General features: G+C 43.8%; 1 protein-coding gene across 1 annotated transcript; it reads right to left on the reverse strand.

Moving 5' to 3' along the window:
* Positions 1-6,509: 6,509 nt before the first annotated feature.
* On the reverse strand, positions 6,510-57,879 carry LOC147424638 (protein disulfide isomerase-like 1-4). The gene is made up of 12 exons (XM_086499887.1): positions 57,203-57,879; positions 10,351-10,480; positions 10,063-10,228; positions 9,869-9,987; positions 9,383-9,463; positions 8,233-8,319; positions 8,069-8,146; positions 7,895-7,963; positions 7,695-7,775; positions 7,457-7,591; positions 7,329-7,385; positions 6,510-6,954 (listed from the first exon to the last, which is right to left on the reverse strand). Exons 1-12 carry the CDS (start codon positions 57,727-57,729, stop codon positions 6,769-6,771), a joined length of 1,716 nt encoding a protein of 571 aa, XP_086356013.1. The 5' UTR covers positions 57,730-57,879; the 3' UTR covers positions 6,510-6,768.
* Positions 57,880-72,089: the final 14,210 nt, after the last annotated feature.

The raw sequence follows: 72,089 nt of genomic DNA on the forward strand, positions 1-72,089 counted from the left end.
TTAGTCTTTTGGCATACCACACATTTTGAAACATACTCTTGTATGTCCACTTTCATGGTAGACCAATAGAAGTATGTCTCTACTCCTCAAAGAGTAGGTTGAATGCCTCTTGTCCCGCATAGGGAGGAGCATGGGATTCATACATGACTTTGTCACAAAGGGAGTGGGTAACGCATAGCCTATTGCCATGGAGAAGATAACCATCCTACACGGTGAATGGTTCTTCTTTCTTCCCCAATGCAAGGGCTGACATTATGTCTTTAAAGTAAGGGTCAGTAGCATACTCATCTATCATAGAAGATAGATCATTATGAGTTGCTATAGACACCACATTAACTTTTGGTCGTTGTGAAAGTGCATCAGCCACTTGATTGTGCTTACTAGCAATGTGAGCAATATGAAAATAAAATTGTGAAAGAAAATTTTTCCACCTCATTTGTTTGTCAAAAAGCTTGGTTTAGGTCATGAAGCACTTGACTTTGGTGGTATGTTCGTAAAATAAATGAAGTCCCCAATAAATAGTGCTTCCATGTGTCTAGGATATGCAGAACAGCTAAAAGCTCTTTCTCATAAATAACCAAGACCCGTTCATCCGTAATGAGCCTTTCGCTCTCATATGCTATGGCATGCCCTTTTTGAAGCAAGACTGCTCTAAAGCAATCACTACAAGCATCACATTGGACCTCAAATGGCTTTGAGAGATCCGGAAGCATAAGGACTGGTTGGGAGATAAGCTTCTCTTTGAGCTTGTCAAAAGAATTTTTCTCCTTAGCAGTCTATGAGTACTTAACGTTCTTCTTTGTTAAGTCATGTAATGGTCCTGCTATTTGAGAGGATTTTGCTATGAAACGTCTGTAGTATGCACACATACCAATAAACTTTCTTAGCTCATGTAGATTCCTTGGATTAGGCCATGCTTTTATTGCCTCTAACTTTGATAAATCCATAAGGATATCACCTTGAGAGATAATATGACCTAAGTATTGAATCTCTTGAAGGAAAATTTTGCTTTATTTTTTTTATTGATAAAAAGCTTGTTCTCCCTCAATGCTTGAAAAATCACCTGGAGATATTTCTTGTGTTCCTCCAAGGACTTGGAGTAGATGATGATATCATCAAAGAACACTCCAGTGAATTTGCGATAGGGTCTAAAGATTTTCTCCATTAAATGATTGAACGTGGCTGGTGCATTAGTCAAGCCAAAGGCATGACTAGATATTCATAAAGGCCAAACATTGTACGAAATGCGATCTTTAAGATATCTTCATTCACTATCCTTATTTGATGGTAGTCACTTTTAAGGTCAATCCTATTGAAGTAGGTAGACCCTTGTAGCTTATCAAACAGATCTTTACCCAAGGTACGGGAAATCTGTTTTTGATAGTGATATGGTTTAGTGCTCGATAGTCCACACACATGCGGTATGTACCATCTTTATTTTGCAGTAAAAGGAGTGGAGAACAAAAGGGAGAGGAGCTAGGCCTCACCATCCCTTTGTCTACCAATTCTTGTAGTTGCCTCATGATCTCCTCTTGTTGAGCTTGGGAAACTCGATAAGGAGATTTGTTAGGCGGTGAGCTTCTTGGTAGGAGCTCAATTCGATGGTCAGCATCCTTTTGTTTTGGAGGTAAGTTTATAGGGATATCATCGATGAACACATCTTGGAATCCTTTTAGAAAATTAGACAAATTCCTACCATTTACATTTCATGGAACATTAAGATCTTTTAGGGACTCTTTGACAAAAATCATGTACGTAGAAACTGAGCTTTTCATTGATTTATCAAATTAGTACAACCAGACTCACTAGCATCTATATACATGCTCTTTCCCCTGTAGTAGGTTTAGTAGATTCTCCTTTCAGGGAACTTCATGTTGACAGCCATGCAGTTGAACCATGGTGCCCCTAGGATAGCATCCTCATGTTGGAGAGGAGAGATGAAAAATTCTTCTTTGTTGACATAGCTTTGGACATGAAACCTCAACTTTCGAATCAAGGGAGTAACGGAGGCTTGTTGTCCCTTGAAAGCGGTATCGGCCGTTACAGTATCTTCCATCTCGAAAGCTTGAATGCGAGGGTCAAACAAGATCTTCGAAGGCATCATGTCCCCTTACCTTTCCCCAAGCATAGAAGGGAGGTGATCCTTTGCAATGAGCATCCTCTTTTGGAGCTTTGATAGTGGAAGCTCTAGGAGTTTCATTGTGGGCATTTCTCTTGGGACAAGAACGATAGCCATGTCCTTGCTCCCACACTTAAAACATTTGTGTTCCTTGCAAAAAGCTTCAAGCTCTTCAGGAGAGTTTATTTTTACCTTTGTAAACTCCCTTCTCCTTGGACCAATTGTTGTTGTTGTTAGAATTGCCTTGGGAAGAATTTGCGCATTGGTTTTCCCCTTTGCATCACTTTTGTCTTTGTTTTCCATGGGCTTGACATTCATTCTAGCCCCTTGTTGGAAATTGATGCGCAAAGCAACCATAGTGTGGTGGATTACTTCCATGATAGAACCAGGCCATTGGGAGTTGACGTACTCGGCCATCTCTTCAGGTAATCTCGCACAGAATTGTTGCTTTTGCTCGGTGAAGTCTATCTTTTGAAAGACAGTATCCTTGATATGTAAATCCCAAAACCTTGTCCACATATTTGTGGATAGACTCATGGGAGAGAAGCTTCAAACTCCTCCATTCGGTAAGCACTTTGTCCTTTGCATCGCTTGCAAGGAATTGCTTCACGATGGAAACTCGTAGAGTTTTCCATGTCTTTGGGGCTTTGCCGTTGCCAAGAAGGCTAGCCTACCATTGACGAGCAGACTTTTGGAAGTTAATAGCTACATAACATAGCTTGGAGGACTCCGTGAAGCCCTCGTCTCCAAAGGCTGCATCATACTATTGGATGAAGACCAATAGGTGAAAAAAGCGATACTCTTTCCTCTCTCTTTGTTCTTGAGCTTTTGGGACCTTCGCCATGCAGGGTAAGATTTGCGATGTCCTCCCCTCTTGTATACTCTAGGAGAATAGTTGTAGCTTCCGTCAAAAGAAGAGGAAGGTGAAGAACAGTGAGAAGAGGGTGACCTCTTTCTTACCCTTTTCTTCCTTTGTTTGCTCTCTTCCCTTTCAAAGTGACGAGGAGAAGGATTGTGGGTAGATCGTTTCCTCTTGGGAGGAGTTGGCAACCATCTAGACCGCCATCTTCGTGGAGCCACATCTTCGGAGGAACTTAGAGATTTGCTTCTTTCTTGTTCTTTGGATTCCTCCTCTCTTATGGGAGCGAGTCTTCTTTTGAAGGTCTCATCAATAGGCCCCTAAGCTCTCTCTCCTCTTGGAGCGAAAGGGAAATCCCAAAGGCACGAAGTTGTTGGGTAACTTCGCTTGCAAAGCAAGTTTCCTATAGCTTGCTGCAACCTAGTAACAAGATAATTGACAAACATGGGGGCATCACCATTAGCACCTTCATGTGCAAAATCAAATTTATCAATGTTCATTCTACTCTCTTGGTTATTGTCAGCCATGATAATGAAGCTTATGTCTAGATTTACTTTGTGCTTTGGGAGCCTCAAAAACCTTAGTCGCTACTCTTCTTTACTTTTAAAAATCGGTTCTCAAACCACCACACCCGTGGCTTAGACACTGTTGATTGCAAAGACTAGTGGAGAGGGTCTAAATTGCTCGGTTGATTATGTTTCCCGTTGAGCTTGCTCGTAGCTCAATAATGATAAAGCCAAAGACGAGCCCCGAGAGGCTCCGTTATTAAGAATATAGTTCCCAACGGTGTACCTCGAACTAAGTTCTTCTCAACCAAGATAATAGATCCCTATCCCACTTACCCTATTTCAGTAAACAAGCCCAATCTTTCATGGACAACTTAAGGACCTCTCTTCGTAAGCAAGAAAAGAGAAACCAATAGCTCTGATACCAATGTAATGGAAATGGCCTATGAACTTTGCGGAATTAGGAGAATTATAGAAAGCATTTTTGTGCGACTACTTTGAAAACATAGAGGGTAAACTTATTTAGCAATAGCAACTTAACCATAATACTTAATTAACTTGGCATGAATAATACTTTTGCAAGAGAGAGAGTTTAGAGAACTTGACAATAATTGAAGATCAGATTTATGTGGAGTCGACGGTCCCCCCTCCAATAGCTTTTTGTATTATAGATTCTCCCATCAAGAGAGACTTGGTACAATACAATCTTTGTGTTCCTTGTAACCTAGGTGATGCAATGAAGATAGAAAGCTTCATGCATCACGATCAAAACATAGTCTTTGTAAAAAGCATTAGCCATCCCCAGCCTCAGTCCCAAGGCCTCAAACACCTTCAAAGGTGGGAGAGCTAGCCCCCTCCTTTCTTTCGTCGACCCCTCTTCTAACTCTATCTTGCACATGATTGGAGCTTGGCCAATCATAGGCTTAGTGCATATCAAGAAACGAAGTTATCCTTGGGACAAGTGTCTCCCTTTCCCCTTTGAGACAGAGGACTTGATAAATGTATAGACAATTAATTAAATTATCTAAGTTATCGTTGGACCCCTTGAAAGGCCAACCAATAGGCTTTAGGCACACCGTGAGGGAACATAAAGAGGAACTTGACAAGTGTCCTATTTGCTTTCTTTGTACTAAGCTTGCTTTGTGCTCTCTCTCTAGCCCCTACAATAAGAACTCACCCCCCTTTGTGTAGGGATATGCATTGACTTTTGAATACCTTATCCGCTAAAGCACCTTAGTCATGGAGCACCTTAGCACTTTAGTCATTAAGCACATCAAGCACCTTAGTCATCAAGCACGACAAGCACCTTAGTCAGGAACCACAACAAGCACTTACAAGCAACCCAAGCTTGGGTCGTGTTCCCACCTCAAGCACAACCCTAGCTTATGAAGGTCCAAGGCTTTTCACAATAACTATTGAAGGTCTTTAATGAAGCTAACCCTAAGGTCTTCAAGCTGTATTAGATAGCCTTGCTCTTTGACAGACCGTCTCTCATTTGGACCCCTAACCATTGGCCCCATGTTGAGATGGGTCTGTAAGCACATGTCTATATTCTATCCATGGTTCCCGTTTGTTCTCCCACATTAAATGATCAGTTTAATATGAAAAAATCATTTGGGTTGGTTAGATACTAGATTTTATGACAATACAGCTCATTTTCATAATTTTTGTGCATTTAAACACTTACTACTCAACATACCCCAGGTGTTGTGTTTCTTTTGGAACTCTCTTTGAGATGCTAACTAGAAATAGAGGACCTTTGTGTGTGTGTGTGTGTGTGTGTGTGCATGCGCGCAAAGGAGGAATAGAGTAAGACTTCTATAGTGGATTCCAGATTTTGCATTAGAGTAGTTTTGCCTTGATGCATATGTTCAATGGCATGAGGGCTCTCATTGCCCATATTAGCTACTACAGCTTTCAAGCACCACGCATACAACTAGTGCCACAACCGACATAGTGGCAGACTAAGTGCATGGAGAAGTGGTTAGAGTCTTACTTGCTGCTCACAGTAGGGATGTAAGTTTAGCTTTTAAGTAGAGAGAGAGAGAGAGAGAGAGAGAGAGAGAGAGACTTTTGTGATGTCACATGTGTGCACAAATGCAATGTACCCAAACACTTAGCCTAATGCTTCAACACTATGTTTCTCTACATCCTTCGGCAGCAACCCCCGCCCCCCAACCACCCCAAAAGGAGCATGACCAATGCACGTCTCTCCTCCCTCTCAGCAAAGACCTTGCACGCTGCCACTCGTCCACACCCTCTCTCCTCCACCCCCAACTGCCCGTGCGGCGTGCGCGACGAAGCACAGAGAGAGAGAGAGAGAGAGAGAGAGAGAGCGAGCGAGCGAGCGCAGTCTGCTCATGTGCGACAGACAGAGAACTACAAGCCTGCATCGATCGCGCAGAGAGAGAGAGAGTTGGTTGCCGACTCGAGAACGCTCTCTACAAAAAGGGGAGAGACCGAAAGAGAAAAGGCTTCCTTTAACCGCCCCCTACCGCTCTCGTACAAGCTTCCAGACATCGAGAGAACCAGAAGCAAACAGACTTTAGGCTGACTTCGGATTTTCTTGAAATTGACCAGACATACCCGGAGCCCCGTACAAGCCATGTAGCCGGTTATCACCTCCTCTCAGCTCTCTCAGTCTCCTGTCCAGCTATATCTCCATCGCTCAGGAGACTCTCTCTCTCTCTCTCTCTCTCTCTCTCTCTCGCCCCTTCAGCTGATGATCTCACCTAGCAGCACCTCGCCTTCTGCAGAGAGCGTGCCGGCGAGAGTCGATCACCAAGATTTCAAAGTGATGTTGTGCAGGCAGAAGTAGTATCGCCCTCGATTAGAAGCTGCTGATGCTTGTAATAAAAATATTAGCTTTGCGATAGCAGCTGTGCAAGAAGACTCGAGCAGAAGGAGCTGCAGAAGATCCTCTCTCCCTCTCTCCCTCTCTCTCTCAGCAGGCAGTGCCGCCGTCCGCGTGGTAGTGACGGCCCTTGTTTGTTACGAGGTTCGCTACGTAGGTTTAGGTGGTGGAGACAATTCAACGATTTGGTTTATTGAAGACGCCAACTACATTTAATCGCTTCCCCACAAACTTGAGGGGTAGGAAGTTTGCCGTGATACAAAGAAGTTGCAATAGTACCATTCAATACTATGCAAGAGAGCCACATTCAGCTGACCAACCTGTTTCTACACAACAAAACTTCATTCAGGAGTTGCGGTATCATGCAACTCCCTAGCCATAGAGAATGCCTGGCATTGCGGAAGAAAGAAATTGTTCTTCCAAACACCTACTATAACTCATCTTTAGCTTCATGGCTAACCTCCAAAGAGCTCTCTGTAGGCTCCGGATTGGGCGACTTCACATTTAGTAAGGGTTCTCCACCTTTGCTTGACTTGGCTATTGTGAATGGAATGGCCGCATTCTTCTTCAAAAATTGGTAGAAACTTTTCACGGTTCGGTCTACATCCACTGTGACCTGTTGCAACAAAACCATCCCAACCTTTGAGAGAAGGCAAGTAGGCCTTTACCATGAGAATGTAGCTCTTAGCTTTTGATAAGAGCACTTACCGGATCAAAACTTTTGTTGCCAGCAGGGAAAAAGAGCAGAGTCGGATACCCATCAGACTAGACAAAGACAATAGAATATGAGTCGCAGAATCAAATTAAATCTGACATATATTGAATTAAATCCACACCTTCCCCCTAGGATGTTCATTGGTTGTGCCATCCATCTTTGCTATTACCAAGGAGTCAATTCCACGAAGCACCCCTTTGTGAGAGAATGGAAGTAGGCGGTTCGGTCATGAGAATGTAGGCCTTTACCTGTAGCTTTTGGATAAGAGCACTTACCGGATCAAAACTTTTGTTGCCAGCAGGGAAAAAGAGCAGAGTCGGATACCCATCAGACTAGACAAAGACAATAGAATATGAGTCGCAGAATCAAATTAAATCTGACATATATTGAATTAAATCCACACCTTCCCCCTAGGATGTTCATTGGTTGTGCCATCCATCTTTGCTATTACCAAGGAGTCAATTCCACGAAGCACTTTGCCCAGTTTTTCATAGATTGGCTCTAAGGCTTGGCAGTGTCCACACCATGGAGCATAAATCTGGTGCAAGAGCAACGAGGCAAAGGGCAAAGCCAAAATTAAACATTTTACAATGCAGCAAATTCAATACAACTAATAAGTCAATCACAAGAAAATAGGCCACCTCAAGAAGCACATCTTTAGACTCGTCCAGCACAATCTCATCAAAATTATTGCCAACAACGACCTTTACATCTCCATCATCCTATAAAAGACGCTTCTAATCAGAAAGATTCCATCTGCATCCCCATTAGAACTACAGTGGCTAGAATGGGGAACAACTCTAGCAACTCACACCACGTCACTCTCATTAATAGGGCTTACTTTTTCAGGAAGTGGGTCCGACTTGTAGAATTGTTTCAGTTTTCCATCCAAAAACCCAGTTGCAAATTCCTGACGAGTTTCAAAATAGAACTTAGAAACATTTTTTTTTTTGAACAAATGATATATAGCTGGAAATCTTGCACGAATAATTCAAATGACACAGAGTAAATGAACCTTAATCTTCTCCTCTGTGGGCTCATTTTCCAAAAAGAATTTTGTTGGCTGATCTTCAGAGACGGTGAAAGCTACAATCTGATAAGTTTTCAACATCATTGAGCACATGGATCTTATAAACCATCGTTTATATTGCTAGGAACAGGGACATAAGCAGCAACTACCATTGCTTTTCCAACAGAAACACCAAAAAACTCCACGATTGGCTTTCCCACTTCTTCGTCGGTTGAGTCCACAAAAACAAAAATGATCTGCATGAAACACGGTTAAATAATATAAGATAGCTTTGTTGTCAAGTTTACCCACACTTGAAAATCTAGAGGGATACACGAAGATCACAAGCAAGAAATTCATCATTCCATGTTCTATTTAGCACCCTTGCAAAATTTGACGCTGTTTTACTTAAGACTGCATGTGAACCTTGAAGAAGAAATTGTGAATTCTTTAGTTCTACGTGCCATCAACCAAGAAGAACCACCTTTTCAGATACAGCTTGTTTGGGTTGTTAGTTTCTACACTGTTGGTAAACCCCAAAACTAAAAGGTAATCACCAGAATTGAAATCAAAGATAGCAAAATAACAAAGAGACCAAGGTTATCACCAATTCAGAAATGGAAAAACTCGTTGGGTATGAAGGTCTTCATTGAGTCCAAATCTTATGACCATTGGCTTTGAATCTCATAAACAAACCTTTAATGAGGAAGTACCTTCAGACAATGGTTGATTCCTACTAAAAGTATCTTTTCTGTATATCTAGGTTTCTTCACAAACACTAGCATTGTGAACCCACAAGCTCAAGAATGACGCAAAGCATCAATTCGGATGTGGTTTAACAATATAACCTGTTTATTGGTTAGATGTAGAACATATTTCACTAAAAAGGAAATCTTTGGCCTAGACAATTACATCGACATAAGCCTATATATAGCATTTTAGTTCCTTCCAGCAGCTTCCGGTTAGACCTGCTCTTCCTTGTGTTAATAATGCATTTCAAACCCTCTACACGTCGAAGTTGGGATTAAGAGAAATTCTCCAGCAATCATACAAAATCACTTGTGCTCAATGGAAGTAATGCTTAGCAACAGGCCATTCAGAAACAAGTTAAATGTGACCAATCTTTTATCTAGAGATATTGTGTTTGCGTGAAAGTGAAATCAACATTCTGCCTCCCCCCCACCCCCGGCTTGGTACCCCAGCCACACTTTTTCCCTGAATCCTTACCATATCCATGTGCGTGCAGTTGTCTTCTTAGAAACCTACACCATGAGTAAAACAAGAGAATTCAGATCATGTAGCTTATAATTGGCAGATTACCTTTCCTTTATGTGACTTTGCAGCTCCTTCAAAAGCTGGAAGCAACTCTTTTGCATCTTCAGGTGACGCAAAAAGGATAATCTGTAAAATCCACAACAAAATATCTACTCATTAGCTGAGCACAGCATAAGCAGTAGTGTTTTGACACAGACCAGGTTACCATCATGAACACTCAAAAATCGAGCAAACAGACCTTCACACATGCAACTAGTAACACATCCACAGGAGAGAGTGCAGACAAACGGAACGGATCCTCTTCAAGAATGTAGTTTTTGTGGGTGAGCTGCCTTTTGTGAGTTTTTGGGCATACATGAAAACTTGATTAACCTCTATTAAAAGGCCACTCAATAGTCATTTGCAGTGGGCATTGCATAAACAGGTGACTGGCTAATAGGACAAACATTCCACACTTTCACAAGCAAAACCATCCCTGGCCCATATCCCACATAATTTGTGCAGGACCCACAGTAGAGAGCAGTGGGGCACCTGTTTCTTTATAGCGCTTTCAAAAATTGCTGTTGCAGTGTCCCTGCTGAAATAGGAAATGAGTGGCAGCTTGTTTGCGAGGACAAACTCTGAGATTGCAGCTCTATCAAACTTTCCATCTGCAGACAAAATTGTTTCAATAAATTAGAGATTTTGCAGCACAATTAAGTGATAAGTTCTGAGTAGTGACATACCATACAAAACCACCTTCTCAGCTGCACTTTTTAACAATACTAAAGAGGGTGTAGAGCTGCCTGGTTTAATGTGCAGCAACTCCGCAACTTCCGTATCTTTTGTATAATAAAAGAGTACATCATCTTCCTGTCGAGCAGCTGAAATGAATTCCTCAACTTCATTGCCCTGCATCAGCACCAATTAGTCATGATTAATCTTGGGGGCAGAAGAATCCCTAAGAGTAACGGAAGGTGTGCGATCTGGATCAACATTAAGTAACAGGGCTTTAAAGGCATTGTTACAAATACCTCAAGCTTATCAAACAAGGCCACTACAAGAGTATTGCCACTTTCCAGAATCCCTTGTACATCACCTGCATTATTGACTTCTGCAACCGCAGGACCAACTTTCTTCTTGATCCAAGATACAATAGCTTCACTGTCAAAAGAAGGTTAAACTCAGCCCGTGCAGTAACTCTGCATTAACATACCTTTTGCTTCATCATTGAAGGCTAATTAGAAAAGTAACCGACTTTTTGAGTTGATAGATTCCTGATAAGAAAGCAATATAGTTTAAGCTGAAAAAGGGAAAGAGCAGGCACCTGTATCAAGGCCAGACAACAAAACATTTCGGCATAGTATCCCCTTCCTAGGCTGCCTCTGACTGTTAAGAGCATTGCCTATAGGCTGTCACATTGCACTATCCACCATAGCCACCCAAACCATTTTACATCTTAGACTGTGTAGATTGTTCAAAAGTTAACGTCATGTATTTTTTTCCATTCCAAGGGAACGTCTACACGATATGCGACATAGCATGTCACTTTGTCTCTACATAAAGAGCGTTCTCGATTTGGCCTGCCAAGTCTATGCGCAGCATCAGGTCATTTCTAGTCAACTAAACTCTGCATCGCCCCGACTTTACGCCATAATATTGGGTCTAAATCGACACTCAATGGCTTGTTGAGTACAGAGCCTTGAAAGTGATCTTTGTGCAAGGGCAGAGCTGCAAATTTATAATGGCTATGCTCCAGCATAGACGCTGTAGCTCCAGCATAGCCATAGCTTGATTTCACACACTCTCTCTCTCTCTCTTCTCTTGGGAATGTTCCTACGAGGGGGAGGAGATGAAATGAAATGCTATATTAACATCTTCTAAAGGCCAAAATGACCTATGAAACCAAAGAGTTGCATCATGGTGAATCTAATACAAGGTCTGGATAAAAAGAAAGAAATTATCTAAACAGAAACACTACTAGAGATGTAAAGGATGGGTATCAAGAGCTTGAGGGGTACATATACAAACAATGGGGTGTGTACCTCAAAGAACAGATACAAAATGGCGGATATGTGAAATCGGGAGATGGCTCACATTGGTCGGTGCATGATCGTGTCGATGCCCTCCAGGGTGCGAGTGTGCACAGGGTGTCTCCAATGTCTTGACTCTCACCAATATAGACCTGATCCTCTGTTGCAACCTCCTTCGACTATGGAAGTATCCCCTCGTTCTGGGCCTCCACGATCTCCTTGGCTCTGCTTCTTGATCACTCAGTATACCTTTGCTAGTGATATGCCCTATATCCCTCCTCTCTAGCTGCTCTCGTCTTTGCTCAATCTGTGGATGGAAGAACACTAAGATTTGTCTTTGGGTGTGTCTCCCGGTCTGTGAACCCCCCTCTCGCAATAACCCTGCTCGATGTCGCTAAATCTCCAATAGATAGAGTCCAAGACATCTCTGATCTTGGTATCTCATAACTCTAGATAGAGACCCAAAACCCTCTCCAAAGAGGCAGTGAACTATGAAAGGTGCCACGTATCTCATGGTATGTTGTACAATGGCATATATAGTGGAGCTCTGTCTCTGGCTCTCTCTGACACAATTTGCACAGCCTGGCCTCAACTGAGATGCCTCGTAATCGGCACGTCTCAATCTCCAACCGGTATGATGATGTCCAAATCTGTCCAATAGCACATCGTAAGCCGTGGAACAAGTGAGTGTCCATGTAGGTAGGCCTAGATAAGAACCCATCATCATCACATAATACATCATCTCAAAAGATGTGGAAAGGGGTACAATCACATGAGGGTTAATGAGGTGTACAATGTGATCATCATGTGAACTCTCTCTCGTGGGGTCTCTGCATTATGGCCTCAATGTCCTCCATAGTCAGCTCTCTAGGGGGGGCATGCTTGATGTCGCTCAATGAAACTCCGTAGTCTCCCTCGCATCCTCGGGCATCATGAGCGGCCAAGCTCGATGGCTCAATCAAGAAGGATGCCCCAACGAGGGTGTGACTCGGTAACCTGTGGTGGGCCATCCCGAATAGTCCCTCTATAAAAAGTAGTGATCTGCCTCTGAATGGATTCTCTATATGTAGGTCCTCTGCTCCAAAGGGTACTCTCTTTGAGCCTACGGATCTCCAGTAAGAAGAGACCTATCTGATCATAGACTCCATCCATTTGCCATGCCAAGAAAATGGTCTCAATAAAAAGCCATCTTCGTCCCCAACTCGTGTGACATAGACAACCAAGTCCTACTAGAATCTAGTTGAATGAGATCATGCTTGATAATCCTGCAAATCTCTAAATGTGTGAGGGTGAGGGATGGTGCATTCATGAAGTACTAAAAAGGGGGCAACCTATCCATACAAAATCCATGTAGCTCAAACCAAGATGGTATCAGTGCAAACCAGCACAAAGTATCACCCTCACTTGCCAACTTTCGCGATGATTCAAGCGTTAGTCGTGCATATCCGTCATGCTGGAGCTCCCCTGTGCTATGAATGAAAGACACCACAGCAAGGGCCTCCACTACCATTGGTTGGTGCACGCATCTCAACTCTGATAACCTCATGTGGCACTGAGGCTTTCCCCCAAATCAGCCTCCAAATCATGGATACAAGTGGTCTCTCCATGGTGTCACGATTGTGACTATGTTACAATATTACACCTACTCCTAGTTGCAGATATACAGAGTGCCATGCCAAGGAGGACCCCTACGCTTGGATGGTTGCGACTCTTCGCTCAAAGGACATGCCTCTTCGTCAAAAGCCACACTCCTTCGACGACTGGTCACACCCCTTCGCTCTATGGGTGAGACTCTTCGCCTAATGGTTGCAGCTCTTCGTCCAAGGGATGTGTCTCTACACCTAGAGTCATGTCTATTCGCCATGAGATGTGACTGTTCAATTGTCTCTCTTCTTCTCCTATATAAGGAGCCTATTGTACTCAATTTTCATTCATTCAATCAAACACAGTCTCTTGTCAGAGTTATCTTTCTAGTTCTAGTCTTGTGCAGAAATATAATAAACACATATGAAGTAATATACAGTTCTTCACACATGGATCTCCATCTATCATATGTGCGCCCTGATCTACTATGATGATCAAGGTCTAAACCCCATATTTGCACTCCATAAAGCATGGTGGCTGCATATCCCCTCATCAATCTCACCTCTGAAACACCTCTAATAGAGATACAACACCAAGGTATGTATAGGAGTCTACATACTCCACTATCTCCTGTCCATATGTAAAAAAAGGTGTTGATCTCCTGACCCGCTGCGCTGCACTATTGAATACCATTACCTTGGTTTTGCCAAGGTTGATGGAGAGCCCACTATCAGGTGCATAAGCATTTAACGCATCTAGATGTCTCTGCATACCCTCTGAAGAGTCTAAAATAAGCACAATATCATCAACATAAGCAATAGAGGTATCCATGTACTTGACAATTGTGCCCCTCTATCCCTTGCAATCTCAATACAGTCACAAATCTCATCAATATACTATCCAAAAAAGTCGGAGAAGGTGGGCATCCCTGCTTCACACCAATGATAGAGTGAACAGGCTTGAAAGACCCTCTGCTATCCATACTCTCCCTATAATTGTCTCATAGAGTGCCATGATACCCCATACATGCTCTTGTGGGACTCCCAAGGTCTCCGTATCAATCTGGTTCTTGGGACTGTCAAAGGCTTTGCGAAAATCCACAAAGCTACAATAAACCCTCCTCCCACATGCTCTTCCCTCCTCAATGATCGCTCTAAGCATGAACATATGATCAAGTGTAGAGAATCCCTCCCGAATCCAACTTGCCCTGAAGCATGAAGATATGATCAAGTGTAGAGAATCCCTCCCGAATCCAACTTGCCCGGAAGCTCATAAACCCTCTCTCTCTCTACCCATCCACTCGACCCATGCCCAAGTATAGATGTATACTTGGCCAATGAGCGGTCAATCATGATAGTGCAATAATTAGTTGGCAGGGTCGGGTCTCCAGACTTGCGTAGAGATTCGAGCATAGACGTACGCCAAGAAACCATCGAAATGACTCTAGCTTGTATAAAATGCGTTGCCCCTGTACCATAATGATCATGTGCCCTCCCTGTGTGCAATCTATCAATGGCTCGCCTCACCATCTCCACTGTGAAGAAAGTAGAAGTGGGAGGACAAGGCTCCACTGGATTTGGCAATGGCAACTGCTTTGTTGCTACTACGTATAAAGAGGATACAAATTGTGTCCATGTCTCTGTAGAGGTAATGACTGGAATGCGTGAGTGCTCTCTAAAGAGTTGCCAAGACTCCTTACAGTCCTGGTTCAAGAGCACCTCATAAATATCTCTCTCAAATTGAGCTAAGAAGCTCTCTTCTTTTGCCGTATAAAGGCATTAGAAAAGTATACGTAATTGCCAATGTGTGATGTCTTCCAAAGCCACCTCTCTCTATAGTCGGGCTCTCGTCTCTCGGCACTCATCATCATACCAACGGTTATGAGGCAGGCTCCCAGACCGTGGTCTTCCATAGGCTAAGAGAGAGGAAAAGCTATGGCTGCCGCTGTGTATCTTTGTCAATATCTGGGTGAGCTCTGACAAGGGTCTATGGGGATTCTCCCATGCTAGAAGACTATACAACTCTGCTATATACACTCCATCTATCTTCTGCAAAAGTGGTATCTCAGATCGTGATGTGTTTCGTGATGAAAGCCACCAATAGTGTAAGTGAACTCTATTGCAAAAGAAATATGAGCATGATTTGAAGCCACTCCAACACGTCTAGGCGAGACCGATAAGTCTTGAATGCCTGGTATAAGTGATGTGGGAGCCAAAACATAATCCACAGTGCTAGCACCATGTCTATGAGGGAAGCAAGTGAAGCTAATGAAGAGGAGTATCTATCAAGGCCATTCAAAATGGCCAATCCATGTGATGTGCCTCTGAGGTCGTGGAGAGCCCCATCTCTCTCGCATCTCTCTCAACATCTCCTTGAAAGTATGTCTAATGACATGTTGTCCTAGCTCTAGAGCCGTGATCTTCTCCGATAGGGCCCTATTGACGATGTCGAGGGCACTATACGTCTCTTTCTTGTGTGCTAAAATGGCTTGCTTGATGGCAGTCTCCACCTCATCCCTCGTCATCCTATCATCCTTTGCCATTTTCTTGCTTGATTTCATGGGAGTGTGGACTAAAGGGACCTTCCTCTCTCATACGTCACCGGAAACATAACGAGAGAGTTAATTAGAGGACTGGTGCAACGGACTATGGTGGGCTGAGGCAAACCTAACTGGTAGCTCATTGAGAGAGCAAGAGAACAAGAGTGAGGAAGGGAGGGAAAACGGGGAGGGGGGAGGAGAGAGAGAGAGAGAGAGAGAGAGAGAGAGAGAGAGAGAGAGAGTGTCTTAAAGTAAGATACGGCTATGGAAGAGCTACAAGGTTTCGACTTGATTTGGTACTTGTATCATACAAGGGACTTGGGCACCGCATTATACGCCACCCCATAGCCGTAACTTGTGTCAGTTTTAACTTCAATTGATACTTGTAGTATACAAGGGACCTTGGCCTTGCTGCTTCAAAACAATTGTGCCTCAAAGCAAGAACATAAAAGGGTCAAATTTCAGCATGACCAGCCACCTGTTAGGCCTATTTTTGACCCTCAGGATGCACCACATATGGCTGAAAATGTAGATGATCCAGTGGTGTTTGAGCCAGAAGATGTTGGGCAGCAAATTGAGGCTCCTGAAGGGCATTTGCAACCACGAAACAATGCTGAAAATGATGTACAGCAGCCCATTGTTGATGATTTTATCATGCCACCTGATGTAAACCCATTGCCGGATAATGTGGATCATTGGGTGAGGCAGTCTACTCGTCAAAGACGGCCTGTGAGCAGATATGACCCCTCTTTGCATTACATTATGTTGACAGATGAGGGAGAGCCTCTTACGTATAAAGAGGCAAAGACATGTGAGCACAGCGACAAGTGGGAGCTTGCTATGCAGGAAGAGATTAAAGCTTTGCATGCTAATCATACTTGGGATTTGGTGGAATTGCCCAAAGGAAGGAAGGCTATTCCTAACAAATGGGTGTATAAAATCAAGACAGTTGATGCAAAACCCAAGTATAAGGCAAGGCTAGTTGCAAAGGGATATGTTCAAACCAAGGCATAGACTTTCAGGAAGTGTTCTCTCCTGTAGTGAAGACGACCACTTTGCGTGTATTGTTTGCCATAGTGGCTGCTCTTGATTTGGAAATGGACCAAATGGATGTACATACCACTTTCTTGCATGGTGATGTGGAAGAAAAGCTTTACATGAAGCAACCCGAGGGTTTTGTTATTCCTGGCAAGGAACATTTGGTATATATGCTCAATAGAAGCTTGTATAGGCTGAAACAATCATGTAGACAATGGTACAAGAAGTTTGATCGCTTCATGCTTAAACATGGTTACAAAAGAATCAATGCAGACCATTGTTTGTATACCAAACGTGATGAGGATGGCAGCCCTATCATTCTTGTGCTCTATGTAGATGATATGTTGATAGCTGCAAAGAAAAGAAGCATTGTTGATGCTCTTAAAGGGCAGGTGAAATCTGCATTTTCAATGAAAGACCTTGGGGCAGCTGAACATATACTTGGAGTGCGTGTTAGAAGGCAAAGAGACCAGCGCCTATTGTATTTGTCGCAAGAAAAGTACATTGAAAAGGTGCTAGACAGATTTAACATGGCTGAAGCAAAGCCTCTTGGTGTGCCATTACAGCCATATGTTAAAATCTCCAAGGATGATTGTCCTAAGTCAAAGGAAAAAGCCAATGACATACAAAGTGTACCTTACGCTTCAACTTGTGGTTCACTTATGTATGCTATGGTTGCTACTAGGCCTGACATAGCCCATGCAGTGGGAGTTGTGAGCCAGTTTATGGCTAATCCAGGCAGGTTGCATTAGGATGCAGTGAAGTCCATTATGAGGTACTTGAAAGGGACTAAAAACAAATGCCTCTGCTACGGTAAAGGACCATTGGAGTTGAAGGGATTTTGTGACTCTGACATGGCTGGTGATGTGGATACACGGAAATCCACAAGTGGCTATGTGTTTACCCTTACGGGAGGTGCTGTTTCATGGTGTTCTAGATTGCAAAAGATTGTTGCATTGTCTACGATAGAGGCTGAATATATTTCAGCCATTGAGGCTTCCAAAGAAGCCATTTGGTTGTCACGCCTATGCAGTGAGTTTGGTTTGCCTACCAAGGCACCTATGCTTGGTTGTGATAGCCAGAGTGCCATATGTTTGGCAAAGAATGCCATGTTTCATGCACGCACAAAGCATATTGATGTGCGGTACCACTTCATTCGAGAAGTACTTGAGGATGGCCTTATTACATTGGTTAAGGTCCATACATCACAAAATTCAGCAGATGCTCTCACTAAGTGCTTATCCAAAGCACAACATCAGCTATGCATACAGATGGTGAGAGTCACGTAGCTTAAAGGCGCCATTTATGCCTTTAAGTGGGAGGTTGTTGGGTTAAAGGCCCAAATGGCTCCCTTTTGTGTATAGTTTTAAAGGTTATTAACCTTTGGCCAAGTTCACATTGAACTTTGTGAACTTGGCCACTAACTTTAAATTGGTCCTATACATTTTAATAAAGGGAATGTGAGTCAATTTTTTCTCACTAACTTATTCCCCTCATATCGTGTAGCGCTCCTGCTCTCTCTCCCTCTTCGTTCTGCTAGCGCCCACTTCTCTGTTTGCACTCGCCTCCCTCTCCAAGATACACACCTGCACATTTCCTCGTGCTCTTTCACTTGCACACACCGCTTCAAGCTCATCACACAGATAACTTTGTGTCGCTTTCAGCGCGGCCCAAAGAATCAAGCTTTGCAGACCTTTATGAAGTTCAAGTATTGCACGACCCACACCTCAGAGTGGGCCGGCGAAGAGTCCTTTCGAGGATTTCGGATGTTTTTTGGCGATCTCCCTCGATGCCATACAGTTCGGTACCGCCATACAATTCGGTACCAGTACCTCACTTTGAAAAGGAGGGGATGTCACGTGACACATCCAACTCTATGTGTCCGTGGACAAGCTACAACATGACCAGGGTTCAGTTCAGTCAAGTCAGTCTAGAATAGGAAGTGATCTGGCACTTTTGTGAGTCTGTTCGCAGACCGTGCATGTCCAGACACTTAAGAGTAGATGCATATCCTCTGGTTGCACACAACATGATCATCAGTCCATCAGAACCCATCAGGAGCATTTTTACAGTGCATAGACCTATTTTCCCTATTTTTGATATTTTTCACTTATTATTTTAAAGTGACTTTTGTTGGGAACTAGGCAGGGCAAATTTACTAAGTTTGTATAAATAGAAACCTAGCGCTAGCCCTTTCTGGCAGAAGAGGCAACAGGAACAGTTTGTTCATTAGGCAACTTCTCAGCAAGACTCCCCCCCGCGACAACTCTAGTGTTTTCACTCACCAGAAGGCCTAGCGTTTTTGCATCAGATCAGCCAACGTTTTTGCACTTGCAGATCCTCGGCGACAATACACCCTCAGATCAGCCCTAGCGTTAGCAGATTCCCATGCAGATAGCAGATCAGCCCTAGCGTTAGCAGACTCCACAGCGACAGCAGAATTCAGCCCTAACGATTTTGGAGCAGCAGGACATTCAACGTTTTGCAATTCCATTGCGACAGATTCAGCCCTAGACTCAGCGTTTTCAGTTTTCAGCAGTCAAACATCGCAAAAGAAGTCCCGAACCTCGCAGATCTCACCTTCCCGCAGCAATTCCTCGCCGCACGGTGGGATCCATCGGAGTTTACAGTTTCAACCCGGAAAACGCAGATTTCAGCATCTGCATTTTCAGCGTGTCGTCGTCACATCATCGTCATCTACATCGTCACCGACATAGAGTCAGAATTCAGCAGATAAAGATTTGCAGCTTTCAGCCATTAGCGTTTTCAGATTTCAGCCCGTCTCGTCGTCGTAGACATCGTCGGCAAGTCCAAGCATTGTAGAAATTTGTGCAATCATAAGTAGACCGCTCTCACCATAGAGAGTGGAGCCTTCGGAGGAGGGTTTTGACAACATTCTGGTGTCATATTCTTCTCTCTCTCTATCTCTTAGTCTCAGCACCTTCATTCACAGTGTTCATCCACTTTGTTTGTGTCCATTGCACTCTCTCACTAAAGGAACGGAATCTCTCCCTTCCGTAAGTAAAAGGAACCTTGAACACAGTTCGGAGCACTCATCTTGAGCAAAGTTCAACATTCACTTCCGCTCCACTTGACACTTTTCCAATCTTGCGCAAAAACTTTTCCAATCTTGCGCAAAATTCCAACGAGAAATTCTCAACATGCAAGACTTTCGGTGTTTTTTTGAAGGACTTCTCCTTGGGTGTAAGGCTCTTGAAGGAGCGGGCAAGGTGCCAGGCGTCTGATTGTTGTTTCTCAGCGAGGAGGCACGAGGAGACTGCCAGCCAAGGCTATTGGTGAAAGGTGTCGTGTTTGGCAAGGCTTTGGCAGAGGAGGCATAGATGTCATTTGATTTATTTCTATTTTGGGCAACAAGGGGGAGGGGGGGTGGGGGGGGGGGGGGGGGGGGGGGGGGGGGGGGGGGGGGGGGGGGGCAGATCTTTTAAGTAATGTTTTTGTTTGTTTAAGTCTCCCGGTAGGAAGTAGCTCTCTACAATTATATATATTTTATATATGTGTTGGTGTATGTGTTTATCTAAATAAATGTATGGATGAATGTAGGCATGTATGTGTATTCATACATACATATGCGTGTTTATAAGTTTATGTACACACACACACACATATATATATATATACACATGTATGTTTGTTCCATATATGTAATTATGCATATGTGTATTGTTGTATATTTAGAGACTTGTATGTGTGTGTGTTCTTCATTCTCAAGGAGGTTGCGCTGTAAGGTGCAGCGGAAGTGAATGTTGAACTTTGCTCAAGATGAGTGCTCCGAACTGTGCTCAAGGGTTCCTTTTACTTACGGAAGGGAGAGCCTTCCGTTCCTTTAGTGAGAGAGTGCAAATGATCACAAACAAAGTGGTAAACACTGTGAGTAAAGGTGCTGAGACTAAGAGATAGAGAGAGAAGAATACGACACCAGAAAAGTTGTCAAACCCTCCTCCAAGGGCCCCTCTCTCGACAGCAAGAGAAGTCTATTGCTATTGATTGCACAAATCCGATACAAGGTGCTGATGCTGTGAGTCTAAGTGATGCTATGTCGATGTCGACGGTGAGGACGACGTTGACGATGCTAATGCTGAAAACAGAATGTTGCGAGTCGGTAAACTGTTGCACCAAGTCGGGGGTTGATCTGCTAACTTGATAGCTGAGAAAAACGCTGCTTCTTAGGGCTGAAAAACGTTGTTCCTTATGGCTGAAAATGCTAGACAGCACGTTGTAAAAATGCTGGTACAGCAAGGGAAAAACGTTGATGCAGATCTCTGAAAACGTTGCTATTCTTGGCTGAAAATCGTTGGTTCTATCTGTGGATAGCAGGGCTGAAAATGCCAGTAAAATAGGGCTGAAAACGCTGTCAGATCCGGCTGAAAAACGCTAGCAGATCAGGCTGAAAAATGCTGGTAGATCAAGCTGAAAACGCTAGTGTTTGTGGAGGGGTTCTTGCTTGAGAAGGGTAGCTAGAGGGCCTGCTACAAGAGGATTGTCTGTGCTCTCTTTGCTTCTTTTGCTCTACTGAGTGACTGTCAGTTTTCTTTTATATTAACTTAGCAAATTTGCCCTTACCCAGTTTCCCAACAAAGTGGACGATAGGTTCTGTGCACTATAAAAGGCTCTTGATGGATTCTGATGGTAATGTTGATGATCATGCTGTGTGCAACCAGAGGATATGCATCTATTCTAAGTGTCTGGACATGCACGGTCTGCAAACAGACTCACAAAAGTGCCAGAACACTTCCTAAGCTAGGCTAACTGAACCCTTGTCATGAAGTAGCTTATCCACATGCACATAGGGTTAGATCTGCACGTGACATCCCCTCCTTTTTAAAGAGGGGTATTTGTACCAATCTGCATGGCTTCCTTATAGGCTGCCAACAATTCGGGATAATCTTTGAAAAAATCTTCATCGACTCACATTGCTATGCTACGTGGGTTCCTCGATCCTTGAACTTCAAAAAGTACTGTCTGACTTGTTTCTTTGAACCATGGCGAAACCGATGCAACAATACTTGCTCCGGCTCCATGACTTCTGCTTCATCAATGATCTCCGGCTCTTCTTCTTTGGAAATGTCCTGCGGAGGTGTTCCCTGGAACACTTTCAACCAAGAAACATGGAAAACGTTGTGCATTGACCATGAGTTAGGCAATTGCAATTTCATCAAAACCTCGTTTATCTTTTTAATAACAGGAAATGGACCATACATTCTGAAAGACAACTTTGGACACTTCTTTCCAACTTGCTTAAGACGTTGCTTCTTCATGATTCTTAAATACACACAATCCCCTTCCTTGATCGAAACATCCTGACGATGCTTGTTAGCCTGGCGTGAGTGAAACTCCTGAGCCTTACTTAGCCCAAGCTTCACACTCTCAGAAATCTCATCCAACGACTAACTTTCAGCATTGACATCAGGCATTTGACTAACCGAGCAAGTCAAAAGTGACTGGAACGGACGGCCAAAAGCTGCCTCATACACAATTCGACCAATGGCAGAGGAAAAAGAGTCATTCAAAATAGCCTGAACCAATGGGAGATAGAGCTCCCAATGAGACTGTTGATCGTGCACATATGACTTTAAAACATCAAAAGCCAATTGATTGTAAATCTTTGTCTGACCATCTGATTGTGGATGAAAAGTTGATGAAAAATTTAACTTAGTGTCAAAATTTTCAAAGAGTGCGCGCCAAAAATTGGACGTGAACTTAACATCCCTATCTTGAACAATCGATTTTGGCAAAAATCACAGAGGGGATACCAATGCTTTATGAACAGCCGTGGCACATCTTGTGCGGTGACTGTGGCCTTACAAGGAATCAACATGCAAATTTGTTGAACGATCAACAATTGTCAAACATTGAGTGTTCCTTGAATGCAAACTAGGTGGAAGGTTAGTCACAAAATCCATGGAAATATCTTGAAAAGGTTCATCGGGAATAGGCAGCGGAAGCAAGAGGCCTTGCTACTTACCCCGAGGAGCTTTCACCTTTTGACAAATAGTGCATTGTGTGACATAACAAAACACATCTTTTCGCATTTTAAGCAAATAAAAGATCTTTCTATTTTTTCCAGAGTGGTGTTCATTCCCCTGTGCCCACCCGTGAGGGAGTCACGTGCATCATGCAATATGGTTGGCCTGAGAGAGGGCAACACACATAGACGTTGACGAATTACAACAAACCATCACGAATGAGATAGTTGCTTGGCCCTTGGGAGGCAAGAGCTTGCAACCCTTGCTTACCAAACTCGGAATCCGCATACTGGTTCTTCATGCTGTCGAAAGACACGCCCTGAAGAGAAACTGTGGATCTTGACTCAAGAGCCAAAATCTGTCCTTTGCAACTTAACACATCTGCAACAGGGTTAGCTTTTCCAGGCACATACTCAATCAAACCTCCAAATTGCTTTAAAAATTGTGACCACCGTGCTTGGCGATCACTCCAATGTGCACTAGACATAGACTAGGGCCACTTAAGGACTTGGTGATCTGTGCGAACTGTGAACTCTATACCATACAGAAAATGCTTCCAATGCTTAAGAGTGTGAATGACAGACAAAAGTTCTTTATCATAAACTGAATAATTCTTTTTTGTACTATTGAGCTTCCGACTAAGGAAAGCTATTGGACGACCATGCTGTTGAAGCACAGCCCTACGGCGACATTGCTCGCATCTATCCACATCTCAAAGGGTCATCCCAACAGGCAAGGATAAGACATGGCGCTTCTGTCACCGCAACCTTGAGAGCTGCGAAAGCCTCAATGGCTGCGTCGAGTAAATCCACGCGCTGTCGGCAAGTCTTTTCCCCTTTCAAAACATCAGTCATGGGTGCGACAATGCGTGAAAAATTCTCTGTGCGAACTATATGCTTGATATAACCAAGAAAAGAATGCACATCATATGCAGTTTTGGGCAAATCCCAATTATGTACCTGTTCCACCTTCGCGGAATCTAGCTTGACGCCTTCTGCAAAAATGATATAACCCAGATAAGTAACTTCAGTAAGAAAAAACTTAGATTTCTTAGCTGCAATGTACAGTTGACACTCATTCAAACGGGTTAGTACCCTTCCTACATCCTTTTCATGTTGTTCCCATGATGTAGAAAAAATGAGAATATCATCAAAAAAGATGAACACAATATACAAACCATATCGCCAAATCCATCTACCATGAGACGATTGAATGTACCCAAGGAACCTGTTAATCCAAAAGGCATGACTACATATTCCCATTGCCCTCGCTTTGTGCAAAAAGCCGTCTTGAAGATGTAGCCTTTGAAAACCCTTACCTGATGGTATCCACTTTTAAGATCAACCTTACTGAAAACCTTTGCCCCATTGAGCCTATCGAGGATATACTCAATGGGAGGCATTGGAACTTGTTCTTGATGGTATCTTGTTCAATGCCCTGTAATCAACACACAAACGAGACGAACCATCCTTCTTGCGGACAAACAAAATAGGACCAACAAAAGGACTTACACTTGGATGTATGAATCCTTGGGCCACCAACTCCGTGAATTGCCGCTCTAAATCTTCTTTCTAATTCTTGTTTAAACGGTAGGGAGCCTTACTGATAGGCTATGCCTCCTCCGTGAGCTCGATGCGATGGTCCTCTGGCCACTCGGGTGGGAGACGGAGTGGAACATCATCCTGCAAAAAGAGATGCTTAAACTTGGTAAACAAAGCTGAATACCTGTCTGGAGCCTGAATGCTCTAGGTAACTGGAGCGGCATAGATAAATGCCGCTTGTGCTCCTCGTCGTAATTCACACTTTGCATGTACACGAGAAATGAGAGGCAAAGATTGCAAACCCTCCTCAGCACGAACGATCATAGAAGAGTCACTTTTGGCATTTAATATGAGAGTATTGTCCTCCCAATCAATGACTGGGTTATGCTCACGAAACCATCGAATGCCCAAAAGCATATCACATCCTGAAAGAGGAGACACAATAAATTTCCTACGAAAGGCAGCTTGTTGAACTGTAAACAACACATCACGGCACTCTTGCGTGATGAGAGAGACCATACCGGGAGCGAAGCCAGACACCTCGAGAGGAGATGTCTGACTAACCTCTAGGCGGGCTCTCTCTAAGAGGCACTAATTGAAACCGGCCTGTTTGGGCCAAAAAGGGCGATAGACTTTACTTTAAACCTTGATTTAGCTTTCACCCATTATTAGTCGTCTATTTTACCTGTACTTTCAAGACACAACAAAGGGGAGAGGGATACAGGCTGTTAGATTGCACCTGTATGAGTAGACCGACACCAGATTGACCCCTAACTTGGGCGCCCCTTTCGGTATTTCTTTATTCTTCAAAAGAGGGAATAAACGTTGTGAATCCCTACAAGCTGCCCCGCACAAACTCGGCTGAATTTCCACTGTTCCAGCTCGATTTCGGCAGCATAACTGTACTAGGACACTTCACAGTCAGTATTCCCACGCATTGACTGACTTTCCCGACGCATACGGGCACTTCGCAAAACCTGGCGAGAATCTGCAGCACGCTGAATTCTCTGTTTTCAGCCCCGAAAATGCGCCAGATCACCTATACAACGGTCCCCTTGCGTCCCCGAACCTCCTGGGGGTATTAGGGTCCGTTTAGGGCCAAAACCCTAAACCTGCAAAAATACACAGCAGGCTGTAATTTACTGTTTGGGGCTCCGTTTCGCGTGCCGGTCGCATCCGTAGCAAGTCCTCGAGCTCCCGCACCTGTAGGGCTACTTGCCCTTTGAATCGGATGAGATTTCTGGCGTGAAACCTCTCCGAATTCAACTGTACCTACGGGGGGATTAGCCGCTAGCTAGTCCAGTACCTGTGCAAGAGGCTCTTGCCTCGGCAATCACGCATGAACCCACACAACTGTACATTGGTCAAATGAAGAGCCCACTAGAGGGGCATAACATACTGCCAAAGGGGAGAGAGAGAGAGGGTAGTGCGTAGCGTGCAGGGCATCACTCCTGGCACCGCACTGTGCATAAGAGGGAAAGCAAGCACTCCATAGCTCTTAACCTGTGACCAAAAGCTGCAAATGAGCCTCTCCCAGCTTAAAATTCAGCGCCACTTCTTGTTGCATGAGGCAAGTGCACCAGAAGGTGCCACTTGGCACATTTATAAGCATTTTCCCGTTTCGGGGTTGCCGCCTAAAAATCTCCCAACCGGTTGCCCAGTTGACTTCACGGCAGAGTAAGAAAATGTTCCCCTTGTCATTCCGGAGGTAATGACGTCAACACATTTTCAGGTCCCAAAATAGCAGTTCCCTAAATTTTAGGAGATGCTGCCATTGTATCTTTCTAGGTCATCCGACCCTCTTTGTACATTGCGGCCACATCCAGAACTGAAATGTAAGAACTGAAATGTAGCCTCTGTAGCAAAGGATTCCACTTTGGCTAGTCAATGACCCCACTTGGCTAACCATAGTCCTTGTCCAACCTTAGTGCTCTCTTGCCCTCAGGCCTGGACTCCCTCTGGACAGTTCCACACTAGCTATGCAATGCAGGGCAGTTAGATTTCCCGAGGGGTGTTTCCAAAAAGTGAAAGTAAATAGATAATAAGAAAGAAATCAACAAAAAGGATAGATAGTAGTCACACGCTGGTGACATACCCCCCTCTTGAAATCTCAAACGTCCTCGTTTGCATCTATGTCGTACATGCTTACTGTCAACACTGATGTATTCAACACCTGTCGACACATATATGACACATACATGCTCATTGTCAACCCTGGTGTATTCAACACCTCGTCGACTCATGTATTGTCTGCGTGTGAACCCTGTCCCAATGACATAGTGGTAGCTTCGCACTCTGCCATTGCTTTGAGTCACTAACTTTCCAATGACAAAATGGTAGCTGCACATTTCGCCACTGTCTTATAGTACACGTTGGATCCCGTAACACTTTCGAGCATACCCAAACCGACAGTTTAAGAATGCAGTTACACATGTACTCTTGAATAGAAGCAATCACTGTATCCTTGACAAACTGACAAGAAATACTCACTTCTATAGCACTAACCAAACTTTTGGACATTCCATAAAAGCAATTGCCAAACTGACAATCTGTACAGCTCTAACATTCATGTAACAGGTATTTCATTTGAGCTCACTTTAAATACCATGTACATCATTTGTTTCAGAAGCCATTGTCACACTGACAATCCATTTAGCTTTGAAACTCAAGGGGTCAAGGTAGGTTGCAAATCGAAGGCTTCCAGGTAAAGTGATAACACAGTTGGTGACTCTGCAAGTTCACCTTCTTCCATCCACTTAGCATCCATTGGTGGATAGTTTCTGAACTTTACCAAGTAACGCCTAGCAACCTTGCCTTTCACTTTCCTTTCTTTGTGTGCCAAAATCTGTTCAGGGACCAAGATCTCGTCAAGTTCCTCGACTTCCGGCTGATCTTCAGCTGGCATATCTTCTGGCACATCACCCACATAGGGTCTGAGAAGACTCACATGAAATGCATTGTGAATCTTCCAACTGTCAGGCAATTTCAGCCTATATGCAACATCACTGATTATGTCGCATACTTGAAAAGGCCCATAGTAACGCATGCTGAGCTTTGGAAACAGTCTTTCCTTGCCCTTCATCTTCTTTAACCTTGCCTTTTCAAAGCGTAAAAGCACCCAATCACCAAGTGAGTATACCACTTCACGACGGTGACGATCAGCTGCTTTCTTTTGCTTTGCCTGAGTCCTTTCTAAGGCGACTTTGACCTTCTTGTACATTTCATCCATGTCCTGAACATACTTATCTGCTTCAAATATCTTGTCCTTTGTATGCAGTATGGGAGGAACTTTCTTGCCACCTTCAACTATCTCAAAGGGTGCCTTGCCAGTTGATGAATGCACTGTATTATTGTATGCATACTCCACCAATGGCAAATACTGCTCCCACTTTCCTTTATGCTCTGACACATAACACTTCAGCAGATCTAGGACAGTAGAATTTGCCTCTTCTGACTGCCCATCTGTTTGAGGATGAAATGACGAAGAGAATTTGAGCGTTGTGCCCATATTCTCAAACAAACCTCTCCAGAACAAACTTGTCATGCGTGGATCACGGTCGCTAACAATCGACTGTGGCATGCCATGATACTTGAAAATATTGCTCATAAACAAGCGTGCCATCTGATCTGGCTTTATCTTCTTCCTGACAGGAATAAAATGAGCCTGTTTGCTGAATCTGCAAATAATGGTCCAAATACCATCATTTCCTGTTTGTGTTCTCGGAAGATCAAAGATAAAATCCATAGCAATACTTTCCCATGGTTTATCTGGAATAGGTAGTGGTTGCAATAACCCTGGTGCCTTTTGCCTGTCAAACTTGACCTTTTGGCATATTAGGCATTCTCACACAAAGGCATCCACATCTCTTCTCAATGTAGGCCAGTAGAAGAATGTCTCAACCGCTTTAACTGTAGCATCGATACCACGATGCCCTGCATACGGTGGGACATGACTCTCTTCCATAACTTTGCGTCGCAATGGCTTTGTGACACACATCTGCCATGCATCATCATGAACCCGTCTTTAAGAAGATAGTGTTCATAACGTTGTCCATCCATTAGCTGCTCGAAGACCCTTGCAAAATCTTCATCATTTGCATACTGTTCTCTCATATCATCAAGTTCATGATGATAAGGAATCGACACAGCTGAAATTTGTGGCTTCCTTGACAAGGCATCAGCCACAACGTTCTTCTTGCCTTCCACATGCACAATCTGAAAATGGAACATGGACAAAATATTTGCCCATCGCATATGCTTCTCAGATAACTTTGTTTGTGTTAAGAAGTATCGCAAGGTCTGATGGTCCGTTTGGACAACAAAATCTGCACCTAGCAGGTAGTGTTTCCAACTTAAGAGCGCATGAATCACAGCCAGTAACTCTTTCTCATAGACCTGCATGGTCATCTCTGGCCCTTGCAAAATTCTGCTCTCATAGGCTACTACCCTGCCATCTTGCATTAGCACTGCACCAATGCTACTACCGCAGGCATCACACTGGACCACAAATGACTTCCTAAGATCTGGCAACACAATGACTGGATCTGAAGTCATCTTTTCCTTTAAGAGATTAAAAGCTGAAATCTCTTTTTGTGTCCATCTAAAGGTGACTGCCTTCTTTTGAAGAGCATGTAAAGGTGAAGCAATCTTCAAATCTGGCCATGACTTGATCGCTTCAACTTTTGCAAGATCCATTCTGACACCATCCTTTGAGACAATGTGTCCCAGAAAGTGAATCTCTTCCAGAAAAAACTCACTTTTCTTTTGCATTGATGAGCAACCTGTGACTGCGTAGCTCTTTGAACACAATGGCCAAGTGATGCCTATGCTCCTCTTCATTCTTTGAGTAGACTATCATGTCATCAAAGAATGTACCAACAAACTGCTGGTGTGGACGGAAAATTCTGTCCATCATCCTATTGAACGTAGCAGGAGCATTTGTGAGACCAAAGGGCATCACTAAAAATTCGTAAAGGCCAAACGTCGTTCTAAAAGCAGTCTTGTGCACATCCTCTGATCTAATGCGGATCTGATGGTACCCACTCTTTAGATCTATCCTGCTAAACATAGCTGCTGCTTCTAATTTGTCCATAATATCATCAATTCTAGGTATAGGGAACCTATTCCTTTTTCTGCACCAACAACACTGGAGAACAGAAGGGAGATGAACTGGGCTGAATCAGCCCCTTTTCTAACAACTCTTGTACTTGGCCCATTATCTCTTTATGCTGAGCCGCACTAACCCTGTACGGAGGCTTATTTGGTGGGCTACTGCCTGGCACCAAATCTATCGCATGGTCCTCGGGTCTCTCTGGCGGTAATTGAGACGGTAATGAATCGGAAAAACAGTCACTATACTGTTGTAAAAACATTGACCTTTCTTTATCTAGCATAGATAAATTTGATTCATCACAATCTAACACTTCACGTGCAAAAACCAAGTACGCAGAAAGATGCTTTTTCATTACAGAAGTAATAGCAGAAGCTGATACAGTGGGAATAGACTCCCCTTTAAGCTTTACATCCAGAATGTGAGTCTTTCCCCTGCTCTGTACAGTGATCTTTTTGTTGTAGGCATCCATGATTCCCTTTACACGAAACAACCAAGGAATACCTAACAACACATCACATCCGTCCAGTGGCATGATGTAAAATTCTTCAGCATCTACATAGGATTGGATATGTAGACGCAACTTTCCAATGATGGGTGTCACAGCCTCTGTATGGCCAGGACATGCCAAACCTGCCTCTGCTGTATACCCCATCTCTTCAGGTATGATTCCCAACTTTGAAGCCAATTCTGGGGAAATAAAGTTGGCTTTGGCACCTGGATCAAAGAAGATAAGCACTGTTTGATCCCTGACCTTTCCCCATGCTCTGCAAAGCTCACTTGCATCTGAATTTGGCTTGTCGCCCACCATATCTGGCACTAGACCAGCCATGGGCTTCTTTCCTTTCTTGTCTTCCTTGTCATCAGAATCAGCTGGCCTTTTCTTTGTAGGACAATTGTAAGCAATGTGGCCAGGCTGCTCACATATAAAGCATTTGTTCTCTGTCCTCAGGACCTTCTTTTGCTCTTCTGACTTGCGAGGAAAACGTCTTTTCCATTCCTTTGCTGGTCCTTTTTCTGATTCAGCCGTAGCTTTATCTTTCCCTACGTTGGCCGACTCCTGAGTCCCTTTAGGAGCCTCATTGGGAACGAGCTTCTTGGCTGAATTTTTCTTGCCTGATCCTGCCTTGATGCCAGTGTTAAATTCACAATCTTCTCCCTTAAGAAAACCATTGCCAGTGTTTGCTACCTCGATGAGCTGCGTCAAAGTAGTGACTTTGGTCTTCGTGCAGTATTTTCTCAATCCTTTAGGTAGGCCGCAACAGTATTTTTCAATCTGTTCTGTCAATGGCAAAAACCTATAGGAAGTTACTGGAAGTAGAGCTTTCCAAAACTTCCGATTGTAATCATCCAGATTCTTGCAAGTAGCAACATTAAGCTGGTGCCATTCTGTCATGACATCTGCGTCAAAGTCATCAGATAGCCATACTGCTGCAAAAATCTGCTTAAAGTAAATCCATGTGGACGGAGCTTGCCCTTGAAGCAATAAAGTTGTCCACCATTGTCCCGCATTCCCTGTCAAGAAAGTGGCTGCCTTGCGGACCTTTGAAGCCTCTGTAAAGTTTCCCCCTGCATAGGCCTTGTCAAACTGCTGGAGGAATGAAAGAGCCTTCTTCCTGTCATCAAACCCTGTAAAGGTCGTGAAAGTCACACCTTTGCCACCTTCTTTGTACGGAGTTGGCTTCTCCAGCGGCGTCAAATTGTCATATGGAAGTGACTGAAACATGGGAACACTATTAGGGTTCATCTGTGTTCCTTGGCCGCTATTAACTTGACCTGAAAATGCCATATTTGGCTGCTGATTTGTAATTCCAGCCATACCAAAATTTGCTTGTGGCATCCCAAATTGGCCCTGAGTGCTTTGAAACCCTAGTTACATACCCATGACACTGTACATGGGGTTAGGCATCATCGTTTGAGCACCCCCAAACACTGTTCCTGGCGTGTAAAACTGATTTCCCGGTGCATGACCAGCCATGCTCTGGAATACCGATCCACCTCCAAAATAGCCAGGGTGTACTGAAGGTGGTGGGAAGACCTGTTGCATAGCCTGTAGGTTGCTTCCCTACCCATTAGAACCAGCTATAGGCTGCTGAAAGGTGGCGGGCTGAACTGGTACAGCTTGAAAAACTGGCATCTTAGCCACCTGTTCTTGCACCTTAGGCATAGGTTGTGGAGACTACATGTTCTCCGTCAAGTGTACAGCTGTTTCCATTGACTGTGCGGTATGAATCACCTATGCTCGAGCCTTAACAGGCTTTTGAATATGATCCAGTGATCCAACTTGCTGAGACGGAACAGGAGGTTGCAGAAAGGCTAAAAACCTCGGATTCTGCATTACTTCTGTGAACATAGCCATAGCAGTAGCCAACTGGGTCCTGAATATATCATCATCTGTCTGTGGTGGTCTTGAGGACTCACCCACTTCATGTGTCTGTTGACCCTGTGAAGAGGAAACCTCTTCAGTCACATCATCTGGTCTGTCAGCCATAATTGCAATTCCCTGTGTCTGGTCTATGATCCCCTGTGTCTTCAAGCCCAAAACTGACCAAGGCTCACTTCTATGGGAAAAAGTGATTTAATCCCGTCGATGGAACCATGAAACCGGCCTGTTTGCTCCAAAAAGGGCGGTAGATTTTACTTTAAACCTTGATTTAGCTTTCACCCATTATTAGTCGTCTATTTTACCTGTACTTTCAAGACACACCAACGGGGAGAGGGATACAGGCTGCTAGATTGCACCTGTATGAGTAGACCGACACCAGATTGGCCCCTAACTTAGGCGCCCCTTTCGGTATTTCTTTATTCCTCAAAAGAGGGAATAAACGTTGTGAATCCCTACAAGCTGCCCCGCACAAACTCGGCTGAATTTCCACTGTTCCAGCCCGATTTCGGCAGCATACCTGTACTAGGACACTTCACAGTCATTATTCCCACGCATTGACTGACTTTCCCGACGCATACGGGCACTTCGCAAAACCTGGCGAGAATCTGCAGCACGCTGAATTCTCTGTTTTCAGCCCCGAAAATGCGCCAGATCACTTGTACAGCGGTCCCCTTGCGTCCCCGAACCTCCTGGGGGTATTAGGGTCCGTTTAGGGCCAAAACCCTAAACCTGCAAAAATACACAGCAGGCTGTAATTTACTGTTTCGGGCTCCGTTTCGCGTGCCGGTCACATCCGTAGCAAGTCCTCGAGCTCCCGCACTTGTAGGGCTACTTGCCCCTTTGAATCGGACGAGATTTCTGGCGTGAAACCTCTCCGAATTCACCTGTACCTGCGGGGGGATTAGCCGCTAGCTAATCCAATACCTGTGCAAGAGGCTCTTGCCTCGGCAATCGCGCATGAACCCACACCACTGTACATTGGTCAAATGAAGAGCCCACTAGAGGGGCATAACATACTGCCAAAAGGGAGAGAGAGGGCAGTGCGTAGCGTGCAGGGCATCACTCCTGGCACCGCACTGTGCATAAGAGGGAAAGCAAGCACTCCATAGCTCTTAACCTGTGACCAAAAGCTACAAATGAGCCTCTCCCAGCTTAAAATTCAGCGCCACTTCTTGTTGCATGAGGCAAGTGCACCAGAAGGTGCCACTTGGCACATTTATAAGCATTTTCCCGTTTCGGGGTTGCCGCCTAAAAATCTCCCAACCGGTTGCCCAGTTGACTTCACGGCAGAGTAGGAAAATGTTCCCCTTGTCATTCCGGAGGTAATGACGTCAACACATTTTCAGGTCCCAAAATAGCAGTTCCCTAAATTTTAGGAGATGCTGCCATTGTATCTTTCTAGGTCATCCGACCCTCTTTGTACATTGCGGCCACATCCAGAACTGAAATGTAGCCTCTGTAGCAAAGGATTCCACTTTGGCTAGTCAATGACCCCACTTGGCTAACCATAGTCCTTGTCCAACCTTAGTGCTCTCTTGCCCTCAGGCCTGGACTCCCTCTGGACAGTTCCACACTAGCTATGCAATGCAGGGCAGTTAGATTTCCCGAGGGGTGTTTCCAAAAAGTGAAAGTAAATAGATAATAAGAAAGAAATCAACAAAAAGGATAGATAGTAGGCACACGCTGGTGACACTAATCACATCATGCATACCACCTAGATCAAACAATATGACAAAACGATGACCCTTTACGTGACCATAACCCTTCATAAGAGACTCATCAATGTGTGTGTCAGAAACATGTGAAGACTCAGATTGATTCATTAAAGTGCTTGTGGTAGTTGTGGGTTCTTTGGGTTCTTTGCGTGGGGCTGTCTTACGACAAGCCGCTTTAATGTGACCCTTGACGTGACATTGATAACAACGACCTTCCTTAGTATAAATGACTTGTTCTTCTGCGGTTATGTATCCTCTTATAATTCCTTTTGCGGCTATTTCATCCGGGGTTAGCTCAAGTTTAGCAGGTCTTTTAGCTTTACCCTTAGATTCATTTTGTGAGTTCTTTTCCGAAGGATTAGAGAAAGATTGGCTAGAAGAGTTACCATTCTTACTGTTCTTACCGTTCTCAGGTTTTGAGAGGTACCTTGAGAAGTCTTGTTCTCCTTAGGCTTTCCCTTATTGTGCTTCATCTCTTGGGCGAGAGCAATTGCTACCGCCTTGTTGAGATCGATTGGATCGAGTACCTCGACATCAAACTTAATATACTCGTCCAATCCATAAAGGAATGCCTCCTTGCGTTCAACATCCGATTTGCGTAATTGGGTGCGAGCTGCAAAACACGATTAGAGAAAGACATAACGGACATACCATTTTGCTTGAGACCGCGTCCTTCAATCGTGCTAGGTACTTGGGTGGTATAAACCGCACCTTGAGCTTGTCTTGGAAGTCGGCCCAATTAAAGGAAAGGAGCGAGTCTTCGTCGACTGTCTCTAGGTATGCGGCCAATTGTGCCTCATGCCATGCATGGTACCAATTAATGGCATCACCGGCAAGGTACATAGCTGTCGTCAAAACCTTGCTATTTCCTATCTTCTTAGTTGACGCAAAGTAAGCAATAAAGTGATGCAACCAAGAATGAATAATAGTAGCATCCATCTTACCGTCATACTTACTGAACGTCAACTTCTCTGTGACGGGGTTAATGGAGTCTGAATCTCTGATTGTGCTACTTAATGAACTACCAACTTCTTTGACCGGCTTGGGCTTCGAGGTGAGTACCTGTAGGACCAACTCTTGCATGCGTTGGTCTCTCTACACCTCACGCTCTAGCTCCAAGGCCGCTCGTCTTTCATCGGCCACCAAGCACGCTTGCTCACGCTCACGCTCCAAGGCTACCCTTTTGTCTTCGGCCGCCAAGCGCTTTCTCACGCTCACGCTCCAAGGCTACCCTTTTGTCGTCGGCAGCCAAGCACGCTCACACTCCAAGGTTAACTATCTTTCTTCGGCCGCTAAGCGCGCTTGCTCGCGCTCGCGATCAAAGGTGGCACGTTGCACCTCTTGTTGTAGCATCATGTCCATCATCGACTTGACCAAAGCCTCCATCGGATTTGGTGCAAACCGTGGCGTAGATGGGAAAGACGGAGGGTCGAAAAAACCTCCTGATGGGAAAATTTCTTTTTCACCACCCTCATGCTCATCACCTTCATGCAAAGTATCCATTCCGCTTTGGGTGATGACCATACACTGAGATCTTGGGTTCGTAAGGTCACGAGGAACTTCGGGTCTGGAGATTCTTGGGTTCTTGGGTTCTTGGGTCCTTGAATTTCTTGAGGTTCTTTCTTTAGCTTGCAATCTATGTTATAGAGAAGGATCTTCTCTTACCCAAGTTCTACTCTTTCCTGCGGGCGCACCCCATGGCGGGCTTGCGCTCACACCAAGGTTGCTTTTTCCCACCTCACGTCGATTGGCTAGCCGCTAAGTGCACGGTCCGCTCTCAATGAGTGAAAAGAGGCACAAGGGGAGGCTTGACAAGCCCTTCTTTCTTGGGATTCCTGTCACTCTTTAAAAACACGATTCTGAATCGACACGCCCAAGAGGACTTGGGTTACGTGCGACCACAACAAGCAAAATAAAATTCTTGTGGTTCTTTCCTTGAGTGATACAGAACACTGTCAAAACTCTCATACCAATGTAAGGTGCAGCGGCAGTGAATGTTGAACTTTGCTCAAGATGAGTGCTCCGAACTGTGCTCAAGGGTTCCTTTTACTTACGGAAGGGAGAGCCTTCCGTTCCTTTAGTGAGAGAGTGCAAATGATCACAAACAAAGTGGTAAACACTGTGAGTAAAGGTGCTGAGACTAAGAGATAGAGAGAGAAGAATACGACACCAGAAAAGTTGTCAAACCCTCCTCCAAGGGCCCCTCTCTCGACAGCAAGAGAAGTCTATTGCTATTGATTGCACAAATCCGATACAAGGTGCTGATGCTGTGAGTCTAAGTGATGCTATGTCGATGTCGACGGTGAGGACGACGTTGACGATGCTAATGCTGAAAACAGAATGTTGCGAGTCGGTAAACTGTTGCACCAAGTCGGGGGTTGATCTGCTAACTTGATAGCTGAGAAAAACGCTGCTTCTTAGGGCTGAAAAACGTTGTTCCTTATGGCTGAAAATGCTAGACAGCACGTTGTAAAAATGCCGGTACAGCAAGGGAAAAACGTTGATGCAGATCTCTGAAAACGTTGCTATTCTTGGCTGAAAATCGTTGGTTCTATCTGTGGATAGCAGGGCTGAAAATGCCAGCAAAACAGGGCTGAAAAACGCTAGCAGATCAGGCTGAAAACGCTAGTGTTTGTGGAGGGGTTCTTGCTTGAGAAGGGTAGCTAGAGGGCTTGCTGCAAGAGGATTGCATGTGCTCTCTTTGCTTCTTCTGCTCTACTGAGTGACTGTCAGTTTTCTTTTATATTAACTTGGCAAATTTGCCCTACCCAGTTTCCCAACAAAGCCACTTATTAATAATAAGTGGAAAATGGCTAAAATAGGGAAAATAGGTTCTTTGCACTTGTAAGGTGCAGCAGATGTGAATGTTGAACTTTGCTCAAGATGAGTGCTCCAAATTGTGCTCAAGGGTTCCTTTTACTAAGGGAAGGGAGAGCCTTTCGTTCCTTTAGTGAGAGAATGCAAATGATCACAAACAAAGTGGGTAAACACTGTGCATGAAAGTACTGAGACGGAGAGATAGAGAGAGAAGAATACGACACCAAAATGTTGTCAAACCCTCCCACAAATCTCTACAATGCGATGGACTTGCCGACGATGTCGACGACGAGACGACAACGAGACGGTCTGAAATCTGAAAACACTAATGACTGAAATCTACAAATCTTTATCTGTTGAATTCTGACTCTATGTCGGTGACGACGGCGATGACGATGATGCAACGACGACACGCTGAAAACACAGATGCTGAAATCTGCGTTTGCCGACTGAATCTGCAAACTATGGTTGATCTGACCGTGCGGCGAGGATCTACTGCGGGAAGGTGAGATCTGCAAGGTTTGGGACTTCTACTACGGTGTCTTGATGCTGAAAACTGAAAATGTTGATGCTACTTGTGGTTCTATCGCGATGAATCTGCAAAACGTTGAGTGGTCCTGCTGATCCAAAAACGCTAGGGCTGAAAAGGAGTCCTGCTGCAAAAACACTAGGCTTCTACTTGGCTTGTTGTCGCTAGGGCTGATCTGCAATGCAAAACGCCAAGGCTTGCTATTGATGAAAAACGTTAGGCTTCTGCAGTTGGCAAAAACGCTAGGTGTGCTGTTGGGGAAGGTCTTGCTGAGAAGGTGCCTGTTGGATGTCTGGTCCTTGCTGCCTCTTCTACCAGAAAGTGCTAGCGCTAGGGTTTCTTATATATTCACTTACAAAGTTTGCCCTACCTAGTTACCAATAAAAGTCACTTAAAAATAATAAGTAAAAATCGGCTAAAATAGGAAAAATAGGTCTATGCACTGTAAAAATGCTCTTGATGGATTCAAATGGTAACCTGATGATCATGTTGTGTGCAACCAGAGGATATGCATCTACTCTAAGTGCCTGGACATGCACGGTCTGCGAACAGACTCACACAAGTTCCAAGACACTTCCTAAGCTAACTGAACTGAATTGAACTGAACTGAACCCTAGTCATGAAGTAGCTTGTCCACGTACACATAGGGTTAGATGTGCACGAGACAGCACTGTAAAATGCTCCTGATGGATTCTGATGGTAATGGTGATGATCCTGCTGTGTGCAACCAGAGGATATGCATCTACTCATAAGTGTCTGGACATGCCCAGTCTGCGAACAGACTCACAAAAGTGCCAAAACACTTCCTAAGCTAAGCTGACTGAACCCTTGTCATGAAGTAGCTTGTCCACATGCACATAGGGTTAGATGTGCACGTGACATGCGCGTTTTGTAAGTTTCGTCAAAAGGTTTCACAAGTTTCCACAGTTTGGAGTTTCATTACCCATGGAAGGGGTTTTAACTTTTTAGGTCACACTGGTTGAGGTGGCTGCTACCTTTGCGAACTTGCACATACGCGGGCCTAATATTCTCTATTGCAAAGATCTAGATTTTCCTTTTGTCAACGTGCGCATTGCACTTGAGCCACGTAGGCATGCTGCTGCTATAGGTTAGACATCACTCTTAGTTAGTATAGCTAATGAAAGAAAGAAGATTGAAATCGAACAAAAAACATGCTCTAAAAATAGACTTCACCTACACACACCCAAAAGTCAATTAAATAGCATGAGAAAATAAAGCATGCAAATACCAAACTACACACACGCACCCAACACGCACAGACTCGCGTGACTCTCGCGCGCGCACACACACAACCCAAAGTAAAAAGAAAACAAAAACAAGACAAAGAAGAAGGCAACAAAGAAAGGCAAACCCACCCATTACCATGTACCGGGTATTCGCCACGTTGAACAACTTCAGCACCTCCACGAAGACCACCAAACGCGACTCGATGTAGCCCTTTGCTTGCAGGGTTCGTTGCAAGCCAGACTAAAGCAAGACTAGGAAGCCCCGCCAAGCGGTCTCCTCTACACTTCATTGAAGAGACCATCGATGCAACCTAATGCGCTGGAGAAGCATGCATTGCGGAGTAAAAGCCATCCAACAATGTCAAAAGCACCAGTTGGCCGAAGGCATAAGGTTGTCAAGAACTGAGGTGGTTGAAAGTAGATGTAAGAAGTAAGAGCAAACTCTGCTTGGTAAACCCGGCACGAAGCTCATCAAGGTGCCCAGCAAAACCACGGCGAGAAGAGGATGCATCAACATTGAGAACAAGGCAAGGGGAGGATGCAAAGGCAAATGGAAGGATTAAGGGAAAAAGCATCAATATCGTGTAGGGCAAATGCAGTGGCAGCAGCGAGGGCAGGTGGAAGAGCAATGCCAGTAGATGCTGGTGCACACAAGCAGCAACCAAGGCAAGCGTTGGTGACGCGCAGGTAATGACCAAGGCAAGTGGAAGTGCACTGGTGACGTGCTATTACCAGGTTGGACACTAAGAGGACAAGCACTTGTATACTTCAAAAGACAATTGAAATGAAACAAGGCACACAATGAGATATAACAACCGGCCCCTCCCTCAAAACTTCTCCTTATTTATGGGAGAATTGTACGTAGTATCATGGGCAATACAATGCCAGACTTCCATACCAATGTAAGTGAAAAATTCAGCATTGCAAACAAGTGAATGTCGATGTCAAATCTCCAAGTTGCTTGTTCCTTCTATCTACTCTCTCAAGTGTCCACATTCTCCTCTATTTGCTTGCAATTGTCTTCCAAACAAGAAGCCACAATCTTCACAAGCAAGGACAAGAGAATGCCTACACTAGAGTAGATAAACCATGGAAATTGTTGAATGGATGAAATCTTCGATTTCGATGCAATTCTTTCCAATTAAACTCTTTCATTGTTGACTTAAGTTAAGGGGAGAGCTTCCACATGATCTCCATCGAAGAGAGATGGCTGAAATTGCAAGAAAAGTGAAGATAATTCAGCAATACGATGGACTTTTTTCATGAAAAACAACTCAGTAAATGTAGAAAAGTGGCGTAGGAAGACGAAAATAAGATCCCTCAGGGTAGATATGTGTCAAAGTCGACGATGCAGAAGCGTAGAGACCAAGGGGAGTGAGCACGAGAGAGAGAGAGAGAGAGAGAGAGAGAGAGAGAGAGAGAGAGAGAGAGTCTCCTGAACCAATCGACCTTGGATATGAATAATTGAATGTGTATACAATGGAGGCAAGGGGTTGCTTATATAGCAATCCCAGTAAATTGCCCTACCCAAGACTTCGACAAATAAGTAAAATAAATACCTAAAAGCCAAACTAAATAATGGGATCACATTGGGCAGTTCACTTGAGATGCCAAACTTTAACACCCTCTCTGCAGCTCATAGTGAACATCAATAGTGAAACCAAGTCGATGAAGAAGCTACCATGGATACCCAGCACCAACCGGGATACTGGATACACCTCGGTGTTGCTCTCCTCAACTTTGTACCTGAAAGTAATGCCATCTTGAGCATCGGTTGCCTTTGTAGAAACTTTGAACTGTAGACCACACTACGTCCAATAATCCCCATTCGTGAATTGTGAACACATCACGTCCAAAATATAAAACTCCAAGATAAGGAACTGTTGGAACACATCGTGTTCATAATCTGACAAACAACGATGAATTGGCGCACCCATCCATAGTGTTTTAGACATCTGATTGGTTCCCTGCCAGATGCATGTACATTTGAACTCCAACCTACGGGTCCAAACACCAATAACTTAAACTCCAACACAAGGGTCCAAATTAATTATCAGGAGTAGTGCTTGCCCCTCTTTGCCACTCACAAGCCTCTCTCTGGCTGAAGCTAGTGGTGACACTTTCCTTTTGACTAGAAATCTGACGTCGAGGCCACTATGGCCGCCGCCACGTGTGCCATGCCGATCTCCTCTGTCAAATCTTTATTACCGTAATCTCTATCCAGGTTGCCTTTATCCTTGTCTATCAGTGAGTTCCTACTTTTTCCTTTGGCTTCAAACTCTCGAGCCAAACAAAGCGTCGAGTCACATTCATGACAACTCTGGTCGTACCTTGTGGGCACCAAGGCAACTAACTAAGTACTGGGATTGCCATCCTTATCCAATTGACCTTTGCCGTTGTCCTCTAGAAAACTCCTCCATTTGCTTAACTCGAGCCAAACAATTTGTCGGGTTCCTTGAGAATTGTGCCGGTGCATAGGCCGCTAAATGGATGGTTGATGTCACCAGTCAGTGGCAATTCCATTTTTGTTTATTTTCTCTTTCTTTGGGGAATTTTGTTTGTTTTACCTTTTGGAAACACCCCCCTGGAAATCTAACTGCCCTGCATTGCATAGCCAGTGTGGAACTGTTTAGAGAGAGTCCATGCCTGAGGGCTAAAGAGCACTAAGGTTGGACAAGGACTATGGTTAGCCAAAGTAGGGTCATTGGCCAGCCAAAGCGAAATCCTTTGCTACATAGGCTACATTTCAATTTTGGGTGTGGCTGCAGTGTACAAAGAGGGTCAGATGACCTAGAAGAATGTAATGGCAGAAACTCCTAAATTTTAGGGACTGCTATTTTTGGACGGCAAAATGTCTTCGCGTCATTACGTGCAGTTTGACATGGGGATCATTTTGTTACTCTGTGGCCAAGTCAACAGAGGCTGCAGGTGAGATATTTTTAGACCCGAGGGTCTAAAACGGGAAAATGCACAAATGAGTGACACTTGGCACTCTGAGGCCAATTTACTACTTAAAGAGACGACAAAAACGTGATTTTCAGCTGTGAGCTCGTTTTTGAGTGCTGTCACAGGTGGGAGAGCTTCAATGGAGTGTTGGCTTACCCTCTATGTACAGTGAGGTGCAGGATGTCATGACCTGCACACCTCTCACTGCTCTCTCTCTCCCCTATTCTTTATGGTTATGCCCCTCTACTGGGCTCATCAGATTGACCATGTACAGTCTTGTGGTTTGATGCTCTATTGCTGAGGCAAGAGCCTCCCTGAACAGGAACTCGAGTAGCTAACTGCTACTCCAAAGCAGGGAAATGAGAGGGTGATAACCTCTCAAGTAAACACACAAAAATCAGCACTGTTTTATTGCTGATTTTGGGCTGTTTTGGGACTGTTTTGTGCTCGGAATCATGCCAGAATCAAGGGGCACGTAGTCCAAGGGATTGGGAACAGTGCAAGGACAGTCGACAGCTCAAATTAGGTCAAAAACAGGTCCTAACCAGAAAATACAGCGGTCTGAAATTTACTGTTTTGCAGCCGTATGGATGCCATATGCATTGGGAACAGTGCCCAATTGTCAGAGAACACTTCTGGGAAGTGTTGGGGCTCAAAACAAGTGAAAAACCAAAAATTCCAACGAGCTGTAATTGCTCTTTTTGAGTTGGAATCAGAAGGTTTTTGTCAGTTGAACCAAGTTCCAATGTTTGGGAATTGTCTGGGGTCAATTTTGGAGCCGTTGTGTTGCCAAAATTTAGCCAAGACAGGTGTTGTATTGTTGGATACAGATTAGGATTCCCGGAACTCTGATTTTAACAGGTTTGGGGTTGTTTCGATGTCCTAAATCCTTCAAGATTCAAGGGGCAACTAGTCCAAGGTGCAGGGAACAGTGCAGGGGCTACAGGGAGCTGAAAATAGAGAAAAACCAATCAATAACCAGAAATTACAGAGGCTGGTTATGCTCTGTTTTGGTCAATTAAAGGTGGAATCCGGACAAGGACAGTGGTCTCCTTAGGATTCCCTACTTGTAGACTGTTTTGGGGTTATGCTACCCAAATTCGTCCAAATAGGATAGAAACTGCAGGATACAGGTTAAGAATTGCCGGGGTACAGGTTTAGTGCTATAAGCACTCTTTGTACTTCCCCTTAACTGTAAAAGAATAAAGAAATACCGAAAGGGGCGCCTATTTAGGGACCAATCTAGTGTCTGACTCGCATACAGATGCATTCTAGCATCTATATCCCATTCCCCTCTCTTGTGTCATTATAGCACAGGTAGAATAGACGACTAATAATGGGTGAAAGCTAAATCAAGGTTTAAAGTAAAGTCTACCGCCCTTTTTGAAGTTAACAGGCTGGTTTCACGGTTCCATCGACGGGATTAAATCATTTTTTTCTCGAAAAGTGCGCCTTGGTCAGTTTGGGTTAAAGACACAGAGAGTTTGGGATGACCTTGAAAACACAGAGAGTTTGAAAGTAGATCGAGTGGATTACAGGTGAGAAAGGCTACGAGAGTCTTTCTTTGGATACAAATGAGAAAGGCTACGAGTCTTTCTTTGGATTTACAGGTGAGAAAGGCTACGAGAGTCTTTCTTTGGATACAGGTGAGAAAGGCTACGAGTCTTTCTTTGGATACAGAATGGATGGCAACAAGGAAGAGGGTTCCTCTTTAGAGGATAGACAGCCTATTCCAATTGCACATGAAATTGACGAGAGTTCAAGCCAAGCAGAGAAAGCTTTGCAGGTTGTTACTGCTGTGACCATGTTCAAGCAATTGATGGAGAATCCAAGATTTATGGAGTTCATACAATCTTCATCAATAGCACATCAGGTTCAAGGCAGTTTTGGCATGCCAGGAACAGTGTTTAGGGGTATGCAAGGCATGGTGCCCAACCCCATGTATGCAAACATTAGTTTGCACCCAGGATTTCAGGACACACAAGGTCAGTTTGGGGTGTCACAAGGCAACTTGGGTATGGCTGGTTTTTCAATCCCATCAGTAAATATGACACCTGGACATCAACATGTTACTGGCCAAGGAGTACAGATGGCTCCCACAGGTGTACCCATTATGCAAACTGTCTCTTTTGACAATTTGGAGTCAATGGATAAGCTAAAGCCATACAAAGAAGATGATCAGTGAGTCCATTGACACATTCGATGGCTTTGATGAGAGGACAAAGGTTTTCTCTTTCCTCGAACAGTTTGACAAAGCATTTGTTGGAAGGAGCATTTAAAGTCAGGAAAGCTGCCACTTTTCTGGAAAAAAAGATGCAAGTCAGTGGAGGAATACACTGTTGTTACAAGGACAAACTCGTTCCACTTGGAATGATTTCATACAAGTACCGAATTAGCTAAAGGCTAATTCAAAACAGGTACAGGATGATTTAACAAGATTTCTTGCGAGAAATCTCGTGTAAATCAAAGGGCAACTAGTCCTACTAATGTAGAAGATCAAAGGCGACGAATTGGTGCGATTGGCATGCAAAACAGAGCCCGAAAGAAGAAAATACAGCTTGCTGTATTTTTCTACAGATTTAGGATTTTGACCCTATTTGATGTCTTTTTGTCCCAAGAGCTTCGAGCAAGCTAGAGGACAGTAATACAAGTGATCTGGAGCATTTTAGGAGCTAAAAACAGAGAATTCAGCGTGCTGAATTTCCAGGACAGATTTGCAAAAGTGCTCTATTATGCGTGGATAATCACTTAGATATGTGGATTTTTGGTTGTGAAAGTTTCTACTACATTTATGCTGCCAAAATTGGGTCAAAAAGAGAAGTCTCAGCCCAATAAAAGTGACAGCATAAGGGTAGATCACAGGTTAATCTCCAAAGATCAAGATGAAGAGCACAGAAAGATTGTTTTCGATGCTCAGTATGCAAATCAGTGATATTGCATAAAGGCTGAAATTGCTTGAGAGTTGGAAGATTCACAATGCGTTTCACGTGAGTCTTCTCAAACCCTATGTGGGTGATGTGCCAGAAGATATGCCAACTGAAGATCAGCCGGAAGTCGAGGAACTTGACGAGATCTTGGTCCCGGAACAGATTTTGGCACATAAAGAAAGAAAAGAAAAGGCAAGGTTGCAAGGTGCTGTTTGGTGAAGTTCAAAAGCTATTCACCTCTGGATGTCAAGTGGATGGAAAAAAGTGAACTTGCAGAGTCACTAAAAGTATGGAAACCAAAAACCTTGGTTTGCAACCTACCTTGACCCCTTGAGATTCAGAGCTACATGGATTGTTAGTGTGACAATGGCTTCTGAAAGAAATGATGTACATGTTACTTACAATGAGCTCAAATGAAGTGCATGTTACATGAATGTTAAGAGCTGTACAGATTGTCAGTTTGGCAATTGCTCTTATGGAATGTCCAAAAGTTTGTTTAGTGCTATAGAAGTGAGTTTTTCTTGTAAGTTTGTTAAGGGTACAGCAATTATTTCTATTGAAGAGTACATGTGTAACTGCATTCTTAAACTGTCGGTTTGGGTATGCTCGAAAGGTAACTCGATCCAACGTGCACTAAAAGACAGTGGCAAAATGTGACGCTTCCATTCTGTCATTGGAAAGTTATGGACTCAAAGCAATGGCAGAGTGTGACGCTTCCACTATGTCATTGGGACAGGGTTCACACGCAGGCAATACATGTGTCAACGAGGTGTTGACTGTGAGCATATATGTGTCGTACATGTGTCGACACGGTGTCCGGACACCCGAGTGCTGACTGTAAGCATGTACGACATAGGTGCAAACGAGGACGTTTGAGATTTCAAGAGGGGGGTATGTCACCAGCCAGTGGCAATTCGATTTTTGTTTATTTTCTCTTTCTTTGGGGAATTTCGTTTGTTTTACCTTTTGGAAACACCCCCCTGGAAATCTAACTGCCCTGCATTGCATAGCCAGTGTGGAACTATTCAGAGAGAGTCAAGGCCTGAGGGCTAAAGAGCACTAAGGTTGGACAAGGACTATGGTTAGCCAAAGTGGGGTCATTGGCCAGCCAAAGCGAAATCCTTTGCTAAATAGGCTACATTTCAATTCTGGGTGTGGCTGCAGTGTACAAAGAGGGTCAGATGACCTAGAAGAATGTAATGGCAGAAACTCCTAAATTTTAGGGACTGCTATTTTTGGACGGCAAAATGTCTTCGCGTCATTAAGTGCAGTTTGACATGGGGATCATTTTGTTACTCTGTGGCCAAGTCAACAGAGGCTGCAGGTGAGATATTTTTAGACCCGAGGGTCTAAAACGGGAAAATGCACAAATGAGTGACACTTGGCACTCTGAGGCCAATTTACTACTTAAAGAGAAGGCAAAAACGTGATTTTCAGCTGTGAGCTCGTTTTTGAGTGCTGTCACGGGTGGGAGAGCTTCAATGGAGTGCTGGCTTACCCTCTATGTACAGTGAGGTGCAGGATGTCATGACCTGCACACCTCTCACTGCTCTCTCTCTCTCCCCTATTCTTTATGGTTATGCCCCTCTACTGGGCTCATCAGATTGACCATGTACAGTCTTGTGGTTTGATGCTCTATTGCTGAGGCAAGAGCCTCCCTAAACAGGAACACGAGTAGCTAACTGCTACTCCAAAGCAGGGAAACGAGAGGGTGATAACCTCTCAAGTAAACACACAAAAATAAGCACTGTTTTATTGAAATTTACTGTTTTGCAGCCGTATGGATGCCATATGCATTGGGAACAGTGCCCAATTGTTAGCGAACACTTCTGGGAAGTGTTGGGGCTCAAAACAAGTGAAAAACCAGAAATTCCAGCGAGCTTTAATTACTCTTTTTGAGTTGGAATCAGAAGGTTTTTGTCAGTTGAATCAAGTTCCAGTGCTTGGGAATTGTTTGGGGTCAATTTTGGAGCCGTTGTGTTGCCAAAATTTAGCCAAAACAGGTGTTGTATAGTTGGATTCAGATTAGGATTCCAGGAACTCTGATTTTTGCACGTTTGGGGCTGTTTCGATGCCCTAAATCCTTCCAGATTCAAGGGGCAACTAGTCCAAGGTACAAGGAACAGTGCAGGGGCTACAGGGAGCTGAAAACAGAGAAAAACCAGTCAATAACCAGAAATTACAGAGGCTGGTTATGCTTTGTTTTGGTCAATTAAAAGTGGAATCCGGACAAGGACAGTGGTCTCCTTAGGATTCCCTACTTGTAGACTGTTTTGGGCAGGGTTCTGCGCCATTATGCTGCCCAAATTCCTCCAAACAGGATAGAAACTGCGGGATACAGGTTAAGAACTGTCGGGGTACAGGTTTAGTGCTATAAGCACTCTTTGTACTTCCCCTTAACTGTAAAAGAATAAAGAAATACCGAAAGGGGCGCCTATTTAGGGGCCAATCTAGTGTCTGACTCGCATACAGATGCATTCTAGCATATGTATCCCATTCCCCTCTCTTGTGTCATTAAAGCACAGGTAGAATAGACGACTAATAATGGGTGAAAGCTAAATCAAGGTTTGAAGTAAAGTCTACCGCCTTTGTTGAAGTTAACAAGCCGGTTACAGTTGACGATCCGTTATCCATAGCTTTTGGTTGGTTTTGGTCGATGTCGCCGAGCCTCGAGCAAGGTAGGGACATATTGAAGTTGCAAGATCTGGTAATCGGGTACCTTTTCGCACTCCAAAAAATGGCCGTACAAACCAAGCCGTAAAAGATCCAAGCCGATTCAATTCCACCGCAAAGGGAACTCTACACGCAATGGGCTCCGCACAATCTGCTATCCCTATCTAAAATCCCAAACTTTGTCGTCGATAGCCGCTTCGCATGTTTACCCTGTGGCAAGCCTTGAACAAATCCAAAGCTCCACAATAAACTGTGCATAGCAAGGGCTAAGAGTTCCATCCAAGCTACACAAAATCCCCAAGCCATTCCTCTGGTACTCCAAAGCCACTCCATACCCGCTCTCGAGCTCCAATTTCTCCGCTCTTTCCAAGCCAATTCTTCTCGACTCTGCTCAAAAAGATCTCCAAATCTTCACAAAAATGCTCCAGCGGCCCAATCTCCAAGGCCGTCTAAGACTTGGCCACAAAACTCCTTCTCTATTGCCCAAACTGTCGCCAAGCTAGGCCACTGGCCTAGCGTTTCAAAACACTAGGGCACTGTGCAATCGGCAGAGGGTTGCAGGGGGTGGGCGTCGCCTGGGGCGTCTCAAAACGCGAACGGGAGGGGGCAGGGCGCCGTTGTGTGCAGTAGCGTTTTAAGATGCAATAGGCAGCGCCAGGGGTAGAATACCGCGAAGAACAGTGTTTTGGAACGCAGGTAGTAGGAGGGTGATACCAAGGGATGCCGGTGATTGTGGGTCTTCTCTTCTCTTCAAGGCTGCTCCTCCACGCCAAGGGCTTCAAGCACTAAGCTCCACCAAGAAGCTCTGATACCACGTCAAAGTCGACAATGCGAAAGCGTAGAGACCAAGGGGATGAGCACGAGAGAGAGAGAGAGAGAGAGAGAGAGAGTCTCTTGAATCAATCAACCTTGGCAATAAATTACTGAATGTGTATACAATGGAGGCAAGGGGTTGCTTATATAGCAATCCCAGTAAATTGCCCTACCCAAGACTTCGACAAATAAGTAAAATAAATACCTAAAAGCCAAACTAAATAATGGGATCACATTGGGCAGTTCACTTGAGATGTCAAAACTTTAACAATATGGCCATAGAAAGCTTCAAAGTGCAGAAAAAGCTGCAACAAAATGTTTTTAGCCCCCAAAAATGCCCTAGAAGCTTAAACTCGCAAATTTTCTTATAGGTAAAAGTCTTCTTAGATTTGCCACTTATCAAAAATCTCAAATTGGGCTCTTACCCTTGAACACTCGAGTGCATCCTCCTCCCCAGGAGGAGGTTCCTAGCTTGTTTCTATGAGTTCTTTCCGTTGTTCCCAGTATATGTGGTGCATCAATTAAGTGGCCATGGTAATGCCTATGCGTGACTCTTGCCCAATGGTACACGGCTCTCGTCTGACCATATTTCATGACTAATATTTGGAAGAGATAAGCACCTCCCTCTATAGGCCATCTACAGTGTTGTTAAAAAAAAAAACTCAAATTGGTCAATGGGGTTTAATTTAAGTCCTTTATGTCCACTTAAAATTCAAACATGTGTGTGAACACATATCTATTAATGTTCTAAGTGACTTTTTGGTCGCCCAAGGCTCTAGTCCTAGGATTTTCTCACCCCGAAAAGAGGATTATACTTACCACCTATTCACAAGCCACAAAATGTGTCAGCACAAACAACATACGCACAGTTTCGGACAGGCATCCCCATTTCTCGAAACTATTCATGAGATACGAACAAGAAGGTAGCATCCAAAAATTAAACACGCAAGCACGTAAATATGCTATGCAATGCAACATCAATAATAGATGGTCCCTACTCATGAGCCTATTACTAGGGGACATTCTTGCACAAGTACACAATGGTACCAAACCTTGTGGATAGTTCACACACAATGTCACGTGCACATCTAACCCTATGTGTCATGTGGACAAGCTGCTTCAGGTCTGGGGTTCAGGTTAGCTTAGGAAGCGTTCTGGCACCTTTGTGAGCCTATGCGCAGGCCGTGCATGTACAGGCACTTAGTAGTTGCATATCCTCTGGAGCCATCCTAAGCATTTTACAGTGCATAGAACCCATTTTCCCTATTTTAACCATTTTTCGCTTATTATTAATAAGTGACGTGTTGGGAAACTGGGTAGGCAAATTGGCTAAGCAAGTATATAAGAAAAGCTAGCGCTAGCACTTTCTAGCAGAAGAGGCAGCAGAGACCGAGTGTCTGGCAGTGCACCTTCTCAGCAAGACCCAACAAGACAACCTAGCGTTTTTCAGCCATCGTGACAGCCTAGCGTTTTTTGCAAGAGCAGATTCCGCAAGATCATCCCGGCATTAGCAGATTCCGCAAGATCATCCCGGCGTTTTTGCAATTCCACACCAACATCAGCGTTTTGCAGATTCCCGGCGACAGACCAGCCCTAGCATCAGCGTTTTCAGTTTTCAGCACTAAGACACCACAGATCAAGTCCCAAACCTTGCAGATCTCACCTTCCCGCAGCAGATCCTCGCCGCGTGGTCAGATCAGCCAGTGTTTTCAGTTTCAACCGCTGTTCACAGATTTCAGCATCTGCGTTTTCAACGCATCCTCGTCGCGTCGTCATCATCGCCGTCCTCGCCGACATAAATTCAGAATTCAGCAGATAGCAGATTTGCAGATTTCAGCCCCTAGAGTTTTCAAATTTCAGCCCGTCTCGTCGCCGTCATCATTGTCGTCAACATCGTCGGCAAGTCCATTGCATCTATGACCATTGTACCAGATTCGTGCAATCAATAGCATAGACCTCTCGCCATAGAGAGTGGGGCCCTTGGAGGAAGGTTTGACAACATTCTTGTGTCGTATTCTCTTCTCTCTCTCAATCTCAGTACCTTCATTCACAGTGTTTATCCACTTTGTTTGTAATCATTTGCACTCTCTCACTAAAGGAACGGAAGGCTATCCCTTCCGTAAGTAAAAGGAACCCTTGAGCACAATTCGGAGCACTCATCTTGAGCAAAGTTCAACATTCACTTCCACTGCACCTTACACACAAGGCAGTTCCGAACATGTGCATGTGAACACAAGTCCAACAAAAAGCCAAGTCCATCGTTCCACGCATGAACTCAAAGTTCAAGATCCAACCAAAACATAAGATCTGAAAACACCCAGACAGAGGTGACAACCCATGCGATATTATCATTTATGTTCCTCAATACAAGCAAAACATTTGGACCACAATACCATTGAAGCAGCCAAAAGGTGATATCCCCCCTTGGTTCTAAACAGCTGTCCACAACTGAAAAACATTCAACTTAAAGAACTCTTCATCAACTCACTTTGCATCCATGGGAAGATAGTTCTTGAACTTAACAAGATACCGTCTCACAAATTTTCCATTTTCTACCTTGCATTCTTTATAAAACACAATTTGTTCAGGTTGGAAAATCTCTTTAAGCTCATCCACTTCTGGTGGATCCTCACTGACTGGATATGTGGGTTCCGGTTCAACATTCTTGCGAAGAAGACTTATATGAAAAGCTTTATATATTCGCCAATGACTAGGTAAAGCAAGTCCCAAAGCAACTTCATTGATCCCTTCGTTCACACAAAAAGGACCATAATCCCTAGTAGCAAACTTAGGATACATTCCTTTTTTTGAGAACCTTTTCCTTTGCCTTTAGCAGTAAAATTCTCATCATTTGGCTTCCTTCTTAGTCTAGCTTTCTCAAATTTTAATAATACCCAATCGTTTTCTTTTACATCCATTAGTCTTTTGTAGTTATCAACAGCCTTCTTATGCTTTTCTTGCGACTTTGCAATGGTTGTCCTCACTTGAAGAAAAGCAATATCCAAGTCTCTTACATATTCATCAACTGCAAAGATTTCATCCTTAGTATGTAGAATACGTGGAAAAATCACTTTGCCATACACAATTTCAAGAGAGCCTTTTCTATGGATGCATGCACTATATTTGTAAGGTGCAGCGGAATGAATGTTGAACTTTGCTCAAGATGAGTACTCCGAACTGTGCTCAAGGTTCCTTGTTCTTAGGGAAGGGAGAGCCTTTCGTTCTTTAATGAGAGAGTGAAATGGACACAAACAAAGTGAATGGACATTGTGAATGGAAGTGCGTGAGACTAAGAGATAGAGAGAAGAATACGACACCAGAATGTTGTCAAACCCTCCTCCGAAGGCCCCACTCTCTAGGGCGAGAGCGGTCTACTTATGATTGCACTAATCTCTACAATGCTTGGACTTGCCAACGATGTCGACGACGATGAGGACGACGACGAGGCTGAAATCTGAGAATGCCAAGGGCTGAAATCTGCAAATCTTTATCTGCTTAATTCTGACTCTATGTCGGTGACGACGACGATGCGACGACGATGCGCTGAAAATGCAGATGCTGAAATCTGCATTTTCCGGGCTGAATCTGTAAACCTTGCGGAATCTGACCGTGCAGCGAGGATTTGCTGCGGGAAGGTGAGATCTGCGAGGTTCGGGGGTTCTACTGCGGAGTCTGACTACTGAAAACTGAAAACACTGATGCTACTGCTGCTTCTGTCGTGAAGATCTACAAAAACACTAGGTCTCTGGCTGGTCCAAAAACGCTAGGCTGATTTGGGGTTCTGCAGTGGGAATCTGATAACGCTAGTGGTGATCTGCTGTCTAGTGTCGCCGTGAATCTGAAAATGCAAAAACGCTAGCTGATCTGATGTAAAAACGCTAGGCCTTCTGCAATGCTGAAAACGCAAGAGTTGTCGCCGGGGTTGGTCTTGCTGAGAAGTTGCCTGTTGTGCAAGGTGCTCTTGCTACCTCTTCTGCCAGAAAGTGCTAGCACTAGGTTTCTACTTACACAAACTTAGCAAAATTGCCCTACCTACTTTCCAACAAAAGTCGCTTAATAAATAAGTGAAAAATATCAAAAATAGGGAAAATAGGTCTAATGCACTGGAAAATTCCCCCGATGGATTCTAATGGATTCTGATGGGAATGTTGATGATCATGCTGTGTGCAACCAGAGGATATGCATCTAATCTAAGTGACTGGTCATGCACGGTCTGCGAACAGACTCACAAAAGTGCCAGATCACTTCCTATTCTAGACTGACTGAACTGAACTGAACCCTGGTCATGCTGTAGCTTGTCCACGGACACGTAGGGTTGGATGTGTCACGTGACATCCCCTCCTTTTCAAAGTGAGGTACTGGTACCAAACTCTATGGCATCGAGGGAGATCGCCAATAGCATCCGGAATCCTGGAAGGGTTTCGCCGGTCCACTCTGATGTGTGGGTTGTGCAATACTTGAACTTCATAAAGGTCTGCAACGCTTGCTTCTTTGGGCCGCGCCGAAAGCGACACAAAGTCTTTTGTGGCTCCTTCGATGCTTCAACTTCGTCTAGAGTCATGCTTCTTTCTTCTTCAAGAATCTCTCCATGGGTTCCAACACAAAAACATGAACATACCCATTCGATGTAAAGTGATTGGAAAAAATCTTGTCTTCTCTAAAGACTATGCAAGCAATGTAGATGAACATAGAAATGGAGTGCCAAACCAATCATCAAACACATGTAAACAATGAGATCGAATCTTTTCTTTCTGATCTAAATCAATCAACTGTGACAATTCACAACGGAAATGCCCATGCTTGGTGCTCATACTGTCTTGTGCTCTTTCTACAACTGTGTCGTGCCAAGGAAGAGACATGGAATGTGACTTCCTTGAATGCATACTTTTCAACTTTTCATGAATAATCCGCATACATCTGTGCTCATTCATGAGTGAAACGTGCTCAACGTACAATCTGTCACGCCTTTGGAAAGGGATCACATAAAGATGCTGACTAAAATACAGGAAACAATCACGAATGAAACACTCGTACAATGCGTGCTGACTAATCATTCGAACACATAGTACTTCCTGTAAGGGTTCTTTGGACCTAGGCTCGAGAGTCAAGATCGGTTCTTCGTGTTTGATCGAATCTGCCTTTGGGGGGGGGTGCTGTGGACCTCGACTCGAAAGCCAAGATCGATTCTTAGTGATTGATCGAATCTGCAACGAGGTTAGCTTTGCTAGAAAAAGCATCAACTAAACCGTCATCCTTGTGGACAATCACGTCTGGATCATACAAATCATCATGCTCGTGAGAAATCACATCGTGATCATCATGCAAATCATCATGCTTGTCCTTATCATCCAAATCATCATGCTCATCATTCTCATGCAATTCATCATGCTTATCATCATGCAAATCCTGTGTGTCATGCTTTGGAGAAGAAGAGACTGAGAGAGTCTCCTTTTCCCGAATCTCTTGCATATATGCTTGCACTTTAGAAAAGAGTCGCAACATCTCTTTCATTTGTCGGTCGTTCATTGCTTGACTTGCTTTGTTCTCGCTATCAAATGTTGCTTGTCTTTCTTTGTTCTCGCGATCAAACTCTGCTTCTCTTTCTTTGTTCTCGCGCTCGTGCTCACGCTCTATGACTGCCATTCGTTCTTCGTATTCACGATCAATGGCTACCCTCCTTTCTTCGTAGGCCTTTCTTTCTGCTTTCTCTTTATGCTTTTCTTTCTTCGCGTTCTAACTTTCTTTACATAAACAACTGCTTCAACTCCTCCATAGGAGTTAGTGCAATCCTTGGCGTAGATGGGGAAGGGAGAGGGTCGGAAAAACCTCCTGGTGGGGAAAATTCTTCTTCGCCTCTCTCATGCTCATAACCTCTAAGCGAAGTATCCATTCCGCTTCGAGTGATGACCATCCACTGAAGTCGTGGGTTCTTGTGGGTTCTTGTGGTCTTGGGTTCTTAAGTTCACAAGGAACTTGGGTTCTTAGGGGTCTTACGTTCTTGAGGTTTTTGGGGGTCGCGAGGTTCTTGAGTTCTTGAGGTTCTTGAGTTCTCTCACTTGCAATCTGTGTTAGAGAAGGATCTTCTCTTCACCCGAGTTTTGCTCTTTCCGTGGGCGCACTCCTTGGCGGCCTTGCGCTCACACCAAGGTTTCTTTTTCCCACCTCACGTCGACTAGCCGCCCGCTAAGTGCACGGTCCGCTCTCAATAAGTGAAAAGAGGCACAAGGGGAGGCTGGACAAGCCCTTCTTTCTTGTGTTTCCTGTCACTCTTCAAAAACACGATTAGGAATCGACACGCCTAAGAGGTCTTGGGTTACGTGCGACCGCAACAAGCAAAAAAAATTCTTGTGATTCTTGTGGTTCTTTCCTTGAGTGATAGAGAACACTCCCAAAGCTCTGATACCAATGTAAGGTGCAGCGAAATGAATGTTGAACTTTGCTCAAGATGAGTGCTCCGAACTGTGCTCAAGGTTCCTTGTTCTTAGGGAAGGGAGAGCCTTCCGTTCTTTAATGACAGAGTTTAATGGACACAAACAAAGTGAATGGACACTGTGAATGGAAGTGCATGAAACTGAGAGATAGAGAGAAGAATACGACACCAGAATGTTGCCAAACCCTCCTCCAAAGGCCCCACTCTCTACGGCGAGAGCGGTCTACTTATGATTGCACAAATCTCTACAATGCTTGGACTTGCCGACGATGAGGACGACGACGAGACGGGCTGAAATCTGAGAATGCAAGGGCTAAAATCTGCAAATCTTTATCTGTTGAATTCTGACTCTATGTCGGTGACGACGACGATGACAACAATGCAACGACGACGCGCTGAAAACACAGATGCTGAAATCTGTGTTTTCCGGGCTGAATCTGTAAACCATGCGGAATCTGACCGTGCAGCAAGGATCTGCTGCGGGAAGGTGAGATCTGCGAGGTTCGGGGGTTCTACTGCGGAGTCTAACTGCTGAAAACTAAAAACGCTGGTGCTACTGCTGCTTCTATCGCGAAGATCTGCAAAAATGCTAGGTCTCTGGCTGATCCAATAACACTAGGCTGATTTGGGGTTCAGCGGTGGGAATCTGCTAACGCTAGTGGTGATCTATTGTCTAGTGTCGCCGTGAATCTGCAAGTGCAAAAACGCTGGCTGATCTGATGCAAAAACGCTAGGCCTTCTACAATGCTGAAAACGCCAGAGTTGTCACAGGGGTTGGTCTTGCTGAGAAGTTGCCTGTTGAGCAAGGTGCTCCTGCTGCCTCTGTTGCCAGGAAGTGCTAGCGCTAGGTTTCTACTTATACAAACTTAGCAAAATTGCCCTACCTACTTTCCAACAAAAGTCACTTAATAAATAAGTGAAAAATATCAAAAATAGGGAAAATAGGTCTAATGCACTGGAAAATTCCCTTGATGGATTCTAATGGGAATGTTGATGATCATGCTGTGTGCAACCAATGGATATGCATCTAATCTAAGTGACTGGTTATGCACGATCTGCGAACAGACTCACAAAAGTGCCAGATCACTTCCTATTCTAGACTAACTGAACTGAACCGACCGTTGGATATGTTGTAGCTTGTCCACGGACACATAGGATTGGATGTGTCATGTGACAGTATTGCTATAAGCAAATTCCACAAGCGATAGATACTTTTCCATGAAGTCTTTTGAACCGCAACCTAGCATTTCAAAAGATCCAAGACCACTAAATTTGCAACCTCACTTTGCCCATCCGTTTGACGATGATAAGTGGATGAAAATTGAACCTTTGTTCCCATGTTATCAAACAATGCTTTCCAAAAGAGACTTGTAGTTCTCTATCCCCAGAAGACTTCTGGATTCCATGATGTTTGAACACTTGTGCAAGAAATATTTTAACCATGCGCTCAGCTTTGATGGTTTTCTTAACCGGCAAAAAGTGAGCTTGTTTACTAAATTTGTAAGCAATCGTCCAAATAGCAGCATTGCCTTGTTGGATCCTTAGTAAATCCATTATGAAGTCAATTGCAATGCTTTGCCACAATTGCAAGGGAATAGGTAAAGGCTGAAGTAAACCAGGCATTTTATGCTCTAACAAACTTGACCTTTTGGCAAGTAATACATTCACGTACATATGCTTCAATATCTTGCCACATACTTGGCCAAAAGAAATATCGCTCTATCATATGTAGTGTAGGCACTCATCCATAACATTATGCCATAACGTTATGGATGAGTGCCTACACTACATATGATAGGGCGATATTTCTTTTGGCCAAGTAATACATTCACGTACATATGCTTCAATATCTTGCCACATACTTGGCCAAAAGAAATATCGCTCTATCATATGTAGTGTAGGCACTCATCCATAACGTTATGCCTCAACTCTGCCATAATACGTAAAATGATTGTCCACTATACATCCATCTTTGATGACAAAATCATGTGAATGATCAGCCATCAAATCAGCCCATATAGAAGCACAATTAGCATCTGTATCATACTTTTCACACATCGCTGATGAGTCATTGTGAGATGCAATAGAAATGGCCGCTATATATGGCTTTCTTTACAATTCATCAACCACTATAATTTTCTTTCCTAGATTAAATATAACTTGAAAATGAAACATGGAGAAAGAATCTGCCATTCTCATATGCTTCTCCGACAACTTGATTTAAGTAAGGAAATACCTCAAACTTTGGCGGTCAGTTTTTACTGTGAAATCAGTCCCAAGTAGGTAATGTTGACTGCTACCAATCTCCTAAATGTGCAGCTGAAGATCTCGTTATAGATTTGGACAATATGACTTTGACAGCTCGACCCTCAGCCAAACTAGCTAGATTCATTCCCTGTCTATATACCGTCTCTCCATTTGTATAAAGAAAAGTAGGCCCTGCCGAAGTCCAAGCAATTCAGTGCCAGAGCTGATTCTCCCCCCAATGGGGGGAGAGAATCATTTTAATTTTTTCTGGCACAAAAAGTGGCTGTACACTGTGGACAAAGAGACCGCTCAGGATGCTCAAAGGCCTATGACCCAGAGGATGTACAAGAAAGGGAGTACAATGTGAATGCGATTTTTACATCAAGGTGGCATGTATTAAGAGTGCAAAATAAACCACTGGGGAGGTGCGTACAGCCATGTGATATCTCCGTGGTCCAGACTGAAAAGGACTGAAGATCTCGCCCACGTCTTGAGGAAAGAGTATCTACGCCCCTCCGCTGCCCTGGAGGAGCCCACTGAAGTATCCCACTGGGAACAGACCTGAGATAGTCTGGTAATTGTCTGAGCCGACACTCTCTACTTCACCACTGTGTATACCAAACATCATGCCTTCAATGTGACCACTAAACTATGAACAGAGCTAAGAGTATCCAATAAAAGTTTGACTCCAATGGACATCCCATCAGAATCCATCATGAAGATAAGACTTTCCTCCAAGGAGCAATACCGAATGCTAATGCTTGTGACCCAATGGGATTTGCACAAACTCTCACAAAGATACAAGCCTTACTTAAGACACAGTTTGATATTTAAAGGCTTTGTGATAATAGGATGCAACATCCTCTTATTGTGGTGAACAGATGCATACAAGAGGAAGCCAATTGTGGCTGTCAAAGTCCAGCACTACCAAATCGTTCCAGTGTAAAACTTTTCAGAGTGAAAGTAGGGAAAGACAATTTGCTTGTCCTCGACCCAGTCTTTCCCCAACATGTAGCTGGACAGCATAAAGAGCGAAAGATCTTCTTCTCTTAAAATGAACGAGCCACTTCCTATGTGATTACGTAAGTTTCACCTGAATTTCCAGTGCCTTGATAACTGGAAGCCCAAACGATATAACATGTGGTGATAAGGGGTAAAATCCTATCACAATCATCCTCTGTGTAGATAAACCCAGAAACTAAGGCACGAGATTTCCATCAGAGATGAAACTTGCTCTGGAATATTTGATATATGGTACGCCAAATACACTAGACTTGTCCTAAATGCTTTCAAGGTTGCTTAACCAAAAGATTGGGAGCATACTCACCTGGTACGATGATGTGCATAAGGTTTGGGCTTGCCATCAACAAAAAAAATGATGGTGGGGTATCCCTGGATGCCATGCTGTTGGGCAAGCTCAGCTTCAACGGTCGCATCAACTTTGGCGAGGTAAACCCCCAGAAGCTTGAGTTCCGTGGCAGCAGTCGCATACTCTGGGGCTAGAGCTTGACAATGGCCGCACCATGGGGCATAGAATTCCACCATCACATAATGGTTGGTCGCCAGAAACTCTGAAAAATTACCAGATGAAAGCACAACCACGTCTGGATCTGCAATGTGAGAGATAAAGTCATCCTCCGCATCGTCTTCTCCCCCTGTCGGGAAATCATCCTCACCAAACTCTTCTTCATCAAAACCTCCAGACACCTCGTCTGCAATCCCGTCTTCAATGCCCAGAGCTTCAATCTCTGCTGCATCAAGCTCCGGCAAAGAGGACTCTGAGGTCTGTGCAGAGCGGCAAAGCAGAAGGCAAATGCCCAGAAGAGCACACAGAGCAAAACTAAATCTCGCCATATCGTGCCTGCGTCACAAACACCTGCAATGCCAGTACATACAACTCCAGGCACGGCAAGCTGCTTTCGCTTGCGTCAGCTCGCCGCACTAGTGCACCAGTCTGCAACCGTGCAACGTGTAGCTGCGTGACTTTATTTAAACCATTTATATTATGTCAACCACCCCATCGCGCCATCAGTTAATAAAGTCCAGACTCCAGTCGTAAGCGGCCCAAATATCAACCGCAGTCCAAAGTCCAGACTCCACTAAGGTATCTATTTGATTTAAGGAAAATTACCAAAATACCCCTCTAAGTTGTGAAAATCCCTAAAATACCCCTCAAATTTCAAAATTACCAAAATACCCTTGCATCTATTTTGGTTGGACTACTTAAGATTTTCGAATCTTTATTTCTATTTAACAATTTAGATCCATTTTTGAGTGCCTAGCATGTAATTTGTCACAAATTACCTTGCAAAAAGGGCAATTATGTCTAAAAATAATAAAGAAATTCATCTCCAAAGCCTACGTAACATACCCAAATTCTAGTTTAGCATCTTGTATTGATAGACAGTGAGTCTTCTTATGAAAAGCTACAATTTTTTTGTCTTTCAAGAAATTTAATCTCACAACCGGGGGTACTTTGGGAATTTTGGAAAAATTGAAGGGCATTTTGGGAATTTGTGACAAAATATTGGGGATGTTTTGGGAATTTTTGAAATTTGAGGGGTATTTTGGGAATTTCCGCAAATTAGAGGGGTATTTTGGTAATTTTTCCTTTAATTTATTATATTATAATCTATTATGGAGGGCCTCTTTCCGACAGGGAGGTGAAGAAGGGGGGGGGGGGGTGGGTGGGTGAACCGTCCAGCACACACACACACACACATAGAGCTTCTTTTTCGACCAAGTCCTCCCTCCTTCCTCAAGGCCTGCCCTTGCTTTTTTGCCTCTTTAGGCTCCCTCACCCTCGGTTCCTCTTGCTGCATGACGAGGGTTCTTCACCGAATTGACAAAGCATAATCTTATCTGCAGACCTCTACGGTCCAAGTTTGCGTGTGTGTGTGTGTGTGTGATGGTTATCGATGCTTCCTACTGCTTCGCATACCCAAATGCTCATCTCCTCAACCACAAGCTCTCTCTCTCTCTCTCTCTCTCTCTCTCTCTCTCTCTCTCTCTCTCTCTCTCTCTCTCTCACACACACACACACACACACACACAGGCACACAAAGCTGATGCAGGAGGAAAAAAATGAAAAGAGGGCAAAACTCTCTCTTTTCAGTTTTGCCTCCTCTATTGGCTTTGTGTGTGTGTGTGTGTGTGTGTGTGTGTGTGTGAGAGAGAGAGAGAGAGAGAGAGAGGGAGGGAAAATTCTCAGTACAAGCTGGATGATCGATGACCAATGAGCCATGTTTATATGGAGCAGGAATAGAAGAACCATGAAGACATGGTGTGTTTCTTTAAGGTTAGAGAGAGAGAGAGAGAGAGTCATGTTGCACATTCATGGTTGTTCGTATATTCTGTCTTTGCAGCAAGCAAGCTATACCTCCAGGAGCATAGTACTGTTGTTGCAAAAGTCCACTAGCCTCGCCTGCATCAGCAACCAAGCACCATGCTTCATGGGCGCGAATTTGAGAGTTTTGCAGTTCAACACGTGGTATATCATAGGTAGCAAAGGATTGAAACAAAATTAGAAGAGAATGGTGGTGCGTCATAGATGCAAATTGCCAATGCAATCAAGTTCATTATAGCCATTATGAGGCTCCATATGGAAGGAGGTGTCGCCTCAATAGTCGATAACCTACAACCTCCACAGATGGTGAACTCTTTCCCTCTCCCCCTTTTGGTCATGGAGAGAACCATCTATGTCCAGTGTTAAAGCATGTCGTATCTAATTTTTAATATGGTAATTGCTCTCTCTCTCTCTCTCTCTCTCTCTCTCTCTCTCTCTCACACACACACACACACACACACACATCCATGGCAAGTGCTTCGTTGGAGGAAAATTGGAAATTGGTTTGAGGAGCTTGGAAAGTGCCGTTGCAAAAATGTAGTAGAAGTATGCAAATGTAGGTTGTGTTTTCAAGGAATGAAGGGCATCATTTTTAGTGGTTATATAGATATTTCTATGTTGTTGCTCTAGCGTACTTAGGCAAAAGCACGTCCTTAAAATTGCAACAAGATAGTAAAGTTTCTCTCTCTCTTTTTATCCTTTCCTTGGGAATGTTGTGCTTGAAAGATGAACATTGTGAGCTCGAGGGCCTCTTTCCGGCCAGGCCACGTGGCCTAAAATAAAGGAAGCGGAGGGAGGTGAAGAGGCCGGGGGGGAGCTGAATCGTCTAGCAGGCATGCACGCGTGCGCACACACACACATACACAGAGGTTCTTTTTCTACCAAGTCCTCCCTCCTTTCTCAAGGCCCACCCTTGCTTTTGCCTCTCCTGCTGCATGACCAGGGTTCTTCACCGAATTGACAAAGCATCATCTTACCTGCAGACCTCAACGGTCCAATTTCGTTGTGTGTGTGTGTGTGTGTGTGTGTGTGTGTGTGTGTGATGGTTATCAATGCTTCCTACTGCTTCGCATATCCAAATGCTCATCTCCTCAACCACAAGTTATCTCTCTCTCTCTCTCTCTCTCTCTCTCTCTCTCTCTCTCTCTCTCTCTCTCACACACACACACACACACACACACACACACACAAGCACACAAAGCTGACACAGGAGGAAAAAATGAAAAGAGGGCAAAACACTCTCTTTTCAGTTTTGCCTCCTTTGTTGGCTATGTGTGTGTGTGTGTGTGTGTGTGTGTGTGTGTGTGAGAGAGAGAGAGAGAGAGAGAGTGAATTCTAAGTGCAAGCTGAATGATCGATGACCAATGAGCCATGTTTATATGGAGCAGGAATAGAAGAACCATGAAGACATGGTGTGTTTCTTCGAGGTTAGAGAGAGAGAGAGAGAGAGAGGAGCTTGGAAAGTGCTGTTGCAAAAATGTAGTAGAAATATGCAAATGTAGGTTGTATTTTCCTTGGAATGGAGGGCATTATTTTTAGTGGTTATATAGATCTTTCTATGTTGTTGCTAGCGTACTCATTCAGGCACAAGCATGTTCTTAAGATTGCAACAAGATAGTAAAGTTTCTCTCTCTCTTTTTATCCTTTCCTTGGGAATATTGTGCTTGAAAGATGAACATGTGAGCTTATAAAAAAGTATTTGAAAAATGATAGGGCATCTATTTACTCTATTATGGAGGGCATCTTTTCGGCCAGGCCACGTGGCCTAAAATAAGGTGGGAAGTCAGTAGCAGGAAGCGAAGGGAGGTGAAGAGGCCGGGGGGGAGCTGAACCGTCCACACACACACATAGCTTTTTTTTCTACCAAGTCCTCCCTCCTTCCTCAAGGCCCGCCCTTGTTTTTGCCTCTCTCGGCTCTGTCACCCTCGGTTCCTCCTGCTGCATGACCAGTGTTCTTCATCGAATTGACAAAGCATCATCTTACCTGCAGACCTCGACGATCCAAGTTCATTGTGTGTGTGTGTGTGTGTGTGTGTGTGTGTGTGTGTGTGTGTGTGTGTGTGATGGTTATCGATGCTTCCTACTGCTTCGCATACCCAAATGTTCATCTCCTCAACCATAAGTTATCTCTCTCTCTCTCTCTCTCTCTCCCCCCCCCCCCCCCCTTACTTTAGGAGTCTTTGGATCCATAGCAAGTGCTTCATTGGAGGAAAATTGGAAATTGGTTTGACGAGCTTGGAAAGTGTTGTTGCAAAATATGCGTCGCAAGGCATATGAGGAAAAGAATAATAAAAACAAGGAGATCTCTCATGAAGAAAATGTGCCCAAGGAGGAGGCAAGTCTCTCAAGCAAATAGGGATGCGTGACCTATGAGACCAATTACAATTGAAAATATGCTTTTGGAATTGTAATGGATACCCATGGAATGCGGGGGTTGGCATTGATGAACTAACAAGAAAAGCCGATGTTGTACTTCTTGTTGAAACTTGGGAGCATGATACACAAAGGATTAACGGCTTGGAGGATTACAATGTACATTCATTGATGTGGTCAAAGAATCTCAAGCAACGAAGAGGACAAGGAGGGTTAGCATGTATGGTTAAGAAAGGATTGGAAGATTTTGTATCAATTGTGAAATATGACAAGTACAAACGTTATGTATGGCTGAAAATTATGACACCAAAAAGAGCACCCATTTTTGTAGCCGGTTGCTACATTCCTCATCATGATTCTCCCTTTTATGCTTGCATGGATAGAGATCAACCATTTTGTGATTTGGAAGAGGACATTGCTTATTTCAAAGGTGAAGGTGATGTTATTGTATTTGGGGATATGAATGCTCGCACAAAAACATTGCAACATGATACTCAACAATTTGATATGCCATACATTTCAAGGGAGTTGGAGGAAGTTCACTTGTATGATCGTACTTCAATGGATGAGAAAGAGCCGGATCACTATCGAAATTACTTTTACACATGTGTAATAGCACGGGTATGCTCATTGCCAATGGTGTATCTTTGTGGAGTGGAACCAATGGATTTACATGTAGGAGACATAATGGGGATAGTGTGATTGACTATATGCTACTCTCTGAAGCCATCATGTATCGCATAAAGAGTTTTATGTTTGGTCAATGGACCCCGGAATCCGACCATTGCACCTTATGTATTGACCTTTCATGTGGAGAAGCAACTAAGCATGATAATCTCAGCCAAAGGAAAGAGAAGTTATCACTATGTATGGATTTCAAACGGGCACCAATGTACATTGAAATGGTTGAGCAAAAATTATGGATGACAAAGATTCAATGTGATGCACCATTGGAAACTAAATGGGAAGCTTTCAAGAAAGCTATTTGTTCTTGTGCGGAAGAATGCTTTGCCATAAAGCATCTCCATGGTATCAACAAAGATAGATCACGCAAAAGGTGGTTTGATAAAGAATGTCAGATGCTCGAAAGTCCTTGATAAAGCTTGATGCAACTATGGACAAAGACAACTATCAAAGTCATTGCATACATACAAGGCATTGATTCAAAAGAAGAGAAGAAGATGGGAAGTAAAGCAACAAGAATTTCAAGTCCAAGAAAAGGCACATGCATGTGGAAGATTTTGGAGAAACTTGAGAGGCAAGCGGGTTGAGAATTTTGGTAACTTGAGTCTAGTGGATATGTACACACATTGTAGGCAATTATATGAGCAAGCAAATACTGAAAAAATGCCATTTTATGGTTCACTCCCATGCATGCCGTCTTTTTTTACTATTGAGAATGTATGCGGTGGGCTTGAAAAGTTGGCCACTCGCAAAGCGGGAGATCTTCAAGGTATCAAGCCGGAGATGATCAAATGGACAGGAGATTTTACCCATGAGTGGATGTGTGATATGTTCAACCTTGCACTTCAACATGGTATGCCTTATGATTGGAGTACTAATTGGGTTAAGCCTTTGCATAAAGGAGGGGATGTAAAGAATGTAAGCAACTACCGGACTATAATGATTGGGTCTCTTATGGCAAAGTTGTTTTGGTGCATAATGGAGATGAAATTGAGTGATTGGGCTGAAGAGAATGACAAGCGTGCAAAGGGACAAGCGGGTTTTCGTCGATGCCATAGCACCATTGATCATCTTGTCACTCTTTGTGTTCTCATGGAGGAAATTCGGTTGAAAGGCAAGCGATTGTATTGTTGTTTTGTGGACTTTAAGAAAGCCTTTGATATGATTCCACGTAACAATTTGTGGAGAAGGATGGAAGAACTCCAAGTGCCAAGTGAGTTTATGCTTGCGGTTTCTCGAATCTATGAGAAGGTGATTTGTCAATTGCGCATGGGAAGAGAAATTTCAGAAATTTTTGTAAGCACTATTGGGGTTAAACAAGGATGTCCATTGTCACCAACTCTCTTTGGTCTATGCATCGATCAATTGGAACAAATGGTACTTGAATTTATACAAGAAGAAGGCATTGAAGAGGTCACTATTTGCAATGCGGTAATCATGCTTTTGTTGTATGCGGATGGTGCTTCTAGCACACACTTCAAAAGATGCACAAAAGCTTATGGTTGTCCTCGAGAACTTTTGCTTGCATAGTGGGCTGATTGTAAATGAATCCAAAACAAAAGTTATGCTTGTGAAAACCAACCATAAGGAGAAGCCATGCATTGTGTACAACAACGAGACACTTGAAGTTGTTGAGAGCTTTAAGTACCTTGGCCTTGAGGTTCCATCCAATCACAAGTGGCATGAATGTGCTATGCGTCGTTTGGAAGCGGGAAAGAGAGCATATTATGCATTTGAGAACATGTGTAATGCGGGAAACATCAAGTGTTGGGTTCTCAAGAAGTATCTTTTTGATGCATTGGTGACACCGGTTCTTCTTTATGGAGTTGAAGTGTGGGGCGGGAGCATCTCAAAGTCTACTTGGAAAGAGTTTGAGAATGTCCAAAAGCGTTTTCTTACAAACTTTCTCCAAGTTAAGACACAAACACCATATATACTCCTACTTCTTGAGTCGGGATCTCTTCCAATTGAGGTTATGGGCATGGAAAGGGTTGTGGAGTACATGATAAAGATGCGTCAAAACCCCTCACATCGACTTCCTACAATTGCATGGGAAGCAAGCAAAAAAGTTCAAAAGACGCATAAAAGCAAGATCTTGAGCACGGGATGGATGCAAGACATAAAGAAGTGGTTTGGGAGATGGGATGCATTACACTTGCTACATGATGCTTCAATTGACTCTCAAGTGAATGAAGTTTTTCTACAACGCCAATGTATTATGGCTTGGGAGAAATCCGGTGGGTCACGCTTCATACATTACACCACCTATATTGCCCCCAACTACAAAACCATGTTCTTCGCTGAGAGAGGAAACCGTACTCACACTTACATGCTTGAGCCTATTCCCTTGTCCGCGATACGCACTATCGCAGCAATTCGGCATAGCTCCCATTTCCTTCGATGCGAGATAGGGCGTTGGGGCAATGGAGAAGAGTCAAATCGATTGTGCACATTATGCTCACTGCAAGTTCGAGAGTCTGAGTACCACACACTACTAGAGTGCTCAGCTTTTGATCACATCCGAACTTGCTTCTCTCACATTTTCAACCATAACTTAGACCTACACACTTTCCTCTCCCAGCCAAAGTGTGGGCTCTCCATTGCGACTCTCATCACTACAATTTTGGAGCATCGAGAGTCACTCATCAGCCATACACATACTACATCACATGTAACTTTGGTCCCATAGGTCATATTTGACCTCCGAGGACGATAATAAAATCTATCTATCTATCTATCTCTCTCTCTTCTTACTTTAGGAGTCTTTGGATCCATGGCAAGTGCTTCATTGGAGGAAAATTGGAAATTGGTTTGAGGAGCTTGGAAAGTGTTGCTGCAAAAATGTAGTAAAAGTATGCAAATGTAGGTTCTGTTTTCCTGGAATGAAGGGCATCATTTTTAGTGGTTATATAGATCTTTCTATGTTGTTGCTAGCGTATTCAGGCAAAAGCATGTCCTTAAGATTGCAATAAGATAGTAAAGTTTCTCTCTCTCTCTCTCTCTCTCTCTCTCTCTCTCTCTCTCTCTCTCTCTCTCTCTCTCTCTCTCTCTCTCTCTCTTTATTCTTTCCTTGTGAATGTTGTGCTTGAAACTGAACAGTGTGAGCTTATAAAACGGTTTAAAAAGAATGGTAGGGCATCTACTCTACTCTAATATGGAGGAGGGAATTCAAGCGGGCCACGTGGTGGCAGCTAGAAAAAATGGCAAGAGCCGAGTATGGTTGTTTTTTAACAAGCATCCTTGCGGGGAGGTAAATAGGCACACACACAACACACACATACACACACACACACACACACACAGAGAATTGTCGCAACAAAGGCAACCAGTAGACAGAGAGAGTATTGTTTGCTGCCAGCCATTGCCTAAGCGTGTTTTAGATCTTGCGTCGTGCAACAACACAATAAAACAAATCACCGCCTGCCAACTGAGCTATGGGTTGGGGTGATGGGCGACCGCTGTAATAGTGTTGCAGCCATGTGGTAAACATGCGTATGTCGTGCAACAACACTATGAAACAGATCATCGCCGGCCAATCAAGCTATGGGCTAGGGCTAATGGGGTGGCCGTTGTAACAATGTTGCAGCCAAGTGGTGAATCTGAACCAGTAGATGGAAGTCTTTGCTCTCCATCTGCAAAGTTAACCTCGGCTACACCATCTCCAGCAAGAGCACCAACTACCAAATGTATCCAGCTCTGCTAGGGTCTGAGTATGAGTGTGTGCATGCATCAGGTTGAGAGAGAGAGAGAGAGAGAGAGAGAGAGAGAGAGAGAGAGAGAGAGAGAGAGCATGTCCATGGCCAACCAACCAGAAGCAAGCAACTCTCTATTGGTGAAAAGCAATTGTGGGTTGTTGTCACTTATTTCTCTCTCTCTCTCTCTCTCTCTCTCTCTCTCTCTCTCTCTCTCTCTCTCTCTCTCTCTCTCTCCCCCCCCCCCCCCCCGCCCCCCTTTAATATCTATACACGCACCACCATGATGGCGTACATGCCCTATCATGATAGAGCCCTCTACAATATGCCAGCAAGTGCCTTCCAACTGGGTGACACACATTTATATATATATATATACACACACACACACACATGTAACTACATACACACATACTCACATGGTTGAGCTTGAGAAACTATATAGGAATGGCCTTTGTTGCAGCTCTTTGTTGCTCAGCATGTGGGCAAGATGATGCTTGCGACGAAGATGCTACAAAAGCATGGCTATGGTGGCTAGAACTACTGCACCTAATTCTTCTTGCCTTCATCTCTACACTCTCTTCAACTAGCAGCTCATGCACGTGCATGGGGAAGGATGCCCGTTTTCAACATGGATTGGTGGATTCTATGCGAATGGCGCAATTGTAGGTGGAGGACGAGAAGGAGGTGCTACAGCGGCAGATATCAACAACAACGATGCAAAAAGAGACGGCACGGTCGTAGGTGAAGGACCAAAAGGAGGTGTTGCTAAGGGGAAGATCGGTAGCAACGGTGGTGAAATGGACTATCGAGGAAAAATCTGAAAGAAGTAGGCACGGTCGTAGGTGGAGGACCAGAAGGAGGTGTCGCTGCAGTGAAGATTAGCAGTGATGGTGGTGAAAGGGACTTCCAATGCGAAATTTGAAAGAAGTAGGCAGAGGGATGGTCAAGGATGTGAAGAGAACTAAACAGAAACTAAAGCAAATAAAACAATAATTAAGAAATGCAATATGTGTAGGATTGTTGGTAGTTGAGTAGCAACCGGATTTGATCCGCCACTTGAAAGGCATTTCTGAATTCTCATGCAGGTATAGATGACATATAGATATAGCTTGATGAGATAGACGACGCTCATTTGCCCATCCCACCGCCACAATACCTGCCACGTACTCTACACCCCGTCATGCTAACACACCTACCTCCAAGTCACTGTGCCTTCACTTCTACTGCATAAGCATTGTCTGATGACACGACACACTTTAGCCATGCATGTGCTAACGTGGCCTTTCCAATCTACGTCAACCAAGAGCAAACGTGAACCCTGCTTCACATCTTTGATTTGCTGCATAGAAACATCATCTCTCCCCTCTTCCTCTCTGTCCCTCCCTCTCTCTCTCTCTCTCAATATCTATATGTGCACCACCATGATGATGTACATGCCCATCATGATAGATCCCTCTCCAATAAACTAGCAAGTGTCAGCTTGGTGACACACATCTATATATATACACACACGTAACTACATACACACACACTTACATGAGTGAGCTTGAGAAACTGTATAGGATTGGTCTTTGTTGCAACTCTCTAATGCTCATCATGTGTGAAAGATCTGGCTTGCTATGAAGATGCTACCACATGACAAGCATGGCTATGATAGCTGTCACTACTACGGTTAATTCTTCTTGCCTTCATCTCTACACTCTCTTCAGCTAGTAGCTCATGCAGGTGCATGGGAAAGGATGGCCATTTTCAGCATGAATTGGTCGTAGGATTTTGTGCTAAAGGCATAGTTGGAGGTTTAGGACCAAAAGGAAGTGCTACTACGGTAGTTATCGGCAACGACAATGGAAAAAGGGACAGCACGATCGTAGGTGGAGGATCAGAAGGAGGTGTTGATGTCGCAAAGATTGGCAGTGATGGTGGTGAAAAGGGATTGTCGAGGTGAAATATGAAAGAACCGAACAAAAAATTAAGCGAATAAAACAATAATCAAGAAGTGCAATACATGCAAGATTGTTGGTAGCTCTGTAGCAATGGGCTTTGATCCACCACTTGAAAGGTATTTTTGAACCCTTACGCAAGTACAGATCACATATAAATACGTCATGACGAGATAGAAGACACTTATTTGCCCATCTTGCCCCGCCACAGTACTAGCCACGTAATCCAACCCCCGTCACCATGACACATCTGTCTCCAGCTCACCATGGCTTCCCTTCTGCTATACAAACATTGTTTGATGATGCGGCACACTTTAGCCATGCATGTGCTTACGTGGCCTTTCCTATCTACGTCAACCTAAAGCAAACATGAACCCACGTCTTTGATTTGTTGCATAGAAGCATCATCTCCTCTCTCTTTCTCTCTCCTCTTCAATATCAATACACACACCACCACTATGATGTACATGCACCATCATGATTAGAGCCCTCTATAATAAACCAATGCTTAAGCGTCAGCTAGGTGACACACACACACACACACACACACACACACACACACACACACACACATATATATATATATTATATGCACATAACTACATACACACATTCTCACATGAGTGAGCTTGAAAAATCGTATAGGATTGGCATGTTTGTAAGAGACGGGTCACGTGAGCTCGTAAGTATAAAGTTTGAACCTATGAGGGGGAACCTATAAATACGCAATCACGTAACAAAAAAATCCCAAACTCCGAGCAAGTCTTTTTGAGCTAAAACAAAACTGAGCGAAAAACACCTTGAATATATCCACATTGTAAAATTGATGTTGCTCATGATCAAGTAAGAAAGCATCTTCTCCATCTATTTCTATGGCCTCCAACTTCACATGTGCATAGTCTCCTTCATATATTTTAATGACCTCCAAACTTCACTTAAGCTCCCAAACGTCAATGGATGGAAAGATACATTGGGTCTCCAATGGGCTCAAAATGCTCTTTTAAAGGATTCTACATTTGAACATCAGCACAAGCTTTAGGCCATGACGAGGACAAAAGTTAGTGATATGCCTATTCATGGGAAGATATTCTCTAGTTAAAATTGGAAAGGGAAGGGAAGTACTAGCGATTGTTACATGGAAGCTAAAAGAATGAGCTAGTCAAGAGTGAAAGTGAAACTTTTGCAGGAAAAAATAGACGACTTTGGGGGGAATTCCAAAGGCCCTAGATGGCGCATCACAATGCATAATGGAGCACTCCTTCTAGTAAATGAGGACGACCCCTTAAAGATTTGTACACACAACCTTCCTTTTGCATCGGGTTCTTGGTGATCGTTTATGGTGGTGGTTGTTTAGGTGATGGTCAAGCAAGCCTTAGTTATCCACAGGTGATAACTAAGGTCAACCATGCCTTGCATTAATCACAAAAAGCAACATCGCTCGACACCATGGTCATGTGTCGTGACTCGCATCACATTTTCTTGCATAAACCGCAACGTGGAGGTAGTGATAATTTCACCATTACATTCTCATCTCTAATCAGTCCATATGCACTAAAAGCTATAGGCAAAGACATCCTCATTAAAGTAATGAAGGGGTTGTCAGTGCAACTATATTGATTAGTTGCATAAGCCTGTGCATAAGCCCACCGACATAGTTCTACAATGACAGCTACAAGGCCATTATTGATGCATCCTTATTTGAAATGCAACTGAAAACTATGCTTCGTGTGACTATGCTTTTACGGTTGTATGCTAATAGCATACCCTCATGATCAAGAGAATGCTTCACTTGGCACGGGTTTAGACAAGCCCACCGAAAATGCGAGCAATTTTCCCTACCGCCGCATAGATGGTTCACACAATAAGGTGCTAGCACATTACATATTAAATGCGCATGAAAACTTGCAACCAATGGAGTTGGCGCAATGGTTTGGATACATGTAGCAAGCATTGCATTTAGAGCTCAACTCTAAATGGTCGCGTTTTGCACTGCAAAAACGCACTGTGGTGCCGCTCTTCCGAGGGGGGAGTCGCCCATTGAAAGAAGGTGAGTCCGAAAATGGGGAATGCCTTTTTTGCCCAATGCATGCGTGCCAATGAGGACCTTCACCCTCCATCTCTCTCTATTGTCGCTCCGTGTGAACCCAGCCCTAATTGAGGGAATAACTTTCTTCCAAATTAAAGCTACTTTGAAGCTAAACATTAACACTAAAGGCCAACTTTAAAAGACTAATATAGAGTTGATACAAGCGCAACTTCAAGTCATAAAACTAGAACAAAGTGGTGTGGGCTCCCTTTTGACACTGAAAAAAACTAAATTCTGATATATTGTCCTCTCTCTCTCTCTCTCTCTCTCACACACACACACACACACACACACACACACAATTTAGGCAAAATATAGATTTGGAAAATGCCTTGAGACATGTCACACGATGATGACACACACATCGGAATAGCAGAATACGACTGTAGAACCCTATAAAATTTGCTTCTTATAAATTCTCGCTCACTTCTTAGATTTCTTTTTGGTCCCAATATGTGCAGCATCGGACCCAGCTATAGTTAAGTCCATGTACAAATCACTCTTCCCTTCTTGCACTCTCCGTATCACGAATAGCCTTTAATAATACTAGCACTATAGGCCGGCCTATCTGTCGGTCTGTCCTACTTTTTTTTCTTTGCTTCACGAAAAATTTGTGGTGATTTTGTAGTCACTCTACACGTGGGAGGGCAAAAAGTTACGGGATCTTGCTAGTAGGAGCTTGCAACCACATGGAAAGAACTCCCCCCACTTATATGTTTCCCCTATGTTTGATATAGAAACCCATTACTCTAGGGGCTATCTTATCTTGTATTTGCACACCAAGTAATACAGTTGTGTGCCTTGAGCTTCTTCTCTATCTCCAAGTTGTGTGTGCATTCTTGCAACAATAATTCCAACAATTGGTATCAGAGCATGTTGCGTCCTCCGGGGCATAATCTCTAGTGCTGCCCACACCCCTTACTCACTTTCTCCGATTTGGGCCGGTATGTCCCACTTTAGGCAACCATTTTAGTGCTAATGATGATGAAGAAAGACAAACGGTCCAAATCAAAGGATGCACTCACTCTTAGCCATACTTCCAGTAGGCTTTCAATTGTGCATTCAAATGACTGTGTGTATGTGTGTATTTGCTTCATGCTCGAACTAACCATATGATGTGGTTGAGGATACTTACAATTATAAAAGCTACTTCTAAAGCCTAGAAAATGTTATAGTGGCAAGTTAAGAAAATGAACAAAGATAATAGATGCATGGGTGTGTCATTGGTTCAGGTCATTTTTTAAGTTGAGACACCTAGCTAGAGAGAGAGAGAAAGAGAGAGAGAGAGAGAGCATTCATGAATCATAACGATGGTCCATGAAAGGTCGTCGATGAAGTGGGCAAGTCCATCAAAGGTCATCGATGAAGTGGACATAGAGCTCATTGATGTCCATGTGTGAGCAACATATCATATTACGGCTCATTCCTTCTCCCATTCTGATGCACAATCCCCCCCTCCTCCTCCTTTGGCGTATATTTTCTTTCAATTTGTTTACTAAGAGCACCTGAAAGAGATGTTACATGCAAGGCATATATGGTACTTGTAAACCTTCAAAAAAGACATGAGATAAAGTAATGTGCAATTGTAAACTTCACAATAAACAAACCTATCCTTTTTTTTTTTTTTTGGGCAATCCGAGTGGAAGAGTTGCATTATCTCAAAAAAGAATGTACAGGAATGTACATTAAGTGTCAAGCACAAGTTTGTGCCTTGAGGAGTCAAAAGTTACAAAAGCCTTTTCAATTCAAGCTGTGATTCAGTTGGTACTTGGAAACCCATAGCTACCGCTTTCACTAATGTTGAAAAGTGCTTACTCTTGTAGCTGTAAGTATCCATCAACCACATCATATGGTTAGTCTAGGCATGAAGCGTGTGTCCGCGCACGCACACACACACACACAATCATTTGAATGAACAAGTGAAATCCTATGCATAGGGCTATGAACTATGACTAAGAGTGAAAACAAATAGAGCTAGTCATCGCAATCCTAATGATGAAGAAGCAAAGTGACGACATTTCAACTGCAGCCTCAAGCAATTGCAAAGCTGGAGCTTCTTATTGGATATCGCAAGCCTCTTGTAGAAGTAA

The sequence above is a fragment of the Adiantum capillus-veneris genome, chromosome 25 (assembly GCF_014529385.1).
Source record: "Adiantum capillus-veneris isolate H3 chromosome 25, ASM1452938v2, whole genome shotgun sequence".
NCBI lineage: Eukaryota > Viridiplantae > Streptophyta > Polypodiopsida > Polypodiales > Pteridaceae > Adiantum > Adiantum capillus-veneris.

Excerpts from the sequence above, each read along its gene's own strand:
- LOC147424638 (XM_086499887.1), bottom strand. The coding sequence starts at position 57,729 with ATGGCGAGATTTAGTTTTGCTCTGTGTGCTCTTCTGGGCATTTGCCTT. Across the intron at positions 8,320-9,382 it reads CAAAGTCACATAAAGGAAAG|ATCATTTTTGTTTTTGTGGA; the intron begins GTAATCTGCCAA and ends TGTTTCATGCAG. Across the intron at positions 8,147-8,232 it reads TTTCTGTTGGAAAAGCAATG|ATTGTAGCTTTCACCGTCTC; the intron begins GTAGTTGCTGCT and ends AAAACTTATCAG.